Below are 60,948 nucleotides of genomic sequence, written 5' to 3'. Positions count from 1 at the left end.
CTGGGCCCCGTCTTACAAAGAGTTTATATCAATCGTAACTTATTTGCGATTAATATCAATCGTACCTATGTACATAAGAGATAGGAGACTGCAAACTTGCGATTGATTGGAGGACTTACGATTGATTTGGATCGATCGTAACTCTTTGTAAGACGGGGCCCAGTAATATATATCACTTCCTTGTGACAAAATTTGGTCGATCCACTAGACTTTGAGGGGGAAAAATGACTTTAAATTTTACAGGCCGTCTGACATCATATCCCGACGGAAATTTTGTCATTTTTTCGGTTTCGTAATAAACTAGTCAAAATCATACTACTTCGTAGGTCTAGACGGGGTGAAATCGACCCGACTGTGGGGGGTATTTATGGGGGGGGGGGGGGGGATTGGATGGGGGCTTAACCCGACAGCTACGGTCAAGCTGATGATTTGGATCTTATGGGTAAAATGGGTTGAATAATTAGGGATAGGCGCCCAGACTATCCCCTTCCCGTTGAAAAAAGTAACTAGCCATTGTTTATTCTGTATGCAGACATTACCCCTCCCCTTTTGTTTTCAAAACTATGGATACGCTACTGTAAATTGACAGATATGGATTTCCAGAACATCAACCAAGAAAGGAAACAATTCACTTGTAGTCGTTGATCAGCGGTTGTCTGTATATATTTGATTGGAAAAATAAAACAATTTAAAAATATACCATACAGTAATATAATATTACAAAAAGTTCACAAAATACAACATAATGCATCGACACTAAACTGGACTGTACCGGTGTCGGAGTCATGTTAGAACGTGTTTGAAAGCAGTATACACCCCTACAATATAATTGACGAGTCCTTGATATATATTGCCATGATCCAATGAGGCCACGCGTACCTCATGTTTATTCATAGCTTCCAATCCTAACCGCACTGTGATTCGATAATTTTCCACTGACTCATATTTCTTCCACTGCGCTACGGGGAAATCCCCCTTCAGGAACACGTCATGAATTCCACCGAACGTAAATTCCACGTCGATCGCCTGTTAAACGTTGTGAGCTCTCGTAACTTCAGTTAGACATCAAGCTTCAACAACGTCAGACGTGTTTCTAGTGTGTGCCCTGTAAGCTGTATTTGTGCAGATTTGAGCTTACATATTTTGGAATAATTATCAAATCACACAACACAATGACTCTGGGAGAGACAGTGATGCCAGTGCAATATCACAATACAATTGGTGATTATATCGGGTGAGTTTAAAAAAACTATTCATTTCCAGTATATTTCACGAACGTATGTGTGTGTGTATGTGTTTTTAACCGGTAGCCAACTCACCCGGCCCGGTTTGATGCAACACGGTGCTAGGGAGACCCTTTATTTCGAGGTATTGCATCACTCGTCGAAATTGTGTTGCACTTGGGAACTTTAGTCGACGTGGTTTTATATTAAAATGATGACCCATACATACCATCCAGGTAAGGGGAAAACTCAGTCTCACTGATTTTACTGTTATATTATAGTGCTGCTCAAATAGTCATGTAATCACAAAATTATAGGTTTATATTTATAACAGTAATAGGCCTCGATCGTTATGTATCATTGTGTTTTCAGTCATTATGTGCCTATATTCATTCATGTTTTAATGGTTAGTTAACAACTTTACTTTTGTGTGTAGGGTAATCTAAAGTTAAGCCCTATATCTATATTATATTTACAGCTCTGGTAGCCAGTATGATTCCTTTACAGTGCAGTTATAATTTTGCATTATCGTTCATACCTATTTTTCACCATATCTCATCATATACTCATGTTCAAACAAGATCTAGTCCGATTTGTAATTTTATTTTAACATGTGAAAGATGTTCTTTTTTTAATGGACACTGGTGTTCAATTTTCCATCTCTTTGATTCGATCAGCTATCAGGGAGGTGAGACCATTCTCCCTGATTCGCTATAGTATATGCCAATAAATGTATGACGTGCATAGCAACCGTGATCATGATCATTCAGTTTAATACTTTATAGATCTAGATGATCTCATTTTGAGCAAAGATGTGAGAAAATAATCATGGGCTCGTTATCATTTTGATAGGATAATAGATTTAAAAGTTCAATACGTACGCATTTTAGTTTCGGTTTTATCGGAAGTTGTCTAGTTTGTGACTGTCCGGAAGTTTAAAGTGTGAAGTCCACATGCATGAGTCGCGGCACTTTACACGCCACGGCCACGCGACTCACCTTTAGAAGCTAACCGCAATCCGCATAGTTGGCATGCCCAAACTTGCATACCTGAATCATTTTTGGTTTCGTTTTCCTCAATGAATAATCGCATGCACACTGAATGCATATATAAATATAATGTGATAGCACTACAATTGCGTATGTTCTCGCTTGCTATTAACCACACTGCGAATTTCTGAATTCAGTACATTATTTTTCTCTAGCGAGTCTAGGTAATCCCTATAGTTTCACCAATATGACATATAGAAAAATAATGATTTAGGGGGGGGGGGGGGGCTCTTGTCGGCTCCACTCTAGGTTTATATGCTTGTTGTGTATTTAGATTAATTGTATCAATATTTGTTCACATTTGGTGATATCAGTTTGGATAATAATGTTGCATTATTAAAAATGCTCTTATACGTCTTGTATTTTAAAAAGACTAATAAAAAGTGTTAGGTCCTATTACCAATTATTTTTGATTTATTATTAGGTGTATATAAAATAACACGACCGAGTGTCAACTAAAGCAATGTGATGTAGTTTTCCAGTCGAATCAATACATGTATGCCTATATTTGGCAGGGCAGAGTAATTTTCCAGGAGCCTACAAGAATACAATGATTTTTGTTCCAGGGCTAGGTTGTACCCAATGTGTGATCACCTCTGTACAACACAAAGGATATCCAAAATAGTACTCTGTATCAGCTCGTACCACTTTTACGTCACTGACGTCAATGAACCATAAACGACCCTCATCAATTCTATAAAATGCTACCAACCTTGTTGATGTACCCGGTTATTTTCTCCGTTTGGGGGACAGTAAATCCTATTCATTATTTTATGAAGGAAATACCACTTCACCACTTGACTACCTGATGCGGAATTCAGGAAACTAGTCATGTCTGCTTTTTTGTAGGAAGATCCACCTCAAAGTCAAACCACGTCCTATATTCGGCCTATATTAGTTAGTATTCCATTAGAATGATTCTTTAGCAAAATCATTTTGAAAATGAAAATAAAATGTAAGAGGAACACTACTATTCTCCGGATGAAAGAAGTTCCGCCCCATGGAGACAGTATGAAGAATGTAAATCTCCTAGACGATAGCTACTTTTTGTAGGCATAACATTTTTTCTTTTCGTTTTCTGTTTTTCACTTTTCTGTGACATAATTATACGTGTTTCTATTTTCCTTATTTTCGAAACCCCTTGGAGGTAAAGACAGAACTGTAGCTTTATGTAGATGTATACCTCGCATTGTTTTGCAGTTTCACTGCATGCCATTGATTTCAGTATGAACTATTATATAGAATGGCGATTAAATTAAAGTCATTGATATTACATCATTATTATAAGGAATGTCATATTTTTGCCTGATTCATTCAATTTTAACTAATAGTATTACTATATTATCTTTCTGTTCAGAGATGATGCCGAGATGGAAGCTGGTTATGCTTTGAGGAATGTCTTAGTAAGAGCTAAGATGGAGAACAGACTAACTTGTGGAGTTTATCAAGCAGCAAGGAAACTAGAAGTGTAAGTATTCATTTTAGTGCATTCTTGGTGATGTAATTTGAAATGGATTAACAAAAAAAAAAGATATTATATATCCTTAATGATGTCATATCAAGAAATCTTAACATGTAATCTGTGATGAAAAATGTAATGTCATCAAAGATATAGTCCGTTTTATCAATCTGTAAGAAGGATAACTAAATTATTTAAAAAACTAAATTATTTACTTTCCTTTGAAAATCATGACTTATAGATAAAGTTGATAGAGCATATATTATGCAAATTGCAAACAATTGTGTTATTATTATATCAAATTCTTAAAGAATGGTAATTTGAATAGTAGTTCGGATGACATTGTTTGAATGAAGTTATTGATTTATCCTATGTATCATTGTATTTTCATTTGAATCTTGCAGGGAGCCAGAAAGAGTAATGCTGTGCATTCATGCTGATCTTGGTATCGTGGATGTGGCCCATCAACTCCACTTTGCTCTTCTAGAAGCATTCTGCAGTGAAAACCAGATTAGATTACTCAAGGTAAGCCCGATTTCATTAAGTATCCCACTCCTGCCACTGATTTTAAATTATAATTATGATTATGATTATCATTATTATTTGTTTATTTATTCATTTATTTGTTTATTTATTTATTTATATTTTTTGTTGGGGGGGGGGGGCAAGTCCAAGCTATTTTGTCCCAAACGTTACTGCCCATATAACACTTCAATACATTGTAAACTATGACTGTATCAAGCTCATAGCCCTACTGGAGCTTGACATCTGACAAAACATCAAATACAAAGATATTTTAAGTAAATTCAATTCAACAATTCCATACTTCTGTTCAATAACATATGAGGCATACATTGAACTATCCCTGCTGTTGGTGGACATTGTACTTAGGCCTCCACGATAGAGCGGATAATAATCAGATAATAATTATCTCTATTCATAACGAACCGTGCACTTTCCAGTTAAAACGGAATCATGGATGGGTGTTGATTAAAGGGTATCGAGGGTACAGTGACAATACAGAAAGGTATGGCTAGATCAGTTACACTTGAACTGTCTAATCCTAGAAAGAAAAATAGATTCTCCAGTTATTCTCCAGTCTCCACAATCATCAACAGTTTAGATTACAGTGTTATAGGAAGAGTGTAATTTCCTCTAGTAATAGCTGGAATTAGAAGTACAGATGATAGAAGTACCGATGACCTTTAAACATGTTGATTTCTTCATAAAGGAGAGAGAAAGAGAGGGAGGAAGAGGGGGAGAAAATGAAAGAGAGAAAGGGAGGGGGGGGGGGGTAAATAATTAGCGATTATAATTACCCCCATTTTTTATATTGTTTTAAGGTACATCAATAATATTATAACAGTAGGTAACATACAGTTATCACGAAAGGCTGTTTGGATGCCTGTGTTAATTGAAGTACCGGTAATGATTTGCAGACGATCTTGACATTTTAACGATTCTGGGAATTTAAGCTAACGGTAATATATCATGCTACATTAATGTCAGTGGCATATGATAGAGCAAGAGCGTGGTAACTCCCTGTGTTTTCAAAATGAACCGCTGGGAAATTTCTGTGTTATGATTCACTCAGCGAGATCTCTCTGATTCACTGGCAGTGGATTCCCGATGGGTTTGTCATGATTACGAAATGGCTGTCTTGATTTGATGATTTGGCCATGCGAAAGGGAAAATATTGACTCCGTCATAAGGGCCTACCAAGTCTGATCTAGCAGTAAAATAAAATCATACAAGACCAGGAAAAGAGAGAGAGAGAGAGAGAGAGAGAGAGCCAAGGGCGCATTGTCGTTTTTTCGGTATATTCAGAGAAATTCAATGGAACGCGGTACAAGCTTGTACAGGGTTTCTATTGTTCAATTAAATTGTGTGATTTCCTTATTAAGAAGATTTCTTCCTCGTTAAAAGGTTCTTTAGTGAATTATAAACAATGTTCTGTCTAATTCTTTCAGTGAAACATAATGTACACTATAATAGCAGTCAGTGGTGTGAGATGTCTTGATCTGAATCGATTGTCTGGAGTAATACTTTATTTAGTCGCTACTGTCTCAGGAATGCAGAAGGATTAAATAGGCCAATTTGCTCTTTCACTTCCTTTAGGTTTATGCCCTTGTTGTGCTTTAATTATTTGTCCCAAGTTTCTTTTCCATTCAAGTTGATTTTAAACTGCGTATATCCCTTGTATGCAGTTTCAGGCGGTTACTTCCAGATTTCTATCAACGGAAGAATGTCTTTGTTCATTATCTGTCGCATACCTGTATTGTTTGCTGATATTTCGACTCCGCTCACCGGGGCGTTCTGAATTGTTACACTGAAATGCAGTTTCTTTGTACAACCAAAGACCTTTGTACTTTAAAATAATGACACCCAGTCTTTGTGCCAGAACTGTTTGGGATGTGAAATATGGATAAGGTTTCTTTTGATCTTCTTTGCTTTGCTCGAGGTTTCTGACCGGGCCGAGTGAGTGTCCTCGGAAGTCATTAGTATTAAAGCAATGGCATATATTCCAAGAAGGCATTGTATATTATAAGCCGCATACAAAGAAGATAAAGACTCTCTCTAATTTGTACACACGGAATCAGCATTCAGCAACTCATGATCTGACCTACAGCATGACCTGTCATCTGAGTTCCAGGCAATCGGGTTTATCGAACTGAAATTGGAAAGAGAAAGTTCTTTGTTCTGATTTTAGGAGGTATCTCAATTTCCTCAAAATTTGCGATCTATAGGTCCCCATCTCACGTTTGTTTTTATGAGGAGAAGGTTGTCATTGTGAATTCAGAGGTCTTTGAGGCCTTTGACCTCTTCCAAGATGCTCAGGTGGTATTTACCCAGGAATGATACAAAGGGGCATCACCTCTAACGAGAGATCAGTCGGGCTACTTCCTGGAATCCAACAGGAATGGGTCACATGATAGAACTGGTGTAACCCGAATGCTATAGTACCCGCTCTATGCACACCTTGTAAACAATGAGCTGTACGGTGGTGGTATATATATATTATGCCTTTACCTCGGATAACAGGTTACCACAAAGTGCAGTCATGAAATTCGTTGCGAACATGACCTTTAGACGTGGCTCGTGCATTCAGACTCACATCATTTCAAAACTAAACCAGTTTCCAGTTCAATTCAAAGCGTTATCTGTGTTTAGAACTGCGATTGTCATGACCAAGAAACAATGACAATGTTAATCTCGTGCACAGCAGTCATAAACATATAACAATAAATGATTATAAATAACATTTAAGTTTATATAGTATCTGTGTATCAGGCATCGTTAGAGTCTCGATATAAAGACTAGTTAGTTGCATAGGTGCGGCGTGGATAATAATATTGAAACGCCTAGATATTTTCCCAGAATTTCGTCGTTTGTCTAAAGCATTTCCCTTGAAGTTTATATAGAGTGCTTCAGACAAACAACCCACGAGATCTGTTCATGTTCGGGTTCCCTCTAATTGAATTTCAATGATAAAACACATGGGTTATCACCGCGGGCTCAAATCAAATAGAACACATCCGGATAGATCGAGAAAAGGAAAGATTAGACAAACCACTTAGACAATACCACAACATAGGCTACATTGTATCATGGGCGCGTAAAATGTCTCTACATAGTTTGTACAACTACACAAGATATTTTTCGAAATCTGAACCAAAAAAAAAATTTACATTAAATTTTCTTTCTCCCAATGCGATGGAGCACTCAATCAACAGTGTGTGACAAGGAAATTGAAGGGTAGCACAATAATAGGGCAGGCAGGCGTATAGGGTCGGATTTGGGGACAGTCCCATATTTATTTTTTCCACCAAATGTTTTCTGGTATATGACCTTCTTTGTCGATGTACGTGTCCGGAATAACAATGCTTCCTCATCATGTGATCATGTCCCTGGGTTTTAAATTACATAGATTGATTGAGTAGTTGGTTGTATTGATGTAGACGATGATTGTAGTATGATTGATATGTTGTTTCCAGATACAGGCCTACCGGCATTGTGTTATCAACTTACAATCGGGGAAATTCGGGGTCTATCAAACGTCCGCTATATACCACTTTCTTTTCTTTTTGCGTTAGCACGTAGCCCAGATTTTCAGAGAATTGAGCAGTTTTCTAGGTATACCAACCTTCTGCAAAAACACTACCACCATTTTGATCTTCCTGTACAGACCACTGTTTCATGCATTCCTATTGGCGAATCCATGTATCTTTTTTTTTACTCGGGATGGGGGAAATAATGTGCAATAATTTGGAGGTGTAAAAGTATGTTCTTCTTTTTATATCTCCTTGCGGCCATTTTATTATGTGCGAGATGGGGAGGTGGTGGGGAGGGGTTCCCGACTAACCAGTTTGAGATTATAATTTTATGAGCAAAATATTATTGAGAAAACCAAATTATCTCTAGGGGCACCCCGCCCGTCTTGATCTGCCATTGATTAATAATTCCTCCGTAATTAATAATTGAGTATAAATTATGAATGAGATGTTATCTCCAATGGTAAACAGCTAATTGAATGTTCATCTTATAACTCAAAATTAGCTGTTTTTTGGTCAAAATAATCAAAATTTTATTTCATCCAATTTTTATTTTCTCATGCAGGTTGGAGACACAACCCCTCTGGAAAAGATCTGTGAAGGAACGGTACCCCTCACCCCCACGTCACCCGACTCTCCTGCTGATTTCAGTGATCTATCAGAGCCCCTCCCTCGCAGTGAAAGAGCCCCAGACTTTTCATGTGTTCTTGTCGATGTAAGTCAAGTCCATTCATTTTCCCTTTCCATTGGCAATGATAAACATGAATAACAGCGAAAATGTACAGAAATTCAACAACAATAAAAAATACGGTACAAAATTTAAATAAGTTTACACAAATAACAACAACAATATTGAGGGGAGGAAAGGGGGTGGGGTGGAAAGGCAAAGGTTAAGTAAAGCAAAATTTAAGCACATTAAATCCTAGTAGTAAACCGCCTATATTTGTTTGATCGTTGATTCTAAAAATGTGCTTATAAAAGAAATTGAGAAGAAAAAAAAGTGAGAATTGGAACAATATTGGCCAACCCTGCACCTCAAGCTTCCAATTGGGACTGTAGTTTACATTGGAAACTATTATAGCCCATTTACAAAACGTTATCGTCAAATCCCTTTCAAACCCTTCGTATTCTTCGAAATTTTGAATTAAACAGATTATTATGAATGTTACGCGGAAAAGACCATTTTACACAATAAAATATTTCCCAGTCGGCGATAAACAGACAGGATTGACACGTTATTCTCCGTCTAATAATTATCTGATTATTGATTCGGGCTACAGGAAACGCTATCACCGCAATTAAGTACAAGGGAACCCTTAGATTAATACATAAATTACTCAAAGGGGAGACCTAGAAAAACAAAGAAATGGTTTCCAATAACAGGAAATACAAAGTGATAAACGTCTCACATGTCTTCGAAAAACAAGGAGCAAACAATACATGTATGTGGTACCGAGGTCGGAAAGAAGTTATGAACGCTGTTAGTTTAACAATGAAAGCGTAGTCGACGAATTGTTTTCTGTGTAGTCCTATTAATTGTTGATTGATTCGGTATTGGCCTCCATGATCATGATTGAATAAACGGTTTGAATGATATTTTACAAGGAAGTGTAATTGCCACACTAAGGGGGAAGCCAGTGTTATTGACCACTTCCCGGCAATATAGTTTTACTGACATGAGCGATTCATGTTTGTAATTCTGACAGGCAAAAGGAAAGTAACAAATCTGCTTTGTGGATTGGGGAGCTGCCAAACTTATCGAGGGACAAAGGGGTTGAACTGCAAAGTCATGATTTGGGGTCGTACTTTTTGAAATTACACTGCTGTATCGGTCGACGTGAATCGAGTGGGTTGGTCGGATTGCAGGTTCATGTGGCGTAAGGTGGCAGAAAATGATCATTGTGAAATGTTCATGATTCATTATTATCCATTTTTGTTACATTTCGTTAAATAGTACTGCTAATCAATGAAGAAGTTTCAATGATGCTTATTGTACCCCTCTTTGTTTCTCATTTCTATTTCGCTATCAACAGTTCCCCGAGAAGATGGACACGGCTTGCACATCACTCTTTACACTCTATGACCATCTTGCAGAGGACATGACCTTTCCACAGATCACCTTGGCAACCTGATTGGATGTCAGCACAGGTCAAAGGTGACCGACCTTGACGGAAGGTCATCGATCATCGCTGTTACTATAGCTGCAGTCTTGACCGAGTGTTAAGAACAGATGGCAGGGATACTTCACAGGTGGACAATGTCAAAGAATGTTATATTGTTTCATGGCAAGAAAGACTTGTGATTTCTGATGAAGGATGACTATGATGTCATAATAAAGGACTGCAATGACGTCATAAAGGACTGCAATGATGTCATAAAGGATGACATTGATGTCGTGATAAGGATGATGCTGTATCACTGCCTGCCAAAGCTTTGATTCAAAGAAGAGCGATTATGTATTCTTCTGAATGATGCATACTTTAAAGGGTGAAAGGTCAACATAAAGAATTGGGTTGCTGTTTTGTATATAAGGCATGCATGTATCTCAATATTATGTATTGGAAAATGATCATATTGAAAGTAAACAAAGAAAGAAATTAAATATTTATAACAAATAAAACAAAAAACAAAACAAAACAAAATAACTAAAAAACATCTGAAAAGAAAATGTTGTATATACACAAGTATTTCATCGTTGGTTATATTGTGGGAATCGTAAAGATGATTTGATGAACATAATACTGGGAAAGTTGTGACATTAAGTATAGAGAAAGGTATGCTGAGGTTTTGAAGTAAATCAAACTTTGAAGAGATGCATTTTTAATTAGTTGGTGTCAGTGGGCCTAGGGCTAATGCTCAAATTGATGAATCAGACACTGGCAACGAGTGGGTTGGCGTGATGACAGACCAAAAAGAAGCATAGATTTGCTGTCTGTTTTGGATTAAAAGCTAATATTATTGCCTATTTCGTGTAAGACACATAGAATGTACATATACAATTCATATTTATTTCAAATACGTTTATGTACATGTTGTATTAGTATCGCATGTACCACTATCACTAAGTATGTGTGTTTATTAAACACGGCAGGTCTATCAGTATTATGGTCATAAGGTGGGGGAGGAGTGAGGGAGTATGCAAGATCTTTAAGGATTAAATGTTAATCTATTTCAAAAGTAGAGTTTGTACATGTTTCATAATTATATCAAATTTTAATAGCCATGCTTAACGATGGAAATAGTAATATAAATTGATATGAATGATTCTTCAATGTAGCCTAGTGGTAAATGATTCAGCTTTATTTCTTTGGTTATCCCAAGACATGCTGAATTAGCTGTTCTGTATTTTCTGGCGTGTAATACAATATGTATTTAAGTATTTATTGCGGCAATTAGATTTTATTAAAGTAAGGAACTAAGTGAAAGGCTGAAGAAAAAACCTGCTTGATAATTGATTAGTTATTGCTGGTTGGATCAGGGGAGGGGGCACAAAATAGTGTGTGTTGATTTAATAACTGAGTTGCACTAATTGCTAGCTGTGCTTAAATATGCAAATATATTCAGTGCACACGGTAAAGAATGAACAAAGAAATTAATTGTATCAATTTGTGATTGTCCATGACTTTATTATACCAACTCATCGTCAACATATTTCTGTTTTAGTATAATTGTCAAGTAGCTTACAAGTATTGAAATTTGCCAGGGTATTTCGTTGCATGATATTGTTATCAGCTCTTAAATTATCCCATGTACAGAATAATTATCTAATAATATTGTAAATAAATATCATGAATTGCATGTTGTACATGTAAAAATCTTAAAAGATTATAAACGTTGTGGTTAATGCATTGATATAATAATGTATTGGAGTTTTATCCAAGTATTTATAGTATTCAACTAGTCGACGTTCGTTTGAATTATTATGTATGTTATATTTAAAGTAATAAAGCTTACGTGTGTGACTAAATAACTTATCTTACCAGACAATAACTATTTGTCAATATTGTACATATGAAATTCAATATATTGTACAGAAGTGCTGAAAGAAAATAAATCTAAATGAAACGTATATTCTGCAGTATTTATATTTCATGATTATAAGCTATGTATTCTAAGAAAGAGATGAAGTTTCCTCGATTTGCATGATGTGGATGATGCAGGAATTCATGTTTGAACGAAAGTTCAGTCCAAAACAGTTCAAGGAGAGAGTGAGAGACTTATTTATAAAGAATATTTGAAGAAAAAAATTGGAGAGGAAGAGAGTCGGTGAGATAGGGGGGGGGGAGAGATACGATTATGGAGAGACAGATAAAGTAAGAAGGGGGAGAAATAAACGCAGAGACGGGGGCAGATGAGAGGGATAAAATGAGAGAGGGGGAAAGAAAGGCGTAACAATAAAGGGAGAGAGGATTAGAGTGAGTGAGAGTGAAAGATATATATATATATATATATATATATATATATATATGTATATATAATATATATATATATATATATATATATATATATATATATATATATATATATATTAAGGGAGAGGAAAAAAGGAAAGGAGAGGGGAAAGGGCAGAAAGGGAGAGAGAAATAAGGGACCGAAAGAGGAAACGAAGTGGCAAAAGATCCAGAACGGAATTATGGAGAGGGCGAAGAGATAAAGTTAAATGTAACTGAAAAAATGTACAATTAAATGGGAATATTGCAAAAGAAGAAAGAGGATTTAATTGAGTAGAGGGAGAGAAAGAGAGAGAGAGAGAGAACAAGATTGATAAATATACACTCTAAAAACTATAATGTTAAATCACCTTTTAAAGGGGTCAAGAAGTGACTACTTTTTCAAAATCTAAAGGTATGGAATCCAGCGAATAATTTTTTTTTTGGTATTGTAGAAATATAAAAAAAAGATAGTTAGTGGGGGGGGGGGGGGGGGGGTAGTGTGAATACTGAATATTGGCGTGGCGCATACAAAAAATCCTTTGAACAAAACAGGAAGAAACGATGAAATATATAGGGAGTGAACAAGATGGTAAAGAAGGTTAGCGTTTTCTGCAAAAATGAATGTCATTATGTGTAAGGACAAGTGACGTATAATGAGAAGTCATTTCTTGTGGAAATTGAATTACAGATGATGAACAGTTTGGACTTGATCTAACAAGTTGTCTGACACCTGCAAAATTCTTCGCCCAAGTTGCCCAACTACCGGTAGCTTCATTGCAATTACATTAACATCCATCCTGTGCAATGTTGTAGTGCTTGCCGGAGTGATTGACAGTCGTGAGTTATTAGATCGAGAGTAACAGACTTTTCCTTTCACTTCCTCTATTCTTCCTTACGTTAGGTCTTTTGTGATTCCACATTCATCTGTCATTGTGTCAATGATAACCGAATATGGTAGAAGCGGAGCCCATTGTGACGTGTTATGACGTAGTCTCTTAGTTCCAGCCTATCACGGCCGGCCATGACAATAGAGAAAAGAAGGAAAGGGTTGTTTTCTTTCATATCACTTGTCGGGGGAATACAAGTCATGCAAACAATCATGTTGTAATGTCATCGGTGGTTTATTTACCTACTTGCGTATATCCCAGAATATGGCTGTAAAACCGACAAGGGTATCCAACAGAAATTTCGATAGAAAAGATTATTTGTGTTTTTGGTACCGTTTTGCAGGATCGATAAAAGGATAGTGTCGTTGAATATGTTGGAAAGACGGAATACAAAATCAACGTGACCATGCAAGGGCGAAATGTTTGACATAAACATGGGAATACAATAACAAATGGAGGGATATGGTCACAAAGGAAACATATAAACAAGAATTAGAGCTCTGTAAACATCTTAGCAAATGTCACAGTATATAGGCTTACGCTCTGTTCAGAAACATATCCTCAGATAAATAATGTTATGCACAATCACTGATCAGTAAGCAATTTGATTTATATGATACAAGCAAAGAAACAAACAAACATATTTCATTACCATCATGAACGTTACAAACTGAATTCGGTTATTACAATTTACTTATTTTTATGGTAACTACAGCTATAGGCCTATTTTGACGGAATATAGGAGGAACAAACTGTCATCCGGTTGGCGGCAGACTAGAAAATCTACTTGTTGACAAAGAGCCAACAGGCTTTTGAAGACAAGTCAGAGATCTTGAATCAGAACATCCGCCTTGTCATGGTTAATGAGAGGCGCGGTCAAACACGTATGATTTCAAAGCAACCGCAAGTCTTGTTTAGGAAGGATATAAAAGTTTAACCACCGAATTGAATCAGATGATGGGTTAATTGCTCTTTCTTGTACACCTGCACAATTGGGGCGTTTGACATGGGCGTTGGGAAACAAAGGTAACCTTGGTTATTGTAAAACGTAAGTGACACGTGGGTTTAGTGTTCTATATATAAGAACAAAGAACAAGTTTGTTCGGTTGTATGTTTATTTATTTTAGCACGGTGGCAGATAGAAAATAGGCCTAGGCCTACATTTTTTAAAATGAAAACTGAATAGAATATATGATAACCACGTATTTAAAAAAAATGATCGAAGCCGTAAATCCTTTATAATCTGATATAGCTTGGCACACGGGATACCAAAATTATTATGTTCATATTTATATTCAATTTCTCTTTAATCAATACCTAATAGGTTGTTACAAGAAAGCTGAAAAAATGGATACACTTATATGATTACATGATATCATGTTAACCAAATTTAATAATTTTGCAAATAGGAACAATTGGTTATCAAGGGGGAAGGGGTCGCCTCATGGGGCTCAGGGGTGTGGGTGCAGGGAGGTTGGAGTTTCCCCCCTCCCGCGCGAAGCCCGGAAGCTTTGAAAGAAGACAATTCGTTGTACCTTTCTCGACTTATAATCCTTGTCTGCCTACAGTCCGCCCCTCCTGCGCATAGCGCGGAAGCTTTGACGTATTAGTAGACAAAGAAGACGATTCGTTGTCCCTTTCTCGACCCTTAATCCTTATCTGAATTCAGTTTCTCCCCTCCCGTGCAAAGCGCAGAAACTTTGAAGTTTCATTAAATTATTGAAGAAAGAAGACGACTCGAAGTACCGTTCTCGACTCTTAATCCTTGTCTGTATTCAGTCCCCCTCACGCGCGAAGCGCGGAAGTTTTGACGTTTCATTAATTTATTAGAGAAAGAAGACGATTCGATGTACCGTTATCGACTCTTAATCTTTATCTGAATTCAGTTTCTCCCCTCCCGTGCAAAGCGCAGAAACTTTGAAGTTTCATTAAATTATTAGAGAAAGAAGACGACTCGAAGTACCGTTCTCGAGTCTTAATCCTTGTCTGAATTCAGTCCCCCCCCCCTCCTACTGCGCGAAGCGCTGAAGCTTTGACGTATTATTAGACAAAGAAGACGATTTGTTGTACCTTTCCCGACCCTTAATCCTTATCTGTATTCAGTCCCCCTCTTTCGAAGCGCGGAAGCTTTGACGTTTCATTAAATTATTAGAGAAAGAAGACCATTCGTTGTACCGTTCTCGACTCCTTTCCCTTTTTCTTCCTACGTCCTCTTACTTTTTTCTTCTCTTTCTCTCTCTTTTTTTTTTTTTGGCCGGCGGTTTTTTTTTTTTTTTTGGGGGGGGGGGGGGGGGCAACCGCCCCCACCGCCCCCCCCCCCCCCACCCCTGGCTACGCGCCTGTCTATAGATCATCAAGATTTGTATCTTGGGCGATCGTATTGTCGAGCCCTGTCAAGGAAAACCAGCTCTATAATGGTTCCATCCGGAAAAAATACACTTTATGTTAATTATTTCATAAATATGCTTGTTAGAGGAACATTCTTTGGGGGCAATAGTATAGTATTAATGACTGCTTTGAGAGAAATAGTTGTTTTATTACGCTCAAGGGAAGGTTAGAATTGTGCTATTCCCCGAGGCTTGCCGAGGGGAATAGCCCAATTGTAACCTTCCCGAGAGCGTATGAAAACAACTATTTCTCGAATATTAAAGCAGTCATTAATACTTTTATATGCCGAAAAAAAATAGACTAAAAAATGAAAAATGAAAAATATTTATCATTTTGTCGAAGACGGGATTCGAACCCTTGCGTACAACAAGAGGTGTACCGAAAACCAACGCTTAGACCACTCGGCAATGGCCCGCCGTTAACATGCATTGCAGTTTTCTCCGATATATACATTAAAATGGATTGAAACCGGCTTCGCGTGTGATGAATGCTTCGCAAAAGCTCCATATACGGACTCTTCTTTTACTTTTGCAATGCATATTGGCACGAACTTAGATCAAGATCTATCGGCAGATGTTGTTTTTTTGTTTTTGGAAGTTTATTTTCGTCTTCATGTCAACAATGCAAGATAAAATTGTCGGTAAGATCGATCGAGATTCAATTGTATTGAAATTACCGACCAATCCTTCGCACACATACGGCATCCTCCATCGCTCAAACCATTTTTTAACATGTAAACCTATGGGGTAACCATGGAGGCTGACCAACTGTTTTTAATAACCATGGTTTTTAAAAATATTGAAATGTTTTATGCATGGTTACCGAGAATTTTACAGGAACAGTTGAAGTTTATGAATGCAATTCGACCAATCAGATGGCTGGATTTCTTAAGTGAGGTATATAATCTGTGATAGAATTTTGTCTTGGAGTATCGAGTAGTTGAGGCCGAGGGTTACTGGTACCTCACCAAGAGAGGGCGACATACAAAATCAGATCCGATCAGATCCCAAGACAAGTACACAATCCAATATTTTACACGTGTTGATAGCGCGTGTTGATTGCCCAACATGACCGACCCCGATATTGCTGCAGAAATGGAGGAAGACAGTTTCGATGACTTGGACTCCGATGAGGAGGTATGTAGCCAATCTTTTCTATATTGAGAACTGAATTAGGGAATACCACTCATCTTTCTTGTCTATAACCCTACGAATTTGAACGGACCAATTCACTTCTAACATCAGATCAGCGGTCCCACTAGCAAAGATTCGTGTCGTGCAAATGACAAAGAGCGCGGAGCCGGAGCTTCCCGGGCCAGGAGCTGAGGCTTACCCTCTCATCCCGCAGCTCCGCTGATTTGTAATTGATAAACAATTTGACATTTGGTCAGTCATTGGAATGGCGTAGTAGCTTCTCCACTTTATTTCTGGTATAATTTAAATTATTAAACGATTCAATCCCACACAAAGGGTCAACGTTGATTGTCTTTTTTCCAATTCCAGTTTCCAATTCTACCTTGTTGTAACCTTGCCTTCGCCATGACCATGCTGCTTCATCATGAACTTGATTTTAAGTGCATTTGCCAGGAGGATATAAATAAAATCAGAAGAGGGAAAAGAAGGAGAAGTATGGGAGGAGATGTAAAGTACAATTATAAAAATAAAGAAGAGGAAGGAGAATTAAAATAAGAATAAGAAATGAGAATGGAAAGAAGGAGGAGAGGGTAAAGAGAGGAAGATTTTTAACATGTGAATAATTAAGGGAAGGAGAAGAAGATGATGAGAGACAAACAAACATTAGAAACTCAGCTGTCCTGTCCCGTGACAAATATTTGATCTGAATAACGGGGGAATTTTGTATATTTATTGTATCCTTTGTCTCTTTCAGCTGCAAGCAGCATTCAGCCGAGGTGATTTAAAACCAGGACTTAACATCGAGGCCAGGGCAAAGAGAGTGTACATAAATGATGAGGTAAAGAGGCAATGTTTTGAATTGGTAACTAATTTTTTTGTTCCATTTTTTGTTTCATCACCAAATTTTCATTTTTAGGTCTGTGGAAGGTTTTGAGAAGAAAAAAAAAGACGTTTGTTAAATTTGCTACCATTATAAGGATTTCTCCAACTTGCTTTTAAATATTAGCGCACTATTACAATTTATTTCAGATATGATTCTGAGCTCTTCTTGAACCTTCCAGAGATCTTTTAGAATTTTGAGAATAAATCACCATCTACACATGTTCAACTATTTTTGGACCATTGTCACATTGAATTTTATTACTGTTATGAAGTAGCGAGACGTGAAAGGTCTTTTAGGGCTTACATATTTTAATTCCTCTCATTCTCAATATCCTCCTCCCCAACCCCCTTCCAATACAGCAAGGATTAAAGGATAGACTGACGGACTTCAAGAAAGACCTGGCATGGCTTGAGAGGTTAGACGTGACCTGTGGTCCTGCAAGGGTACCGGGGGAGACAGATCCTAAACCAGATGAGGAGAACAAGGATGAAGTACATGATGACTTCAAGAGGGAATTAAGAATGTAAGACTTGTGAAGAGGAAAACAGCCAGATGTTAAAAATCTTCTTACTATGTAAAGCACAAAAAAAAGTATAAAAAAGGCGCAGGGAACCAAGTTCTAGGCATAGGCATACTCCATTCAGTGTGGAAATTGGAACTGAAATGTACTTCTTTCACAGACATGATATGTTATTATAAATTGGTACTTTTTGTAACTATTAATTAATGGAACTTTTGTAACTAACATTGTGTAATTTGTGTTGATATATAACTTTTTGTATCCAGCTATGTGTAGTTGTTCTTTATTTATCATCGTTTTTGTACAGTACTTTTTGCTATTCTGTCTTGCTAAACCAATTTTCTAATCACATCTTAACTGGATGCAGAAATTTCAATAGATGTACACTTGTTGTGCACAGGCGCGTACGCAGGGGGGTGGTTTTAGGGTTAACCCCCCCCCCTCGAGTTTTTTTTATGTGTATGTTTTATGTATTTTTTTTTGGAAAACCCCCCCTTGAAAAAAATCCTGCGTACGCCACTGGTTGTGCATAACATTTAGAAGACATTTCTTTACTTGTGTAGTATTCATCTTTTCATCGATTGTAGTCTACTTTGGTTTCCTCTGACAGATATCGTCAAGCCCAAGCAGCCGTCCTTGATGCGCTCCCTAAGTTACAAGCTCTGAATATACCCACAAAGAGACCAGAAGACTTCTTTGCCGAGATGGCTAAATCAGATGATCATATGAGAAAGGTAGACTCTATGTCTCTAAACTACTTCTAATTCTATTTACTCATGTATGTATTTATTTTGTTGATTCTATAATTAGGGAGCACTGTGTATATTGGTAACAAATCTTTTACTCGTGCTTTTGATCCTTGATTGATGCAATACATCCTTGGATCAATCCTTGATCAGGGCTTACCTCCTTGGACAAAATGTTTTACTATTTGTTGTCCCTCTCGTTATTTCAATGGGATGTCGTTGAAGTTGTTCTTACGACAGTTTCGTAAAACGATGCCCTGGTAATGCTTGGTTTAGAATAATTGCAGAGTCCTTTGGAAGAGCAGTTTGAAAAGCGAGGAGGCAATAAACAATGTTATTATCATTTTTGTTTAATTTTTGCCAATTCTTTTTCTTTATTTTGTTTAACCTTCATAACTTGTTGTTGTTACATTGTTGCAGATCCGAGAGAAGCTGATTGCAAAGCAGCTGTCCATGGAAAGATCAGAGAAAGCAAAGAAACTTCGGGAACTCAGAAAGTTTGGCAAAAAGGTACTGAAAAATTGTATACTTCATCGCTTGATGCAGTGTTTCCTGACACTTGTGGAAATATTTACAAGACTCCTTTCCATTTGAAAACAAATGAAGATATGATATTATGGAATTAATCTGACCGATCAAAGCCTGATTTTTTTTTTTTTGATTTTAAATTTTTTATCATTTCTTTTTCTCCAGAAATGGATAGTCCTTCAAATCTATGTAAATCTAGTTTAAATTAATGACTTGCTTGAACGCCTCCCGCAAGCAATCGGCACCTCACTTTGCTCCGTTTTTAAAACTCTCACCATCACCCCTGGACTGATCATTCATCTCAAATATCATATCCTATCTGGATATATTTTTGTTGGTAATAATTTTACGGTCCAATCTAGCCCATATAATTTCTGTATAGATATGATGATTATATGTTTTTGTAACTCATCAAGTACATATAACATTATACAGTTTCCCTCCGGGCACATTCCATGTTCTAGTGAATTTGTTGGGATGAATGGTGGTTATGTTTGACATCGTGCCTAACTGTTGGAAATTTGTGATGATTCATGTATTTGTGTTCATTTAAAACAATTTTTTGTTACATTTAGGTTCAACAAGAGGTCTTGGTGAAAAGGCAGAAAGAAAAGAAGGACTTAGCAGAATCTGTAAAGAAATTCAAGAAAGGTAGGATCAAATTTTGTTATTACATTTCAGTACAGTAAAAGTGGCCTACAATGCTTTCGACTGCCAATTTCCATTTATGATTATAAAAGTATTGTCTTGTAAAATCTATTTTTTCTGCCTGTTTGGAGCCAGAAGGACCTTGAAGAGAAGGGTTAAAAAAATAATTTGTGAGAGTTATATTGTTATTATGCAAGTGTGGAAGAACATCAGATTAAAAAATATTCCCTGAAAAGCATGGCTCCATAATGCCTTAATATTCTAAATATGGCATGTAACATCATAAAAATCAGACGGATTTGTATGCCACATGTTCGTCTAGTACCATATACATCTTTGTATGTACAGTGCTTGTAACTTTACCAAGACTGGGCCAAATTTATCATTTTGATGATTCCAGAACCTTGCCGTACACACCAATACTGACATGTATATTAGCTAGATGATCAACCTTTTCTGATCGATTCCACACCGTTTCTCTCACAATGCAATCGCATGACTAGAACTCAACTTTAGCTTTAACTCTGTGTATATGATGTGTGTCCTTTCAGGCTCTATAACAGATTATTTATAGTCGTGTCCATTGATGTTTATAGTAATGTATTCATTATGCATTAGTTATTGATGTATAAATGGTTTTGTTCAACTCTTAGGTCACTCAAAGGATCTTGGTTTTCTGGAAGGCAAGCCAAAAGGAGGAGCAAACTCCAAACAAGACAAAGCAGCAGCTAAACTAGGGTATGACGTCTTGCTTGTTAAAATTTTATCAAGTTTGTAGCTTGTACCTTGACAAAGCCATATAAAAAAAAATAATGTTGAATTTACTCAGATTTCTTAGTGACTTGACTGCTAGTCGTGCATATCATGTTTCATTTACTGTAAACTCTGTTATTTTCTCAGGATTAATTTTTCACGCTGAGCAACCCCCAAAACATATTTGTGGGTTCTTGTTAAAATTAGCGTTGCACGCAATTCAGCCTGTTCAAAACAGGCATAAGAAGTCATGCTTATATTTTGCAAGTTCTAAAATTCGCACTTGCAGAACCTAGTGCAAAATCTGTGAAAATAAATGTACCACAAATATTTCCGCATTTACAGTAGTGCAGAAAGTGCTGTGCATTATTCAATAAGCTGATGTTCTACAATCAATAACATTAAAAGAAACATCAAGAACAAACAACAGACACTTTTAAGAAATTAACATTGAAATTGAAGTACGGATACTGCTAGATAATTCACACATTTCTCATCTCCTTTGTTTAAAGTCATGCTGCATTTGTAATTCAAGAAGAGACATTACAAGACCTCAAACAATTAAGTTTGTGACCTGATTAATGAGTATATCAACTCCATCAGAAATGGTTCAAATTAAATTTAGATTTCAATGATATTTTTTCTAAAAAAGTCAAACCTCTCAAACATTCACTGATCATTGATGTCTGTTACACGCTAGCAAAGGAATTAAGATGGAAATGGATGGAAATCCTTGCAAATTTTTCATATCTCCATGCATTCATTTTGCTGTGTGGTTCATACTCAGTCACTAATTTGACCAACGACATGATGTTGTATTTACAGACCCAATATGAAGAGGAAAGCGAAGAACACAAAGTTTGGATACGGCGGGAAGCACAAGGGAAGCAAGGTGAACTCCAAGCAGAGTGCTAGGGATGATGAGGATCACTTTAGTATCAAAAGAAACAGATCAGATGTCGCCAAACACCAGGTGAGACCACACATAGCTGCATTACTATCCTGGCTGTGTATTAAGAACTGTTCTATTGATTCTCAGCATTTCAAACACCACTGTACAAAACTCAACTGATTTCACTCAAAATCGGTACTTTAGTGACAATTGATGACACCTAAATAGTAGCAAAATGCAATCTTTTCAACTTTCTTGTACTTATCTATAAAGGTGCAGGCAAATTGTGTGGACGAAGTTGAAAAACTTTCTTCATTTTCCTCTGAAACCAACCTAACACAACCTACGTCTCAAATTCTCAAGTTCATTCTTACGGAAAAAGGAAAAGGCTCATAAAAAACATTACTTTCGTGTCAGACTTTAACCTTTCTTTTTTAATGTACACTGTAAATATAAATCACAATCTGTGTTTGTGAGAAGTACTAAATTTGATGGGGTGAATGACAGGTTCTGAGTAGGCACAACTCACTTAAAGCCCCACTACACTACTTTTAGCTACTTGCGTCCTCTATATAGCAAACAATGCCTAATCGGTGACCAATGGTCCCCCATGATCTTCTTTTTCTTATGTTAATTGAGAGCTGATTTGATGAGATTACCACCTGTCAGTGACATTGCAGGGAGGTCTTGTAATTGCCCCCCCCCCCCCCCCCCCCCCCCCCCCCCGGGCAAAACTAGTACAGACGAGCCGTAAGTTCATTTTTATTTTTATCCTAACAGAAACAATTTGGAGGAAAGCAGAGGAAAGGAAACACCAAACAGAAGAGACTAGGAAAAGGAAAGAGACAGAAACTCAAATCTAGAAAGAAATAATGGACTGTGCATCACTCTTTAGAAGTTTTAATTTATCTAATCGTGCTGCTAAAAAAAGACTCTCCATATTTCTGATATCCTGGGATCATACAGTGGAACTTTTTGCTGGTCCCAGCTCTTTACATTACTACCGGTATGTTGTTTTTTATATAACAAGGTAATTTCCTCAGTCCCAAGTACCTTGTTATAATGAGTTTCCATTGTATTAGGCCATGCTTCCTTTAACTGACTCCTAGTCCTCCATAATGAGGAGTAGGGGAGTTTACATGAAGTGTGAATCCTGCTTTAACATTTTGTCTTCTCAAAAAAGCTTGTGAATATGTTACTGTATGTCAAAGCTAATCTTGAGCTCTGGTATGGGAATTGTATTTCGAAAGAACGTGGCTATTTATTCATGCTGGATTGTTTACCCTGCAGTAGATTGATTGTTTGAACCAGTAAAATAAAAACAAAGTCACAAGAACTTACTGGAAATCATCTTCAATAAAAACCAAAACTCCAATGTGCACTTAGTGACCTGTATTAAGCACATGGTGTCGGGCCTACTTAATTTGATTTCCTTATCTTTCTATGCTCATTACTCGTCCCCTGGCACATTTCATTTATATGTAATCTTGAACATTCAGTGACAATTTTGTTGGATTCTGTGAGAATTTTACTTTCTATCATTACCAGAACTCAAGCTTATTTTTTAACTTGTATAAGTCTCACTAAAAGCATAATACATGTAAACAAAAACAAAAAAAAAAATAAAAAAAAAAATGGATTAACTTTTAGACATTTTAGATTTCATTTTGGACTGTTCAGATAGATGCTTTCATATTGATTCTACAATTGCAAAATTATGTGCCATTTTACTCAATCTATTATAAATGTGTGGTTTAATTTTAAAAATAAAAAGCATTATTTCAACGAATAAGGATTGTGTAATTTAGACTTGTGTTTACTTTATGGGGTTGATAGCAACCTCTCTTGAAGAAATGCCTGCACAAGAGACTACATGATAATGAAGAGATTAAATTCTTTCGTGGAAGGATCGACTAGTCCATTAAAATGAATAGAATTTATTTACGTGTACTGAAATGCAGGTGATTTATAAGTATGCCCTGATTTTGGATGGAAACAAAGTATGTAACGACAGAGTTTCAAAAAGAGGTTATACAACTTTCTAACTGGTTGGCATTTCCTCAGTGGACTTCCTCCCCCCCCCCCCCTTTTCATTTATTCCCAGCATCTCAAACAATTGCTAACTTCACTAAGATTATTTCAGTTGATGCAGATGGCATATTCTATTTTTTTCTTCAATCCAGCACTTCACACAGCCTCTTCATGTCTTTTTTGTCGTCGTTGAAAAATTGTGACAACTTTATATTAGTCATGAATGTCAAACTCTGCTTGTAGAGTAATTATTGTCCCTTTCATTTTTGTGCCACCTCCCAAGTCCGGGATTTTATTCAAACAACTGCTCAACTTGTAAATAAATTTTAGAAGTTTAAAAGATGATTGATTTGTGTGAGACGCAATTTTTGTTTTTGAAATGTTTTATTTCATGCAGTATAATTCAGAAATTTAAGAAGAATGCGAGGGGTCTACAAAATGGTGCTTACCAACAGGTGTGCTATTTTGTGATAAATACGCTTTTTAAAACACATTACCGGTAGTTGATAATTTGAAATTTTCATTTGACCAACTTTCATTTGAATCTGAACATAACTTTAAAGATTAGTTTTGTGCATCAGGAGCAAATTTATGTTCATTTAAAAATAAAGTTGAGTTCTAGTCTTGCGATTGCATTATGAAAGAAACGATATGGAATAGATCAGAAAAAGTTGATCATGTAGCATATAAGTATCGGTATGTACTGCAAGGTTCTGGAATCATAACGTTAAGAAATTTGGCCCAGTCTTGGTCGGTAAAGTAACAAGCACTGTACATTAAAAGAAGTATATGGGACTACACATACATGAGGCCAACATTTCAAAGCTGTTGCTAAGAATATGAAGAGCCATGCTTTTCAGGGAACATTTTTTTCTCTGATTTTCATCTACACTTGCATAATAACAATGAAAATGCTCACAAATTATTGTTCACCTTTCCCCAGAACTCAACCTTCTCTTTAAAGAGAAGGTTGAGTTCTGGGAAGAGGTGAAAAATAATTTGTGAGCTTTATCATTGTTATTATGCGAGTGTGGAAGAACATCAGATAAGACATGCTCCCTGAAAAGCATGGCTCTTCAAATGCCTTCATATTCTAAATATGGCATGTAACATCGTAAAAATTGGGACGGATTTTTACGCCACGTGTTCGTGTAGTCCCATATACATCTTTCTGTGTACAATGCTTGTAACTTTACCAAGACTTGGCCAAATTTCTTTTCATTTTGATGATTCCAGAACCTTGCAATACAAAAAAATACTTATGTGCTAGATGATCAACCTTTTCTGATCGACTCCACACCGTTTCTTTCACAATTTGCAGTCGCATGACCAGGACTCAACTTTATCTTTAAAGGGCAAGTCCACTCCAATACAAAACATTCTTTCAATATAGAAGCAGAAAAATCAGACAAACCTCAAAAAAAGTTTGAGGAAATTCTGATGACTAATAAGAAAGTTATGAATTTTGAATGACATGAAAAACTTTGAAAACTGCAAGACAAATTGGCAACTCGCTCGAGTCTGTGACATCATTGCCTCACTATCCACTAATTATTTTCTTTATATTGATAATATAAATTTCCAATCCCCCTAAAAATCTTATCCACTCACCAGCATCCAAGTTGTATTGATAGTTAATATGTTTTTGTGTGGATGCACTAATACGCAGTAATTTTTTGTTAATTCATGAGAAATGTGAATTTTGATAAACTATTTATCAATGATTATGAATATACAATATTCCAAGTTTTGGGGGATAAAAAGGGGAATCAATTGGATAAAAATATATAAAGCAATTGATAAATAGTGAGGCAATGACGTCACAAACTGATAACCAAATTGGCATTTTGTGTAGTGATTTTCAAGTTCCATAGTTTTTCATACTTTAAACATAGTTATCCGATTTTACTCAGGTTTTGACCTCTTCAATTTTTGTTAATATTTTATCTCTCAACTGCTTTTCTTTCACTCTCGTTATCATTCAAAAATGATTTCAGCCTCACATAGATAAAGCAAGAAACACAAGCAGTAATTGATAATTTTGGTTTTTAATATAAACAATATATACAATTTATATACACATGTGTACAATTTCCCATGAATCTGGAGAGAAAGAAAAAAAATACATGTATTATTGTTAATGTTTATGTGTACTTCCTAGTGAAAGTGGAAATTCATCTTTATTTATTCAAATAAATGAACTTTTTTTCTGGAAAGAGTATCAATTTTTAATTTTTTTCTCCAGATTTTCTTGCATAGCTGGTATTTTAGCATCGAGTACATTTCCTGAACACTGCGTTATCGAAATACAAACAAATGAGATAACCAAATAACAATAAAAGATATTCCTTTGATATAACATGTGTTCAGTAAGTCGTCAGGAACAAAATGATTAAAGACTGATTTTTGTTTATAGACACAATGGAAGATATTGTCTGAGTGACAGAAGGTCTATGTTAACATGAGATGTACATGTATTTGCCATTTTCACAGAAGTGTAACAGATACAAAACAATGTCAACTGCCAGAAGTATACAAAACAATGTTGCCTCCCATTAAAAAGATAATTAAAAGAAACGCATGTAGCATAGTACGCCATTTGCATCGCCTAATCCAAATAATACTTTGCCATTTTAGGCAGCAAGAATATTGCCTTGCATGTCAACTTGAAAGATATCATACAAGTGTATTATACAAGTACATGCATATATAGGTACATTTAATAAGGAAGTGCAGTGCTGAATATATTGAAGGCATAGCAGTTATATTGCATACATGTAGATATACTAAGAAGCAGCTCAACACTCTAAATCACACAGTATATTGATTTGCATAACATTACAAGGCCATGGCATTTTGCACACTTTGGTACTTTTGTGCCTGCTGGAAGAATAATAGAAAAGAGGTGTGGTACCCATTTGGGGGTACATCCTGGTTCTTTCAACTGAATGAAGACGTTGAAGTCAAGATTATGTGCTACATGTAGGTCCTATAGCATTATAAAAGAACTGCACTATTTTTTCTTCTCAAAAAGACCTTTCTATGATCTATTCTTTGCAAGATCAGACTGGGCCTAGCTACAACTCAATCCTGGTAACTTTACTATCATGTAGTTATACAGACATTCTGTCCTAATGCTAACTCAGCTTGCACACCAGAGAACCTTATCAGCACACTAATAAATACTTTCAATTTAAACATTGCATAGTTTCTTTGCTTTCATTATCTGCACTGGAGCAGTTAACATACCAGTAGCAAATTAAGATACAAATAAGTGATCTATTGTGAGGAGGGAGTGAGTGATAAACAATGGCCTTTCACCCTTAAGCCTCATTCTGATATCTTGCTGCAGAACGGTGACGTAAAGTATTATATGCTTCACATTTCTGTTACGGTGAATACTCGCTGGAACTTTGTTTCATCCAGTAAAACCACTTTATAAAACAACTGGCCCTGTTTTTTCTTCTTTTCTTGTGACCATTTACCGTGTCATATCTGAAAGAACCTTTACTTTTACCAAGAGCTAATGTACATGCATGTCTATGCTCTTGTCAAACACATATGCATCTTGATTGTGGTGGAAAGCACTGGAGATCACATCGTGGTAAAGTGAAATTTAGAGAGGATTTAGCATGTATGAGCATATTATCCTTCTAGCGACCCAAATTCTCTCCTTTTGCATCATTTTTGTTTAATACTGTAACATGACAAATAAGATATTTTGCTTCATCTTAATATCTGAATCGCTTCTGTGTATTAAAAACTGCATAGTAAATTGATTGGCAGAGCAGCAATCCCATTCTATTTTCTGTCAACCTTTATAAATCCCAAGCACATTCTTACAAAATTATGTTTTTAATTTACAAATAACATGCAGTACAAGACAAAAACTGTTTTTGTTAAATTAGTGACAACTAACTAACAAAAATGTTGTACGCAGGATATATCAAGATACTGTACAGTATAAACTATAAATGAGTTTCAAGTCAATATTGCCACTGTTCCCCGATCATACTACTGTAGATTCTCTTGCTGTTCTTTCTGCTTCCACGCTTCGTCCATATATTTGGTGATCTCTGTATTCTGTCTGGGGTAGTGTATCCTCTTATCACCACGATCTTGAGGGAGCTGTTTGAGAAAAGAAGATTTGAAAGTAATGTTATTTCTGTTGAATCATTTACGAAATATAAAAATTACCTGGAGTACCGGTACACAATTGTCAAAGTCTAGCTACTCAACAGTGCACCCAACTTGGAACTAAAACCTGCTTTGTGTACCGTATAGAGGTTGTGTTTGCATAACAGCAGATAGTGGTTATATAGGGCATACTATGTAGAGGTGGATGCTGAATGAATAATCAACAATTGGAACATGGATCATAGACCAAGGTCTTTGGTCAGAAACCAGAATTATGATGTGCCAATTAATAACATGATTTTAAAGGCCCACTGTAATACTTGTAGCTACTTGCTCCCTCTATATAGAAAAAAAATGCCTAATTGGTGACCATTGGTCCACCAGGATCCTCTTTTTCTTATGTTAATTGAGAGCTGAGTTGATGAGATAGCTACCTGTCAGTGACCTTCCTGGGTGGCCTAATCCCTCCTAGCCAAACTAGTACAGATGGCCTTTAAAATGTTTCAACCAAACTACAAAATACTAATTTATTTCTCCAAAGATCCCGGACATTGTTTTTGAAGAAATGTTTTATCCAGGCACAACACAGAAACACTTTATCACCACAACAGGCAAATATTGATCAGTATGAATTCTACTTGTAATACCTTTATCTGAATATTAATCTGCTCTTCAAACATATGAGCAAAATACATATGTAGTTTGTACTACTTAATAATAGACTGACCATGTAAGTAGGATATTGCATTTCTATCAACCTTGACTATATTACAAAAAAGAGGGAAAGATAGGACTCCTTACCAATGGTTTGTAGTACCAGCCTACTTCTTGTGCTTCTGTTTGTGGAAATTCAAATTTCTTTCCAGGCTCCTGGGTAGATCTCTTGATTATCCTCAGGAAATTATCTGAACAGAGAAAGGCAAACACAGATAGAGTTAAAAATAAGACTGCTTTCCTGGTATGTAGCTATGTACATGTATTGCAGATGAACTAAAGGTACTGGAGGAGGGGGGGGGGGGGGGGGTTAAAATAGTGTTAGACTTAGACAATAACGATATATATATTTATGATGTTTATATAGGCCTAATGCTATTTGATGCAAACATTTTGTTGAATCCAAAGAAAAGGCAAAAGGGATGGTAAAGCTTCCAGACACAAACTCCCCACCATACATGTACCCCTAGACCAAAGAAAAATTCCATTTTGATCTGGGATGTTTTTTCTTCTGTTGAGACTAAAAGTGGCTTTGATCACCGAACCTCTCTCTTGGTCCTGGAGGAGAGCATCAAAAGACAAAATATGTTAAGAAAATTTCTTCTAACAGACAGATTTTTCTGTCTCATGGAACCGAAGACCCAATGATATGCCATAACTAACCCAACATTTTATAGGAAATAAAACCCAGCTTATTATTATAGAAAAAACTTGATGTAAAATTTTGGACTAACATCTAGACCCTAGCCATTCAAGAATTCATTTGTTGAAAGCCAGATCGAAGTGTGTTACCTAATCAAAGTAGATGCCTAGCTTAATACTGGCTCCTAACAGATAAAATGTTGAATTTCCTGAACTTACCGTCTTCTTCCCCATCAGCCGAGTCATGTAATGAGTTGGGCTTTCCAGTCAGCGTATACACTGCGAGGTAGAGAAAAACAAACATCAAATTAATATTGTAAAAAATAAAGGCAAAGCTCTTTGAAGTATTCATAATGTGTTAAATACAGTTATGATATTTAGACTATTGTTAGAATGTATCAAATTTATCACCCTAGAGGCTAGACTGAGTCTAGTCTAGACTTTAAGTTTACAGGAAAAGTTAGATCTTCAAAAAAAAAAATTAAATCAAGACCCTGGCCCAAAAAAGAATTGATGTCTACTAAACCAGGGCTGTCAACCCTCCCGCATTTGGAGGGAGTCTCACGCAACCACGCTCATTCTCCTGCTGCCCCAAAAGGCAAAAGCTTGTAAGTTGTAGCGGGAGACTCCCGCCACCACGCCTTCCTCCCGCTCTCCCACCAATGATGTAGGCCTAGAATTAGACCGAATTTTCCGTCTCTTTCATTCGTTAGCCTCTTATTGGGGTAGGGTCGGCTCTCTCTTTAGAGACGGAAGCCGTTTATACACATGTCCTTGCTAACGCCACGGCCAGTTCTGGTCGTAGCGTTTTGCCCCCAAAATCCCCCAAAATGTCATTTTACCTCGAGCATGTTATATTGTAAATTAGGCCTAGGCTATAATAAATCAGTTCCACTTACCAACTTGACTGAAATAATCAGTTTAATAGTCCCTTTTTAGGAAATTATGGGTCAAAATCGAAATCCATTTTGAAAATCTTTTTCAACATGGATTCCGATTTTGACCCATAATTTCCTAAAAAGGGACTATTAAACTGATTATTTCAGTCAAGTTGGTAAGTGGAACTGATTTATTATAGCCTAGGCCTAATTTACAATATAACATGCTCGAGGTAAAATGACATTTTGGGGGATTTTGGGGGCAAAACGCTACGACCAGAACTGGCCGTGGCGTTAGCAAGGACATGTGTATAAACGGCTTCCGTCTCTAAAGAGAGAGCCGACCCTACCCCAATAAGAGGCTAACGAACGAAAGAGACGGAAAATTCGGTCTAGCCTAGAATCTCCCGGTTTATGAAAAAACCTCCCGCCAATCTGTACCGTAGATCCATGGTAGATCTAGGTCTAGACCCTATACAAAAAAAAAAAAAAAAAAAAAATGTGCTCTTACCCCCCCCCCCCCCCCCCCCCCTCAAAATTATTTTGCTGGATTTGGCACTTAATATTTTCTCCAAAAAAAAAAATCTCCCTCCAAGCAGCAGTTTCCCAAAGTTGACAGCTCTGCCTAAACCGTAACTGTATGTAATCACAACAAACTTACTCTTTTTGAAAGGGTTGATACTGTAGTTTGTGTACAATCTCTGGCACTCATTTTCCTTCTTAATCGTCTCACATAAGATAGCATTTTGATGAACAATGTTGACGGGATCCTTTTCTGGTTTCTTTGCTTGCGCTGCAGCCATGTTTGTTAAATATTATTGTTAACAATAAACAATCGGCGATAGTTTTTGTTTTGGGAAGTTGGAAGTCAAAATGACAAAGCAGCCTTGATTTGTCAGTTGACACCACGACAAAATTATGAAGATTGATCAACTGAAATACTCTGAAATTGTGGATTTCAGGCAGTGAAACAACGACACACCACGGCTCCAGTTCAGTCTAAATGCTATCGAGTCAGAGAGATCAGCTATCACTTTATCAGCTGGCTTTGTAATTTTGCACGTGAATATAGCTCGCATAGATTACGTGTAAACAATGTCAATGGTTGCTAAGCATAACAGTTCGTTGACCCAGCTCGCAGGATGAGTTTATTCTACCGCAAGATGGCGACATTGCTCAAAAAGAGATAAGAGCATTATTTTGTACTGATTTCATTTTGATAAAAATTAATACATGTATAAGATAAAATAACAAATGGATAGATCTAAATAAATGATACCTAGTGAAAGCTACAGCTGTTGAAGTACAAAGCCTACAATGGGGTTTATATTATTTTCAACTGTAGACCTACTAATGAAGCATCTCAAAGTTGTTTCGTCTGTTAATCAGAACCATAAAGATTCGTTGATGTTGATGTTGATTTTATACCCTGTTATTTCAGCATTATACACTGTAGTATGAAAAAACCAAATTGATTGATTGCATGATTGATTGATTGATTGATTTTTATTCGCCAAGCTTCCAACATACATACAGGATAACCCACGAAAGCTCGAAAGCTTATTTCCAGTGGGGTCGTCCCGACAGACAAGTTAACATTAATAAGTTAAAATAGTAATTTACAGACAGATAAGAAGAAAACAACTTATTAAAGATAATAACGATGATAATGATAATAACAACATTAAACAGATGATAAAAATGATAATAAGTACAAAAAAAAAAAAAAAAAACTAAGGAGAAGAAGAAAAAGAGGAGGAGTGAGGACGGAGAAGAAAATAATGATGAATAACGTATAAAACACTTATATACAAAATGAAAAAGTATGAACAGGCAGAAGAATAACAATTTCAATCATATGACATGTCATTCGCTTCTCTTATCTAGCTGACTCTCAAGTGTTAGGTATTCCTTTAATTAGTTCCTCTTAAAATGAGCAAAGTTTTCTATTTCTATTTTCTATTTAATGATAAATCAGGTACACATGTAATGAGAACCTAGACTATTTATATTGGGCCTATCAAAAGCTATTGACTTTCTCGTTCTCATTCTCATTGAATTTTTTTTTTAAATGGGTAAAATAAACTCAAACAAAAATTGGGTAAAAATATTTTATTGAATTATCAATAATTTGTTAGTAGACTAGATAATTATTTCTTAATCATTAAGTTTGAAATAAACATGCGTAATGTCGACCGAGCATGTCTTGTAGATTTGCAGGAAGCACATAGTCTGAAAGAGGATGATGACTAGATTTTCTACTAAACATAAACACATTTGCTAATGTTTTTTTTGTTGTATAGATTGTTATTCATTCTTAATTTTGTTTGGTAGGACAAAGGGAGGTTTTTCTGATATTGTTGTTTGTTAATACCTGACGTTATGCCAACGCCAGCTGGCGCTGTTGCTGACATTTACGTGGATGCTTTCGATCAACCAATTTTCATCGCGAACAATTGTAATTCTGCCATAAATTTATCATTTTATATCATCTCTGAATGTGCTTGAAGTAAGTATGGATAATTGTAAGAATACCAACCTACGTTTTATGACGTGTTAATTTTTGTTTGTATTTTAGAGAGAGAGTTTAGGCTTTCCAGATGCATTATCGACACAGCAGACATCGAGGGTCAATAGACAACACACGGTGTACATACACATAGTCTACATGCAGCTGCATCGTCTTCAGTTTGTGCTTGTGGTGGTGCCGGGCCCGGGCTGGGCTTGGCAGCTGTGTTACAGAAGGGTGCAGAAAAATGCAGAAGCTAGTGTTTTTAGTATAGTGTGATGATCTGGGCGCTAGTTCAGAAGTGTATCCAGACTTTGACCCGTAACTCTGGCGTGGAGATACCGTACTAAATTATACTGAAAATCGACTAGGTCTAAATCTATATCAATTGTTCAAGACAGTTATTGTCATGATTTAAAAGTCGTTTTGTTTCTTACGTGGCGTGTTTCATGTCAATTTTCTTATCTTTTTTGAGGTATTTTTTCCTAAAAACAAAACCATATAATATATTAAATATACACTTTCTCACAAGATTCACGGCAAAATGCTGCACGATGCAATTGCATACCGTACCGACGGTGGGGTGCCGGCGCGCGTGTGTTATTTAAGTTAGCGACTGTAGTCTAATTAATCCAAGCTATTTTCTACGTATGCGACAACCAAGTGCTGGTGATTGTACGTCACAGACAGATGTACAGATATTTGGGAGACTCTCCATTTGATTTTGACTTTGAGTTTGAGGCTGAGTGAGAGACAGTCTCAGAGTCAGACGTGCACTTACTGACTTAATAGTCTTGGCTTAGCCTTTTTAAGATCTAAATTAGCTTACAAAAGAAACAACATCAGTAACGAGGCAATTTTTCCCTGCCTAATTTGGCTTTTAAGTGGTTAATTGAAACTTTTTGCTACCTTGCGAAGCAAATGGTGGTTTCCTATTTCATGATAATGCCCCAAATTTTTTATCTCTCTGAAGAGTCTAAGTTCTGAAGTCCATTGCCTTTAAATGGTCCTGTGTGTGGATCATAACAAAGACTTATAAAAAACATGCTATAAACATTGAAGCATATTCACTTGCACGGTTCACAGTTCACACATATAGAGACATACATGTCGACTACAGTGTATGTGAATCTGCTTTTATTTACTTCACCGTGGCACCTCACACTGTGCACTGACTGACACACAGCGTAACATCATCCAGGGATAGCTTCTAAACTAGTTCTAGGAGCTTGACATGATAAGCAAAATTATACATTCCTCTTAAAACACACATTTGTATCTTTTATCTTTTGATATCATTTGTTTATATGTATGATTCATTGTTTTATTGATCTATTTACTTATTATCATTGTTATTACTATTATTATTATTTTTGAAATGCTGAAAGAAGGAACATGTAGGCATAGATCTGGGAGCCTAGCTCTTTAAAACACCCAATATAGGGCTTATAGATTATGAGCTTGAAAATAGTAAATAGGTATGGAATTTTATAATTCACATTTTACCTCTTTACTAGTTGAATAGCTCATGTTGTATAGATTTGGTAAGGTCAATTATATACAGTGTAGATAAAATAATAAACTTGTTTCCCTCTTTGTATTGGTTTTACAGAAATAGTCTGAATCAGCACCATAGAGCAGGCCATCGATCACAAGTCAACATTCTTGGAAGCGTAACTGGTATTGGCTACTCCTTGGCTCTTACTATCACCAGCAAATGAGATGCTTACTAAGAAAGCTGTAAAATAGGTCGGAATTATTGATGCTGCTCATTCAGCTCTGCAAGCTTAGTGACACAAGTAAAAGTATAGTTACATGGCTGAATATTATCAAAGACGATAACTGGACCTTTTGTCTCACATGCGAAGAAGAGAAGAACTTCCCTACATGTAGCTGTGATCTAGATTTGATTCATTCATCGTAGCAAGGAGATTATGTTTGATGAATTCATCGGTTACAAAGGAACTGCAAGACTAGACAAAGAGTAGGAGTCACAATGAGCGTTGGCCCCCTTGTGACCGAGATCCTTTGTGTGTTTGTGCTCGCTGCGTACCTCCTCCACAAGTATGGAGATTGGCGCAAGCAGCATCCTGCCGTTACCTTGGCAACCTTCATCTCCTGGTATTTCTCTCTCATCATCGTCTTCATGTTACCTCTCGATGTTACAACGGTGAGTCCATATGATAATGTATAGGGACACTGATTTTCCGCGATCACGGAAAACGGATGGAATTCAGAAAATGACCATTTGAAACGGAAAATGCAATTTCGAACGAAAAATCGCGGAAAACTCTATTACCTCAAAACTTTTCATTTTTCAATGAGAAAATCATAAAACTTACACTATTTTTGTGACTCGTTATGCAGACTCCATTTGATCATGATCGACAATGTCTTTTGAAAATGTTGATAATTGTATTGAAATTGCGAAAAGTAATGATCTTTTTTTTTAAGTATCATTTTTGCCTACATGTACCTGCACTCAGTCTCAACATTTGAGGAAATTGATAAATATTCAATCAAAGCAGACATACCTGTAGTAAAGCGATATCATTCTAGAATAGGTAATATACAATGTGTATTGGGAGTGCATAAAAAGCTGAGCTTCATCATTAACAATATTGTGTTGTTTGTTTTCAGACATTTTATTTGCAGTGCATGAAAGCTGCCGAATCCCCCACAGTACCGGACGTGACTCCTGCTTCACCGCCCCTCCAACAAATCCCTACAACGGACCTTCATGCAAAGCTGACCCAGGTAGGGCACACCGACAGTGCCCTAGGTACGACTAACCTGATGCTAAATGCATCCCTGATGAATTTAACTGGAGGAGGAGAGGGTTCTTTGAGGGATAGGAGGAGTTTAGCGGAGGAGCAGTGCAAGAAACCCTGGAGCTACGTCCCGGAAGATATCCTTCCCATCATCTGGAAGATCGTCTATTGGACTACCTTTGTGCTGACGTGGTAAGTGGCATGTTTTTTAGTTGATGGGTGTTCAAGAATGTGTACTTCATGTGGGTAATTCCATAAATCAGGGAACCACTATGTGACATTTTTTGGGTGTCCCAGTTATTCAATGAACCCACATGTATTTGTGGCTCTGAGTAAAGACTTACCGGTAAGTAGGGGAGTGAGATTGTAAAGTGATTTCCAAACGTAATATTGCATCATACCTACAGTGTAGAATCACTTGACAATCATACTCCACTTTTTAAGTCTCTACTCAGAGCCACAAATACAGTGTACATGTACATGTACATGTATGTAACTGGTTATGGAATTATCCATGTACAAATATATTTATATAATAATAATAATAATAATACATAAGATTTATAAGGCGCCAAAGCCACTTAACAGTCAAATGTTCAAGGCGCAGCTTGTGCAAGAGATGAAATATGTACATAATACATTTATACAAAGTGCAATAAGAAAGGTACAGACATGAAAGGTTATGGTAATCAATTATAAGCTAAATTAAACAGATATTTCTTAAGATTGTTAGCAGAGCTGCTATTTTTAATCCATTGAGGGAGAGTATTCCATAATGAAGGCCCAGCATGAGTGAAGGTTCGCTCCCCCCAGTTTGTTTTAACCCAGATTACATCAGATAGCCTGTACATAATTCTTTTTGGGGCATTCAGTTAAGTTGGGGCAAAAAGTAGGACCATATGTCCATGGACTCTGATACATGTATGAGTCTTCTTCTATGGAAGATGAAATCATCTGTTGACGATTTTTATTAGTGCAATGAAAATAGGAGTGTCCTGCCAGAATCATTCCTATTTCAGCTGCTTCTCTTCAAAATCTTTGACTAATAAGTGTTTCTCTTTGTTAACCAGCATTACATTGGACATCACATTTATTTTGTACTTTAGGTCTATAATATTGATTCACCATAGAGCTAGAGTACTTCTAAACACACATGTAGTTGGCTATGCTTGTCAGGCTAAGCTCAACGTGAGCAAACATTGTTATGATTGATAGCAAACATACATGTAGTGTCTCACATCAGGGGAGTGTTTCACAAAGACTAAGATCGACCTAAAGTTGGAGTCGGACTTAAGTATGGCAGGCCATTCATGCCACTGTTTGCTCTCACCATTATGATATTTAGATCCTGAAATAATTATTTACCAAAAAATGTAAATTCTGTAGGATTTGTGACCTTGTCCTTGTACTCACAGCGAGAGGTCAGTGACACAAAGACGTAACTCCATTTTGAGAAAAAGTGGTTTATGTGTCACTGAGCACATGAGTCTATGTTTCACGGCCATTGACTTCAATGGGGTGTTGGTTGGAGTTACATTGTAAGTCCTTGTGTTTCCTGGAAAGCCCACATTTTCTAAACATTTTGATATCAAAAACTCATTTTGGCAAAATATGGAGTTACGTCTTTGTGTCACTGAAACCTTGACTGGGTAAACTATCAAATTGTGAAATATGTTAGAAACAGAGGCCGAGCTAAAATATATACTGTACTGTACATGTAAATACATGTAGATAGATACCTGTAGATAGATAGATAGGTTGATAGACCAATCAATAAACAGGGGCTAATAAATCATAAATTGCCCATATAATATCTGGAAGAAATTCATCATGTATAAGAAAAATAATTAAATACTAGATTTTGTAGTTAATTACTTTTTATAAATCATTAACAGAATAGTTTGACTGAAAAGTACATTGTTATACATGTAGCCCCTTTATTTGTAAAATGATGATTTTTACCCCAATGCTGATTATGATCAGACAAGCATTAGCTTTTGCTGTAAGGCTGCAATGAGTACTTGAATACTTGAGTACTCGCACTGTTGACAACTACTCGGGTGCGATATCTCGTACTCGTATACACGGCTTTTTTTTTTTTTTTTAAGTGCCGATTTATTGTACAGTTTATGATTTGTGAAGGTTAGAGCAAGATCATATCTGGGGTTGATTGTAATGTAGAGATAAAGTATGTACAGCATGAGTCATAATGATTACACAATGTATGTGATCAAATATTAATTGATATTTGACTACGTACATGTACTTGATTTTTTGACTTTGACCTTTTTTAAACATACACAAACAGGAGAATGGTAGATGATACTATTGTGGCACCACATTTAAGCCGTAGTTTACACTATTGCATTCAGCCAGCGAACAATTGGTTGATTTGTGTCATTGAAGGCCTTTAGAATCCTTCATTATTTTCTTTGGTTACCCTTTTATTTATACATTTATGGTTCCCTCCCAGTTTTAATATAATTTCCCGGTTCATGTAATCGATAGTGTTTATCTTCCTCTCTTTTTTGCTGGAAACAGATATCTACTGATTGTTTTCATGCTGTGTGTATGATAAGTCATGAACTTGGCAGTAGAGATTATACATACATGTATGTAGATTTAACTAAAACTTGCTGCACATGCCCCAAATTTTAAAGATATGATTCAATAATTGAACAGATACAGTTTAGTTGCCTATATACATGTAGATACATGGTCACGTATTTAAAGCAAGTGTGATTTTTAAATAGTTTGCCCCTCAAAATGAGCAAACAAGCTGATTGTAATCTTACATAATTTAGCATTACTCCTTACAAGTTACATGTTTGTTCTCCACTGGGACTGTCTATCTGGTGCTTTTGAGCTAATGGGGAAATCAATTCAATACATCCCATCTGGCAATTGTTCAAAATCAAATATTAATTCAATTGATTCCATACACCCTGTACATGTACAATCATTGATCTCAACACACAAAAGAAAGTCAGTCATTAAAGAGTTAAGATTGTAACAGCAATGCATGTGTTGATGGCTCGTTGCACTTGAAGGAGGTTTCAAGGGGGAGGCAAGAATTCATTTCATGAGAACGCTTCCAATTCAGGAGTTGCAGTGACATTAAACTGTTGCACGTTACATGTATTTACTATTTAGACACCCTGTACCCATAGTGGGTAGTGCTTGACAATATCTTTGACATCATGAATCAAAATGTTGATTTAGATTAGATTTATTATTTTGATTGATGATAATGATGAATATGACAAGGTTGGTGCTTTTGCTGTTTGGTGGATACTGGACAGTAAGATTAATATTTCGAAAAACATGGAGTTGAATTCTTTCAAAAATCCTTACACTATGATGTACATTTACATGTATCTATGATTATTTAAATTTTTAAACTTCTTTCCAAACAGACTTCATATTTTGCTTAGGGAAATCAACATAAATTATAAACAATGTCACGTTTTTGTTGATAATCCTCAGAAATGTAATTTCCTTTTACATTTTATTACATATAAAACTAACTATTGAACTACTTGATGTGTCATGTTACAAATTAATTTATCAATGTTAAGTAATACCTTCAACTTTATTGATGAACACATTTTAAAGAACATTTATAGTTTATTATTTGTTTGCTGTATTTCCAGGGTCATTGTGCCCTTCATAAATTTGTACACCCAAGCTGCCAATTTTACAGTTATTTGTACATGTACCTTTAATAAGCTTGTTGAAGAACCATTATCTTAGAAATAAATTATAAATTCATTTTCTCTCTCTCTCTCTCTCTCTCTATCCCTTTCTCTTTCTCTTTCTCTCTCTGTCTCTGCATGTTTGTCTGTCTGTCTGTCTCTGTCTCTCTCTCTGTCTCTCCCTCCCTCTCTCTCTCTGTCTCTCTCTCTGTTTACAGGCTCATTATGCCCTTCATGAAGTCGTACACACAAGCTGGTGACTTTACAGTTGCAGGCAAGCTGAAAACTATCTTGGTGCAGAACGCCATCTGGTATGGCAGTTATCTTCTCATTTTCGGGGTCCTTCTCATCTGTGTGGCGGCCAAACCTGAACTCCAATTAAGTGGGTAAGTAGTGCACAGGAGAAAATAAGTGTGGCCTAGGTTATCAATTCTAGACATGGATGGAAATCAGCATAACAGACACTTATCAGTGCCCAAATTATAATATTTCTTAGGTGAGCATGCCAAACAGTATTTATGAGGCCTAAAAAAAGATGCTGTATTGCCCTTTATTGTCAAAACTTGGGTCGGTTGGTCGGTCGGTCGGTCGGAAATCTTTCTTTTAATACTTTTTTTTTTAAAACTCCCTCTTTGGGCTTATATTTCTCAGTTTTGAATGCTATAATACATTTTTTTTTTTTAAATGGGTAAAAAAAAAAAAATCTTTAAAAAAAAGGGCAATACAACATCTTTTTTTAGGCCTGATAGTGAAGCCAGCAGCCTTTACCTATCGTCTTTTTTTCCATGACATCACTGATCATTAACATTGAGTAAAGCCCCGTTGAGATATGATGCGGCACAACCTCTGCGTTTGTTGTGACATAAAGAGTATTAATATGCTTCTAGTCCAGGCATAATTTGATATGACCTCCCACTAATTGCAACAGAAAATGTCTCGACTGTTTTGTGCTCTTGGAGGTGTCCATTATAACATATCAAAAGTCTTAAGGAATCCGGGTGGGGGAAAGTGCCATGGCGGCCATTTTTTCAAAATGGCCGCCATGTATAACTACTGTTGTACAATTCTGGGGATTACTTTTTAACAGCACCTCATTTTACCATGCATAAGGTGTCATATGAAAGACAATTACATTTCCTACAAGATGATACCTCATTCAAAAGGTTTTGGGATGATTTGCTTCCCAATTTTGAGCCAAAAGTGTGATTTTTTACCATTTTTTTCAAAAATGTGAATTGCGCCAAAATACATATTTCTCCATATTTAATTGATTCTTATGCTAACCAACTTGAAACTTGCTGAAAAACTGTTCAGCATCCTAGTTGATACCATATCCAAATTTCAAGTGTATTACTCTTCAAACTAAAAAGTTATAGCGCTCTAAAGTTGAAACTTTGTTATGAGCCAAAATGGCAAATTTGGTTGCTAAGGGCTATCTTCTCCTTAGCAACGGTAACATATTGGCGTGAGAAATAGAATATATCACGAGAAATTGCTATCACCAAGCAGATGACTACTTTTATAGAAAGTATGATGTCAAATGATGCATATTCATCCTATTTTAATGAAAAATATCGCTTAGTTCCCGTTGCTATGGTAATAATATGCCTAGCAACCGATATAAAACTCATATTTTTGTTGTAAATCTAATATTTCCTATATCTCTGCTTCTAAATAACATAGAGTTTTGATTTTAAGTGCTAAACATACATTTCCAGAGACAAGGAATCAAATTAATTAAATTGTAATGAGCTAAACCTAGCCAAAAAGCCGAAACGGCAGCCATTTTGCAAAATGGCCGCCATAAACCTGATATTTCACAATATCTCCGCTTCTAAATGACTTAGGGCTTTGATTTTCAGTGCTAAATATACATTTTCTGGGACCAGGAATCCTTTGAAACACATTTCAATGAGCTAATCCTGACCAAAAAGCCGAAATGGCAGCCATTTTCCCAAATGGCTGCTATAAACCTGATAATTCCCAATATTTCTGCTTCTAAAGGCTTAGAATTTTAGTGTAAAACGTACATTTTCTGGGGCTAGGAATCCAATGACACAGATTTCAATAAGCTAAACCTGACCAAAAAGCATTATTCTGAGGATGTGTCAACTCTATACCATGGCATGCTGTATGCCTGATGGACAACGTAAAGGTATAGGTCATAATTATTCAAGGACATTATCTTGGAATCCTGTGACGAAAGGAAGGATGCCAGAAACAGTCAAAGCCCGTGTCCTCCATGTGCATGACCTTCATGCTGCAGATGCAGTGTACCACCAGGTCTGCAGTGTTAACTAATGCTGTGATGTCTCATGGAACAGACATACCTGATTTCAGTTCGGAGTTTGTCCAGTATGCTGCAGACAATGTAGACCACAACATCTGTACCCTTTATGGTAACAATACATTCCATGGCATGGGGATGATTGCTGCCATAACCCCAGCCACCAAGACCAGCAGACCTACCCTCAGGGCGCAGGTCACCTCCAGCGATATCTCCACGGTGGGACGAATTCCTATCCATTACCACAAAGAAGAGAGCCGCGGTATGACAACACTGGTATACCAGAAGGTGGTCAACATGAAGGCAAAGGGCCCAACAGCAGACCTTGATCTCATGTGGAAGACATCCATTATGTTCACCTCACCAAGACCGGCATGGTCTGGACTGATGCAGCTAGTGCATCATAGTGACCACCCCTGGAAATCATGGGTGATGTTTCTCCCAATGATCGACATGAATCCCAGCGATGTCACTTGCATCTATTCCACATTGAAGTTTGTGTGTGAGCATGCTTGTCGCCATGGTGTTACGCCCATCATCACCTTTGACCAACCACTATGGTGGCTAGCCCTCATGATCATTGAGACAGACATAAATGAGTTTCTTGTGAAGCAATCTATGCAGATAACGCGGTGGTACACATGATGTCAAGCAAGGCTATTGCACGAGCAATACAAGGACATCTACTTGTTGATGCAGCACTGAACGCCTTGATTTTGCCAGACGCACTTGGTATGCCACTCCCTCAACCATCTGCAGATCCACATGAAGTGGAGGAGACCAATGAGGCAACAGTGCCACCAGATGATGAGCCTACGACAAACGAAACTGCATGGAAACGCTGATCTGGATGAACGTGCTGCCCTCTACAAGAATCTGATCGAAGGTTCTGTGTCTGCAGAGGAGTTCTGCCAAGCTGATGTTTTAACCAGAATTAAGAAGCTCCTCTGGGCCAAAACCGAATCATTGAAGTCCTCTAGGACCGCCACACTTTGGCTACAGTACATGGAGATGGTTGACATACTACGGAAGTTTATGAGAGCAGAGCGCATTGGCAACTGGGCGTTGCACCTTGAAGCTGTGTCAGAAATGTTGCCCTACCTGGCAGCCTCTGGGCACAACCTCTACACCAAATCAATCCGCCTCTATGTGCAGCAAATGAGCATGCTCAAGGATGAACATCCAGATGTGTACCAACGATTCAAAGAAGGGTTCCATTTTGTCAGAAGAATTGAGCGCCTATGGGCTGGTCTGTCCGTAGACCTCACCATCGAACAGGTCCTAATGAGGAGTATGAAGACGGCCAGCGGTGGCCTGACGAGAAGGCGAGGCATGACAGAGCAACAGCGTCTCATATGGCTGCTCTCCATGCCTGCCTGTGCTGAAGTCAACAGTGCTATTCAACAGCTCACAGGTGTCAACTATAACACTGGTGAACAAAATAAGGACATGACAAATGCTAGACAAGCACGTGACATGAAAGACACACATGCAGTTATCAGCTGTCTGAAAGAGAGAAAACCCTTCAGCTCAGATCCGAGCTTGCGCAGCATTTCGACAGGGTACATGCAACCAGAAAAGTCAATGTGGATTCAGCAAAACCTGTTGGAACAGCAATCCTGACCAACATGGATGGACAAATTGCTGCTGACTACACATTCAAGAGGAAGGATCAGGCCATCACCTTGGCTTTGAAATCGGCAGTAAAGATTGATGGTGAGGCAGTACAAGTGGATCCCCAGCTGCTTTTCTAGCGACTGACAATTGCTGCAAAAGCTACAGAGGCTCTAGAGTCTGTGTTCAAATATGAGCTGTGCAGTTACCCACCAACTCTGTTTGATTCCTCACTGCTGCTCCGACAGCCACAGAAGCCAGTGCTAGCAGATGTTATCTGGACACTCCTGACAAAGGATGCATCAGGAATCACAGGCCAAGTCCACTACGTGTTGGATGTTGGGACTCTTGTTCAGCGCATTCCATATAGGCACGTAGTTCAACATACAAATGTATCTGCACGTAATACACAGAGTATGTCCCAAAGAAGTATGGACAGGCAACAGTCGTGTTTGATGGATATGATGGTACATCAACAAAGGGCACAGCACACCAAACACAAGCAAGGGGAATGCTGGAGCAAAGGTGATGTTTGATGAAGATATGCAGGCTACAATGAAGAAGGAACAATTCCTGGCAAACAAGACAAATAAGCAGCACTTCATCAACATGCTCAGCACCAAAATACGGGCAAAGAACTGCCAGACACATCATGCTGCAGGTGACGCTGGTCACCTCATAGTGCAGAAAGCAGTGGAGTCTGCAGCCACCACTGATACTGTGCTGATCGGAGATGACACAGATCTACTCATCCTGCCCATCTACCACACCAACCTCGAGTCATGTGACCTGTTCTTCCAACCCGAGCCAAAGAAGAATGTGAAGAAACCGCGTGTCTGGAACATGTAGTCTGTCAAACAGCAGTTAGGCCCCGATGTATAACAGCACATTTTCTTCATGCACGCTCTTCTGGGATGTGATACTACTTCCTGCGTGCATGGCTTTGACAAGGGAGCTTCCCTTCACAAATTCAAAACCAGTGCGCACTTCCGTTAACGTACAGCAATTGTGTTTGACAGACCGACAGCGTCCACCGATGATGTTGTAGATCGAAGCAGGAGAGAAAGCCCTGGCATGCCTGTACAATGGGAAGCCTACAGAGTCACTCAACGTGGCGCGACAAAAGCGGTTCTGCTAGAAGGTCGCCTCCAGCATTTCTCATGTGCAACACCAAAGTCTACCGCCCACATCAGCAGCAGCGAAACACCACAGCCTTCGTGTCTACTACCAGGTCCGGCAGTGGAAGGGCATTGCAGCTGATGAGCTACAACCAGATGACTGGGGTTGGCGGGAAAGAAGTGGAGGAGTAATTGTGCTCGTACGGACGGACTTGCCACCAGCTCTGGAAGAGCTCCTCAAGATGATCCGCTGCAACTGCCAGATAGACTGCAGCAGTCTGAAGTGCATGTTGCTGAAATGCACCTGCAAGAAGCAGAGCATAGAGTGCTCAGCGGCATATGTGGCAACTGTAGAGGGTCAGCATGCACGAACTCAACCCAAGTTGCATGTGACAGTGATGACGATGATTAGACTTTTTGAGGAAGATTGATGGATCGAAGACGGTAGTCTGATGCTATGGTAACTACATGCAGTATTATAATAATTATGAGCTATACATGTACGTTGTCCATCAGGCATACGGCATGCCATGGTATATAGTTGACACATCCTCAGAATAATGCTTTTTGGTCAGGTTTAGCTCATTGAAATGTGTTTCAAAGGATTCCTAGCCCTAAAATTCAAAGCCCTAAGTCATTTAGAAGCGGAGATATTGCGAAATATCAGGTTTATGGCGGCCATTTTGCAAAATGGCTGCCGTTTCGGCTTTTTGGCTAGGTTTAGCTCATTAAAATTTAATTAATTTGATTCCTTGTCTCTGGAAATGTATGTTTAGCACTTAAAATCAAAACTCTATGTTATTTAGAAGCAGAGATATGGGAAATATTAGCTTTACAACAAAAATATGAGTTTTATATCGGTTGCTAGGCATATTATTACCATAGCAACGGGAACTAAGCGATATTTATCATTAAAATAGATGAAAATGCATCATTTGACATCATAGTTCCTATAAAAGTAGTCATCTGCTTGGTGATAGCAATTTCTCATGATATATTATATTTCTCATGCCAATATGTTACCGTTGCTAAGGAGAAGATAGCCCTTAGCAACCGAATTTGCCATTTTGGCTCATAATAAAGTTTCAACTTTAGAGCGCTATAACTTTTTAGTTTGAAGAGTAATACACTTGAAATTTGGATATGGTATCAACCAGGATGCTGAACAGTTTTTCAGCAAGTCTCAAGTTGATTAGCATAATAATCAAATAAATATGGAGAAATATATATTTTGGCGCAATTCATATTTTTGAAAAAAATGGTAAAAAATCACACTTTTGGCTCAAAATTGGTAAGCAAATCATCCCGAAACCTATTGAATGAGGTATCATCTTGTAGGAAATGTAATTGTCTTTCATATGACACCTTATGCATGGTAAAATGAGATGCTGTTAAAAAGTAATCCACAGAATTGTACAACAGTAGTTATAAATGGCGGCCATTTTGAAAAATGGCCGCCACGGAACTTTCCCCCACTAGGATTCCTTAAGACTTTTGATATGTTATAGAGGACATATTTCTGGGTATAAAACAGTTGACAGACTTTCTGTTGCAATTAGTGGGAGGTTGACCCCTTTTTTTTCACGAAATGCCTGGACTATTCACAGTCTTGTATCTTATAACACAGAGCTCAGTAAGTGCATGCAGGATCTTTGTAGCCATTTGTAATAAACGGTAACAAATGCAACAGTTTTTTTTTTGGGCATATCAGAACAAGCCTTAAAGGTACTATGTCCCTTTTGCAGCCAACCTCAAATTCTGTAGAACTTTGCAAGAATTAAGAATATGTCATGTATGTCCTATCTGTGAAATTTAAACGTTAGCAGTGTCCTCATATTCAAATTATGCAAGGAAACCCGTTTACTTGCTAGATTTCACTGTCAGACACTATTGAGTGACTGACTGGCTTTTTTTCTTCTTTGGCAATAACATACATGAAAAGAGTTGTAAAGGGTACATGAGCATTTGTCTACATCAATAACCCAGTTCTTGTGATGGCCAAGATTAAACTGATTGAATCTTTGCGCAGCATAAAAAGTATGACCATTCGGTACAATTGTCTGAAAATCAAGACTATTACTTTTGGGCTCTACAGCCCTAAAGTCGATTTGACAACTAATAGTCATTATTTTCTCACTTGAAGACATTTTCAAGCCCCACCTTTTTTAGGGAAGTTCTAAATTAGTATTATCTTTCAAATGCAGGTGGAATTTAACTTTTTCATTTTTTTGGCTTGCAAATGGGACATAGTACCTTTAAGGCTGCTTTTTTGTCAGTGTCAACATCAGTATTGATTTTAACTGATCATCATGATCAACAACATTACTTGGTTGCAATGTAATCAGTGCAATCAATGTCATCTTATCAACACATATGGGCAATCAACATTGTCCCCCCCCCCCCTCCCATTCAGAGTCTAGCTAATTTGGGCAGGCATTCAATATTACGCTGTCTTCTTGATACCTACCCCAGCTAGCTACAATTAAAGCCCCACTGTACTACTTGTAGCCACTTGCTCCCTCTACATGTATATAGAAAACCATGCCTAAGCGGGGCCTGTTGGTCCCCTATGATCCTCTTTTTCTTAATTGAGAGCTGAGTTGATGAGATAACCATCTGTCAGTGACCACGCTAATCCCTCTAATCCTTCCTGGCCAAACTAGTGCAGAGTGGCTTTAAGATCAGAGGTAGACAAAGATGCTATTGGCATATGTAGTCAAAGGTTCTGGTGAAAAACGTCGCAGGTGTTGCATTATGTTACGAGGCCTATTAAAACATCAAGTCATTTTTTAGAAACAAGTTATTTTTGTATTTCTTCACAGGCAACAGCTTCAGATCATCGGCATCACAGCAAGTAACACCTGGGGTCTGTTCCTCCTCATCCTGTTGCTAGGATACGGGCTGGTGGAGGTACCTCGTCAGTGCTGGAGGGAGTCCAAGCGAGGTTACAATCTCGAGCATACCTACTTCCTACTGGCCAAGCTCAGCACAGAGAAGTCGGAGGCAGATGAAGATCTGGAAGACATCTTGGAGGTAAATTGATCCAGAATTTTTTTTTTTTTTTTTCAAATGTGTTGTACCACCATTTATAAGGTTTGTGTGTGTGTTTGTTACTCTTTTATTTGGGGGATAGAATATATGAGTTTTATCAGTCTGTAGCAGTTGTAGAAGTAGTAGACATAGTAGTAGTAGTAGTAGTAGAAGTATAAAAGGTTTGTGTGTGTGTTTGTTACTCTTGTATATGTCACTTGTCACTTAAAGATATACATGTAGACCAGTAGTGGTAAAATTGGGGTTCAAGGGTTTTTGGTGCAAAATATCCTTTCAATATTGTTTAAAATATTGCCTTCAGAAGTTTAGATGGTACTACTTCAACCTAAATTTGCAAAAAAGCAGAAATATATATATATGTATGCCCAAATGTTCAATGTTGAAGTGCATTTGCGATATCTCTCTTGGCTGGATCGATATGATAATTTACCAAATATTTCAATTACCCGGTAGTAGGCGGTCTCCCAGCAAAATTTGTACCATCGCGTATTAGTCAAAACATATTCTTTCACATGATTGGTACTACGAGCTTCCATTTCATTTTTTGAGAGGGGGGCATTTCCAGAACTGGTCTACTATACCTTTAACATGTTTCGCAGTAGGTCCTTTCCTACGTTCACTGTATTGATTGGTACTTGTATTTATCCTTGGCACCAGGACATCCGCAGAGCCTCCGACGCTGTCAGATACAACCATCCTCTGCGCAAATATGTCAACACGGTGGTTTCCAAATGCCCTGACGAATTCCAGGACTCCCTTACCAAGCATTTGGATGACTTCCAGGAGTATGGTGACCAACGTGTTCAGGTACACTGGTTATGCGCCGTAACCATTTGATCTTTCTAATTCAATTCAATTCAATTCTTTTCATTCATCCAAATTCACAAGAATACATGGAAATTCGTTTTGATCACACATTGTACAAATACGTAATATATGAGAAACTATATCATTATGTTTATAATTTGGGGGGAGTTTTTTTGTCGCTGTTTATAGGGGATTTAAAAAAAAAAATCCGCCCGACCGCCCGACCACCCGACCCATGTTCTGGCACTTACAGGGCAATACAACACCTTTTTTTGTTAGGCCTTAGTGTGTTTAATACTGTTGTTCAGACCACCTGTCCCATTCTCCTTGAAAAATGAATGATAGAAAGATATGGAAGGTTGGTAGAGTTAACCCATCCCTATGCTTCCTCTATCGATCCATTCTGGTTATTGATGATGGATTTCTTGGAAGCCCAACAGATTGATATTATACTAAATATGTGCATGTATATGTCTTGGAAATGTGCCATATGAATCCATGTATAATTATCGTTTCAATCATACAGCCGCCGTCAGAGAATGAGTTGGTACGTCTGCACAGTAAAGTCATGTTTGCCGTTCAAGCCAAACATCGAGCAGACACGCAATGGAAGGTCCTCGTCAGGGGAGCATTCTTTCTAGAGGACTTGCAACGAAATGAAAAGGGCAACACATCGTAAGCATTCAGTTCTATATATAAACCACAATAATTCAATATTTTAGATACGTTGCATAAAACTCAACAAAGTAGTGTGCATATACATGTATGTAGATTTGGTTCATTTTTATTGTGTACAGCTTAGAAAAAAAACATACTGCTTTCTAAGTTTCTAAATATTTTGTTTGAATTTCCACTTTATCTTTAATCTACCCCCTTAAAATCACTTTTCTACAAAATTTCTGATTAAAAAAAAGAAAAAGAAAAAGAAGAGAAAATACTCCAAAACTGTTTATTGATATGCAAGGGTTATAAGAAATATGGAGACATTATACATGTACATATGCAGATTTGCATTTATTTGTGACAAACATAAGATGTTTATCGCTTTGTGAGGGCCTCCGGTCCTGAAAAGCGCTATATAAGAACGAGCTATTATTATTATTATTATTATCTATTCTTCATAGAATTAGATAAACTGTAAAACCCAACACTTGCAAATGTCAAATTTCCCTGTTGTGATTCAGTTATCTTGCTACATGAAACTTAGAATTCTTAACTGCCCCAAGAGCTTCATACAGTACATGCAAACATTTCTGGGGGGTGTACAGATACATGTAGCTGACAGATGCAGCTCAGAACATAAGTCATTGACATCACTTGAACCACTAACAAACTTCATTTAAGTGACTCGGTAACGTTGCCTCAGATTCTGAAACAAAACTCCTGGGTTTAGCTCATGCTGCAATCATAATTATAAACCTTTAGGTCAGTCAGAAATCCCATGAGTTTTACATGCCGATCGCCTGTCTGATTATCAAGATAATTTATGATTGGAAATCGAAATTTCATTTTTTGTTTTCCTAACGGTTATTATTACACTACAGTTTATTGGGGAAAATGAGTATGGTAAAACCGGTCACTCAAAGATTTTTTACTTTTTTGAGGCACTTCATGAATTGTGAAGTGCAATGTTTTTAGGGACTACAATATCACACCATATCACAGACAGTGATAACGCGTAGGGCCATGCATCTCAGATTTAACATTGTTAAATGATGCCTTTAATGAGTGATGCAATGTCTCAAAGTTTCAATGGTCGAATGCATACTATCTGTAAACCCCAACTTGAAAGCAGGGGGGTGTTTCACAAAGATCCAATGTCAAACTTATCTCTAAGTTGGACTTAAAAATTATAGAGATCCATTTGTAGGCTTAAAATGAAATATATTAAAAAGCAGAAATTCTAGTATTTTAGACTTGTTATAAGTTACACATCAAGAACATGAAATCTCCTTGATAAAAGAAAATATGAATGATTTTGAATCAACATTTTATCCATTTTAAAATAACTTTTACAAATTATTTTCATAGATGCTAACGGCTTTCCATAATTGTTAAGTCCAACTTAGAGATAAGTTCAACAAAGACTAAGATTGAATTTAAGTTAGACTTAACTATGGCAGGCCATTCATGCCACTAGTTCCTCTGACCATTCCTGGCATTGGCTTCTCTAGGGACGTACAAATCGTGGTCACAAATCTACAGAATTTACTCTTTTTGATAGTTCGTTATTGAAGGAAAAAATATTATCTAAAGATCATAATTGTGAGACCAATGGTGAGAGCAACCAGTGGCATGAATGGCCTGCCATAGTTATGTCCAACTTAAATTCAATATTAGTCTTTGTGAAACACTCCCCTGGTGTTATAGTAGATGCACTCTACTCTCAATCTGGAAACCCTGCCCTTTACAATCTGCCCCCAAATCTTAATGATCTTCTGTCTATTTTTTATCAACCACAGTCAATTCCATCATACCTTTGACCCCAAATTCAACACCCTCGAGCAGTTCATCTGCACCCCTACGGTAGAATGGTACTGGCGAGTTTGGTTCTTACCCACAGCCATGAAGGTGATAGCCGTCGTCTTGGCTCTCTTCTCCCTCATGGTCATCTGGTCTGAGATGACCTTCTTCAGCATTAGTCCCGTTCTCTCCCTCTTCGCCATCTTCGTTGACAAGGCCAATGAAAACTACAACTTCCTCTGTATTGAGGTAAGGTTGAAGAATGGAATGATATACAAACTTACAGCTGCATAATATGCCATAACGCTTACCGGTATTACAGTATAACAGTATACATTTAAATCAGCTTTGAATATTTTGTCATCATAAATGATTTTACGGAAAAATCTCAACGTATGAATGAAGAAACATGACATTTCTCATCTATCTTTCTAATCGTTACAATTGAGTAAATGCTGAAAATATCGTTTCCACTCTGTTCTCATGCAATCTTGAGTTATAAGTGTTTTAAGTTAAGAAGAAAGGTTTTTTGTTATCATCCCATTGTTTTGATTTTTGTATTCATTCCCCCAAATGCATGTTATTTTTTTGTTTTTGTATTTTATTATAATTTTGATTCTTTTGGTCAAGAGTCTGAATATTTGTGATTGTTATGTGCCATCTGCGCATCAGTGTATTACTGGCAGGATTGTTTAAGCTTTTATTCTCTCCCTCCTAATTCTCATCTTTTGAACACCAATTCTGATTAAAGTAATTCTTTCTTTCCCAAAGGTACTCTGTATCATCATCATAGCATACCTGTGTGTATGCTCCTACTACACTGTCTTCAAGGTTCGTGTGTTTAACTACTATCATCTGGCATCCCATCATCAGACGGATGAGAGTAGCCTTCTCTTCTGTGGCATGTGAGTTCTGCTGCTCTCAATAATATTTTTTCCTGGGGCATTGTCAGTATATATATATATATTTAAAAAAAAATTATTTATTTTAATTTAAAAACAAACATACATGTATATTTATTTATTTTTTATTTTTTTTACTTTATTTATTTATTTATTTATTATTATTATTATTATTAATATTATTAGTATTATTATTATTATTAATATCATTATTATTATTATTATTATTATTATTATTACTATTTTTTCTTTCTTCTTTCCATCAACAATGTTTCATGGCATACTTTATTGCCAGCACATTTTGAATGTGGGAAGGATGGGGGGGGGGGGGGGGGGGGACATTTTTCATCAGTACTGTGAATATATATTTTGATTCTTCATCTACTGCTTGCGAGCTGGTAGAGTCGCTGTCCGGCAAGCAGTAGATGGCAGGTTCAAATCCCGCTGGTTCCAAGATTTTTTCTGACTTGTTTTTCAATTACAGATTAATCAATCGATCTTATTTACTGGGTGTAAGCCACAAATATGTTCAAACTATTGAAATTTCTCCCAGGAAGCATTACAGTGATGTTTGTGAAATATTACCTTGAAACTTGCCCCATAACATTATTAAATTGTATATTAACTTCTCAGGATGCTGTGCCGATTGACTCCTCCTCTTTGTCTCAACTTCTTGGGTATGATCCATCTCGATGATCATGTGACTGGACAAGAGGACCTGGTCGAGACATCCTATACTCTGGTGAGTTTACACTCCAGCAGCTTTTCAGTGTTACATCAGGGGGGTGTTTCACAAAGATCCTAAGTTGAACTTATCTCTAAGTTGGACTTAACAGTTATGGAAAGCCATATAAGCATCCTTGAAAATATTTTGTAAAAGTTATTTTAAAAGGTTTTAAATGTTGATTTAAATCATTCATATTTTTTATTTTCCTGGGACATTTCATGTTCTTGATGTGGAATTCATGAAAAGTCTGAAATACTTGAATTTTCGCTTTTTAATATATTTACTTTTAAGCCTACGAATGGCTGTCCATAATTTTTAAGTCCAACTTAGAGTAAAGTTCAACTTAGGATCTTTGTGAAACACCCCCCTGCTTTCAAGTTGGGGTTTACAGATAGTATGCATTCGACCATTGAAACTTTGAGACATTACATCACTCATTAAAGGCATCATTTAACAATGTTAAATCTGAGATGCATGGCCCTACGCGTTATCACTGTCTGTGATATGGTGTGATATTGTAGTCCCTAAAAACATTGCACTTCACAATTCATGAAGTGCCTCAAAAAAGTAAAAAATCTTTGAGTGACCGGTTTTACCATACTCATTTTCCCCAATAAACTGTAGTGTAATAAAAACCGTTAGGAAAACAAAAAATGAAATTTCGATTTCCAATCATAAATTATCTTGATAATCAGACAGGCGATCGGCATGTAAAACTCATGGGATTTCTGACTGACCTAAAGGTTTATAATTATGATTGCAGCATGAGCTAAACCCAGGAGTTTTGTTTCAGAATCTGAGGCAACGTTACCGAGTCACTTAAATGAAGTTTGTTAGTGGTTCAAGTGATGTCAATGACTTATGTTCTGAGCTGCATCTGTCAGCTACATGTATCTGTATGTGTGCAGTGTCTTTAATAGTACCACCCCTCTTATGGTTAACCTCTCCATTATCAGCTTACAAACAAGAGCATGGTTATCAAATGAAAGATAACTCATCAAATTGCTTTACTACATTATGTGCTGCCGCTATATATGTATCAAGTGAGACTTGTTATCCAGGCAATATCGTAATTTGATTTCCTATGTTGCTTATAAATTGATAAGTATAATGTATAGAGAGACATTTTCTTAGATAACATGTAAATCGTTTTGAAGATGAACTGTTTGCAATCTAGTTTTTTGTTTGGAGTGGCAGATGTGTAATTCATTCCCCTGAAATTGCATGGTCTACTGACTACTGACCTGTCAGTATGCCTTCAGGAGAAATTGTATGTCAAGAGGAGTGTTTCACAAAGACTAAGATCGACTTAAAGTTGGACTTAATTATGGCAGGCTGTTCATGCCACTGGTTGCTCTCACTATTGGTCTCTCAATTATGATCTTTAGATGATAATTTTTTCCTTCAATAATGAACAATTATGTCAAAAAATGTAAATTCTGTAGATTTATGACCACAATTTATATGTCCCTTGAAAAACCAATGCCAGGAATGGTTAGAGGAGCTAGTGGCATGAATGACCTGCCATAGTTAAGTCCAACTTAAGGTCGGTCTTAGTCTTTGTGAACCACCCTCAAGGACCATAGTACTCATTCTTTAAATTCTCATCTGCCTTCTTGTAGATCATGGGTCGTCACATCGATGTGCTACCCTTCATGGCATCTGGGTTCTACATCTATTACCCGATTCTGGTAGCTATACTCTGCTTGGCTACATACTTTGACCTGGGCAGCAGGTGCCTTTCTTGCCTCGGCTTCCAGCAGTTTGTGGGCGATGATGACATGACCAAAGATCTAGTGGATGAGGGCAGGGAGCTTATGAAAAGGGGTGAGTTTTTTATAGTCAGTATAATCATATGGTGGAGTGGTGGTGGTGGTGATGGTAGTGGTAGTGGTAGTGATACATGTGGTGGTGGTGGTATTAATGGTGTTGATGGTGGTGGTGGTGGTGGTGGTGGTAGTGGTGGAGGTGGTGATGGTGGTGGTGGTGGTGACGGTGGTGGTGGAAGTAGTAGTAGTACTGCAGTAGTAGTAGCAGCAGTAGAAGTAGTAGTAGTAGTGGTAGTAGTAGAAGTAGTAGTAGTAGTAGAAGTAGTGGTAGAAATAGAAGTAATAGTTGTAGTAGTAGTAGTAGTAGTAGTAGTAGTAGTAGTAGTAGTAGTAGTAGTAGAAGTAGTAGTAGAAGTAGTAGTTGTAGTAGTATTCTGGACATCCAGAGGCTTGTTCACATACATGTATATGCCAAAAAGAACCCACAATTTGTAAGTTTTTTTTTAAAGCCTATCTGCACTAGTTTGGCCAGGAGAGATTAGACCTCCCTGCATGGTCACTGACATGTGGTTATATCATCAAATCAGCTCTCAATTAACATAAGAAAAAGGGCACGGGGGGGGGGGGGGGGGTCCAACGGTCACAGATTAATTAGGCATTGTTTGTTATATATAGAGGGCGCAAGGTAGCTATACTCCTGTAGTGCAGTGGGGCTTTAAAGCATACTGCTCTTCATATTTTTTGTATCGTTTGATACACAGATCAGATGAAGGAGTATGCATAGGACCCTTGTTGTGTGCAACTACTTATCTAAATCCCCACTTGCTGTTCATATTGTACACACAGGCCTGATAAAAACCCGATATAAATCGGTTTCCTGATTTTTTTAATTTTTCCCGATTTTTCCCCGATTTTTTCTTCCCGATTTTAAAAAAAAAAAAAATCCAGAATTTTTTTTTTTTTTTTTTTTTACCAATTTTTTTTTCCTTCCCTATTTTATCCTGATTTTCCAGATTTCCCTCTTATTTTCTCTATTCTTCCCTATTTTGCCCTATTTTTTCCCCAATGTTCTTACTCGAAAGGGGGGAAATGTTGTTAGATGCCATTTTTTCCCCACGAATCCTCTTTTTTTTTTACTCAAGGGGGGCGTGGTTGAGGGGAAAACAAAAAACTTATTTTTTTTTTAGTGCTCACTATCACCCCTGACACAGTAAGTTGTTTATTGTGGTGTGGTACGAACAAGCCTCGAGTCAAAGCTGAGGGCCAAAATTGTAGAGATGCATACTGCACAAACTCTTTGATTGGTCATCATTGTAATTGACTGATGCATTTTGAAAGGCATACGATATAACTATAGGCTAGAGTTTCTCTTTGAAGCCAGGGTATTTGTACCGACACTACTTCAGATCTATGTATACTGCCATCTGCTGTCCACAATGTCCCAATAGGGACTTTTAGATTTGCACAACGACAACGTGGATTGCTACAATCGACGACCTTTTAATGCACTGCCTTGAATGGACGTCACACGTATTAGTCCACGCAAATCTAAAAGTCCCTAATGTGTTTGTCCCACAGCCATGTCCCACAATGCATCATGAACTGCATGACTCGCGTGTGATGATACTTGGGTACAGGAACTGGAAATCGCTCTATGTAAGCCCTCACCCAAAGATGGTAAAATAACCTGCCTTTAACAGAGTATTTGATGTCACATAAATTACTCGTTTGTTTTTGCAGAAAAAAGGAAGAGGGAGAGAGCTGCCCACAGTGAAGAGAGGAAGAAGACCTTTTCAAAATTTAGTTTACAGGAGAATGCTGAAGCTAACCGCAACAGTCGTCGCTTCAATAACCGAGGATCAGGAACGGACAGTGACACCGGACATAGCAACTACAGCACTGCATCAACCAAAGGTTAGTTTCGTCAGCCGGTAGCATGTTGTTATGCCATAGGAATCCGAATCTGAATCTTTATTTTGTTTTCAGACTGTTTTCAATAAGAATCAGTTTGAAGGATGAAAAAGAAGAACGATTTCTACACCCATGCAGGCTACATTTTGCAAGATAAACATGTTGCATGTTGCATGTTGACAAAAAATGTGTAAAATAATCAAATCAATTACCCATTGTCATGTAAATTCAAAATACTCTCTTGGTTCTGATATAAGTATAAGAAATTCACCCATATTTCTCTTTGCTCTTATCTCCACATTCGCATACCTGTACAGCCAAATACACCAGACACAAAAACCGAGTAGATGATAAAGTCGAGATCATGGGTGATGAAGAGCCAGTCGATTACAACGAAGAAAATGCCTCCCAGTTTGTGGATGGGCTTGGTGACTATTCCAGAGGTAAGGCGAGCAACGGCAAAGCAGCGCCTCCGAGGCGTGGTCCAAACTTCAGCTCCAATGCAAAGCCCAAGAATATATTTGACGACGTTTGAATCTGTGTTGATGGTGTCTCGTACTGTCTTGTACTGTCGAGTGAGCAGTTAGCCGAGTGCAATGTGTGTTCGTGTTTTCATGGCTAAGGTTTTCTCATTATTTAAAAGCATAAAGAAGCAAAGTGTATCGTTTATATTTAAAATACATTAATCTGTACACTAGCATGTGTCAATACCAGGAAAAATATGATTACTGCTTATTTCCTATGACCTTATAACAATAGTAAAGCATGTTTTATAAACATATTTACATTATACTGTTTTCAGTGTTTGCTTGTCATCACATACTACATGTATTTTGAAGGGATTGTATGACATAGCTTTATCTATTTCCATTGGTTTTATGAAATACTGTAGTTTGAGATCTCATATGTTGAAACGATCCGCAAGCTGTAGGTAAACTTTGAAAGTACATGTAGTAGATATATCTGCTGACAGATGATTGCCCATTCTTGAGAAAAAAAATCTTCTTCTTTGCTGGTACATGGAAATAGATCTGAATCGATGGATAGGTATTCTCTTTTATTGTAGGTTTTATTACAGCTAACACTAATTGTTTAAAAACAGGGTAGACTTTTGTTTGTGGAAAATGTTGAAGATGTGAACATGTTTGTGAAGTAAATGTAAACTGCCATTAATTGCTGCCCAGATGTTGTTTATTAAAAAAAATCTCATATTTATGGTGAAAGTGTCAACAGATTGACGTGATCACAAATCAGGTAGACTTATAAAACAATGCTTGCATCCTAAGTAAAAATAAAGCCATTTCAATTCACGTGCTCAAAGCCAGAAGAACATTGTTTTGTTTCATTAAACACAATGGCCCGGATTCACAAAGGAGGTTTAGATTTAACTCATGGTTTAAACCCTCATTTACATAACCCATGGTTTAAAAATTAGCGCAAAATAAGCGTACATTGCCTTCCGCGCATCTTATATTGGACCTCTGACTTGTGTCACGCTTATTTTGTGCTTATTTTTAAACCATGGGTTATGTAAATGAGGGTTTAAACCATGGGTTAAATCTAAACCTCCTTTGTGATTCGGGCCAGAGTGTCATGGACTATACCCTTCCTGGTCTCAATAGAAGAATTCTCTTGTTTCCACAACCTCAATTTGATGTAGATTGTTTGGCACGACTAAGGGTTAAATATGTGCCTAGTACTGGAAGAAAGTGGGGAAAATATTTGTATTTAGTGGAAACTCTTCAGTCTGTTTAAGAGGAAAAAATCTGGATTGTGTTTGTTTGTAATTTTTGTAATATGCGATGCTATTTGTACTAACACAGAGGGTTGATGTATGATGTGTGGAAGATAAAAACAACTTTAAAGTTTTTGAGCGTCAAGTAACGCCTGGCTGGAATGCTCCCCAGGGAGTAGAGATTGTGCACACAGTGTGTGCGGGCAAGCCCTGAATCCAATGACCGGGGTAATAGTATATTTGTAAAGCGCTTTGAGACATTGTATTAAGCGCTATATAAAAGCTAAATATTATTATTATTATTAAACCCTACAAGCTGAATTTGCAATTGTCTTCAAAGTGAGAAGAGAAATACGATTATCATTTTCATTTCATTTTGTCACCAGTACAAAGATAGCATTACAATATTTATTTTTTCCTTAGGTCTTCTCGAAAATGAAAGCATGAAAACATCAAAAAGTTCTTTTGTAGCAGAAAGAGGGCAGTCTGCTCCAAAAAATTTGTGTATTTTCTTTACAATTGCGAGTGTTTTCTTGAAAGCTTTACCTTCTCTATAGGCTGTTCCAATTTCACTCTTTTGCTACCTCCTTAATCAGTATTTGACATAGCATATAAATAAATTATTAACATTTGTACAGTGCTTGTGTGGTAAAATTATTCTCATACATCATATGTAGCTACTTTACATATTATGGTTAATATTCAAAGATGTAGAAGATGAAAATATTTAGAATTTATGTTTTATATTTGGAAGAAATGTTCAATTCATTATTTATTTTTTTTTTTTTTCATAATTGAGTTTCGAGATGTACCTGCAAAATGAAATAGATACTGTCATTAAAGGGATCCGGTAACACTATCTTAGCTCATGCTGCAATGATAATTATAAACCTTAAGGTCAGTCAGGAACCCCATGACTTTTACAAGCCCATCGCCTGTCTGATTATCAAGACATTTATGATTGAAAATCGAAATCAAATTTTGTGTTTGCCAAACGGTGTTCATAACACTACAGTCTATTGGGGAAAATGAGTTTGGTAAAACCGGTCACTCAAAGGTTTTTACTTTTTTGAGGCACTTCTTGATAATTTTGAAGCTCAATTTTTCTAGGGCTTCAATATAACACCATATCACAGACACTGATAACATGTACGGCCGTGCATCTCAAATTTAACATTGTTAAACGATCCCTTTAAGATCATTTACATTTTCACCAAGAGGAACAGAAAATGTGGCCATTGTAGACAGATGACATTTCTTGACTGGTTCTAAAATGCTAATTTCTTTCTCAAGGGAAACAAAACATATGGCCACTATAGACAGGTTGCCATTACAGAGAGGTGCCAACTAAGACAGGTTTGACTGTAGAAGTAAAGAATTAAGAGCAGCAGTGAACCAATTGTTTAAAACTTCATTGAATCCATTAGGAACAGATTTGGGTCTCATAGCTTGAAACCTAGCATTTTTGTTTGTTTTTGTGGTTAACATATTAATGGATTTGTATGCATCACATTTCAGAATAGAAATTTACAGAACTGTTTCATTCAATTAAAATAGAAATAGTTGATTGTACTAGAGACAATTCCTGTAGTTCATGATAAAAAACAAACATTTTTAACAGGGTTTAAGTCTTTTAAAAATCCCATCCTGTGGAAAAAAGTATCATTTTTCTGAGATTACACTAAAAAGAGTAGAACGAAGTGAACTAAAGAGTTTGCTTCCAAATTGAGACAAGTTTTATCAGTCAAATCAGTTATGCTCACTTTCAGCATGACTTCATTACAACTTATACCAAATATCCTTCGAACCAGCAACATAAGCCTGTGACGTTGTAGCAGAGAATACAACGCCAGAGAAATACATCAGAACCGTCAATCCAACAAACTATGCTGAGTTGGACAGAGATTATTAGGGCAATGAAAGCATACTACATAGAGAGATATATTATGTATTTATTGATAATTCTTATGTCATCAAGAGATCATATGTCATTATGTTACTATGAATTTTATTTCTTGAAGAATATCGAAGTAATTTTATACATTTCAAATTGATATTCTGTCGAAGGTGCTGAAGAACAGACAGTGCAATCTGGTTCATTAAAAGTTTTGTTTGAATTCTCATTTTAGATTTTTCACTTTTGTTAAAAAATGTGTCACGAAACTACAATATGAATTTATGAGCCTTATTTAGGAATTGTGTTTTCCATTAAGTAGAAATTTCTAATGTATGTTAAGTTACGTGTAGATTTACAAAAAAGTAACTAGCATTTTTGTGATCTAAAAAATATTATTGTTCTTCTTATTTATTAATTCAGAAGGAAATATTTTCATGAAGTATGCTTTGCATTCCGAATACTATACCCACTGATAAAAACCTGAGGTGTATATGGCAAGGTTGTCATGTAGAATATGTGTTTTACTGTTTCACTCATTTTCGTTTCTGTACATGATTTGCAAGTCAGTGTGGGTGGTGTAGTGTATATTGTGTATCATTACTTTCAAATGGATTATAGGGCCGAGAAGTATTCATTTATTGTGACACTGTCCAAGTATGATTTACTATATCTATATATATATATATCAGAAGAAAAAGGAAATTAATACTGAGCATAATAACGATTCCTATGATTTAACATTCTATTTACATGTACATGGAACAGTACTTGAGTATCTTATGTAGGAGAAGAATAATAAGTCTACATGTATGCTACCCCCCAAAAAAAATATAAAGAGTTTTAGAGATTATGAGCATATTATTATTGTTATTTTTGTTTTATTGTGATTATTATTTTTGTTATTATGATTATTATTATTTTCGTTATTATAATTATTATTATTTTTGTTATTATAATTATTATTATTATGATTGATATTATTCATCATTATTATTATTGTTATTATTGTTATTAATTGCTCTTTTTGTTGTTACTATTATCTATGATATAAGATCCTGGAATCAAGCTCTGATCCCAGACATTTAGATCTGTGTGTTCTTGGCTTTTGTTTGGAAAATTTTCCATTATATGGCATTGAGAAGTGCTGAAAAGTGCAATTTTTGTGTTGATTTTTACCATGGAAATATTACATTTGTACTCCCAGCAGGATACAGTATTTTAGTTTTCGTCGAGAACACTATGGGTGTTGGTAAATGTAGTTGCATTCAACAAATATATTAATTTATCTGTACACCAGTTCAGATGCCAGAATGTAATGTTATTGTGTTTTGCATTTGAATATCAATGTATCTGGCATAAGAGGATTCTTACATGTAGTTGATGAAGTAATGAGGATTTTTTTTCTCCAGAAAATACTTTATTCAGGGGATAAAGGAATATATCATTTGGGAGAGCCAGAAGGGCAGTAAGTTAAATAGTAACTACACATGTTTAACTCCATTTTGGTTTTCAGCAGATGATATTTAACTAGCCAAAGTCATATGTCTTAACTAAGAAATATCTTAAAATCCTGGCTCAGATTTAAGGAAACAAATTGTGAGTGTGGTCTTGGATTTCTTGGATATAACCAGCATTAATATTATTTCCTCCAAATTTTTGCAAATGTGGTTTACCTTAAATTAAAATGACTAGTAAC

At 36.8% G+C, this 60,948-nt stretch overlaps 4 protein-coding genes across 5 annotated transcripts; 3 read left to right on the top strand and 1 right to left on the bottom strand.

Annotated features, from left to right (window-relative positions):
* Nucleotides 1-1,016: 1,016 nt before the first annotated feature.
* Nucleotides 1,017-11,852, top strand: LOC100893493 (growth arrest and DNA damage-inducible protein GADD45 alpha). Of its 2 annotated transcripts, none has more exons than XM_003728299.3 (5): nt 1,017-1,234; nt 3,630-3,740; nt 4,136-4,256; nt 8,349-8,498; nt 9,817-11,852. In XM_003728299.3, the coding sequence occupies exons 1-5, from the start codon at nt 1,173-1,175 to the stop codon at nt 9,913-9,915; spliced, it is 543 nt and encodes a 180-aa protein (XP_003728347.2). In that variant the 5' UTR covers nt 1,017-1,172; the 3' UTR covers nt 9,916-11,852. The 2 variants fall into 2 exon arrangements, with proteins under 2 accessions (XP_003728347.2, XP_003728348.2); XM_003728300.3 differs by lacking the exon at nt 1,017-1,234 and adding an exon at nt 1,241-1,459.
* Nucleotides 11,853-16,494: 4,642 nt separating this feature from the next.
* On the top strand, nt 16,495-23,970 carry LOC589889 (probable rRNA-processing protein EBP2). Its single transcript, XM_789519.5, has 9 exons — nt 16,495-16,627; nt 17,379-17,462; nt 17,867-18,030; nt 18,638-18,761; nt 19,194-19,283; nt 19,877-19,952; nt 20,603-20,687; nt 21,528-21,675; nt 22,375-23,970. The coding sequence occupies exons 1-9, from the start codon at nt 16,559-16,561 to the stop codon at nt 22,465-22,467; spliced, it is 933 nt and encodes a 310-aa protein (XP_794612.2). The 5' UTR covers nt 16,495-16,558; the 3' UTR covers nt 22,468-23,970.
* Nucleotides 23,971-25,654: 1,684 nt separating this feature from the next.
* LOC100893348 (protein FAM183B) lies at nt 25,655-31,072 on the bottom strand. Its single transcript, XM_003728298.3, has 4 exons — nt 30,658-31,072; nt 29,338-29,397; nt 28,564-28,667; nt 25,655-27,753 (listed from the first exon to the last, which is right to left on the bottom strand). Exons 1-4 carry the CDS (start codon nt 30,797-30,799, stop codon nt 27,640-27,642), a joined length of 420 nt encoding a protein of 139 aa, XP_003728346.1. The 5' UTR covers nt 30,800-31,072; the 3' UTR covers nt 25,655-27,639.
* A 1,323-nt stretch (nt 31,073-32,395) lies between these two features.
* On the top strand, nt 32,396-60,070 carry LOC585465 (LMBR1 domain-containing protein 2). The gene is made up of 13 exons (XM_030996022.1): nt 32,396-32,505; nt 34,118-34,675; nt 35,146-35,468; nt 39,190-39,357; nt 46,813-47,023; nt 47,699-47,848; nt 48,375-48,523; nt 50,311-50,560; nt 51,083-51,216; nt 51,847-51,955; nt 53,563-53,767; nt 55,450-55,623; nt 55,938-60,070. Exons 2-13 carry the CDS (start codon nt 34,502-34,504, stop codon nt 56,153-56,155), a joined length of 2,265 nt encoding a protein of 754 aa, XP_030851882.1. The 5' UTR covers nt 32,396-32,505; nt 34,118-34,501; the 3' UTR covers nt 56,156-60,070.
* The last annotated feature ends 878 nt before the right edge of the window (nt 60,071-60,948 follow it).

The sequence above is a fragment of the Strongylocentrotus purpuratus genome, unplaced genomic scaffold (assembly GCF_000002235.5).
Source record: "Strongylocentrotus purpuratus isolate Spur 01 unplaced genomic scaffold, Spur_5.0 spur5_scaffold_3, whole genome shotgun sequence".
Taxonomy (NCBI): Eukaryota; Metazoa; Echinodermata; class Echinoidea; order Camarodonta; family Strongylocentrotidae; genus Strongylocentrotus; species Strongylocentrotus purpuratus.
Note: the sequence above shows the minus strand (reverse complement) of the source record. Positions and strands in the feature narration are given on the sequence as shown.

What these genes read in the sequence shown, in the direction of transcription:
- LOC100893493 (XM_003728299.3), top strand. Translation starts at nt 1,173, where the DNA reads ATGACTCTGGGAGAGACAGTGATGCCAGTGCAATATCACAATACAATT. An exon ending in GCAGCAAGGAAACTAGAAGT is followed by an intron (nt 3,741 to 4,135) that starts GTAAGTATTCAT and finishes TGAATCTTGCAG; the next exon opens with GGAGCCAGAAAGAGTAATGC. An exon ending in ACCAGATTAGATTACTCAAG is followed by an intron (nt 4,257 to 8,348) that starts GTAAGCCCGATT and finishes TTTCTCATGCAG; the next exon opens with GTTGGAGACACAACCCCTCT.
- LOC589889 (XM_789519.5), top strand. Translation starts at nt 16,559, where the DNA reads ATGACCGACCCCGATATTGCTGCAGAAATGGAGGAAGACAGTTTCGAT. An exon ending in TCAGAAAGTTTGGCAAAAAG is followed by an intron (nt 19,284 to 19,876) that starts GTACTGAAAAAT and finishes TGTTACATTTAG; the next exon opens with GTTCAACAAGAGGTCTTGGT. An exon ending in CAGATGTCGCCAAACACCAG is followed by an intron (nt 21,676 to 22,374) that starts GTGAGACCACAC and finishes TTATCCTAACAG; the next exon opens with AAACAATTTGGAGGAAAGCA.
- LOC100893348 (XM_003728298.3), bottom strand. Translation starts at nt 30,799, where the DNA reads ATGGCTGCAGCGCAAGCAAAGAAACCAGAAAAGGATCCCGTCAACATT. An exon ending in TATCAACCCTTTCAAAAAGA is followed by an intron (nt 29,398 to 30,657) that starts GTAAGTTTGTTG and finishes TCTACCTCGCAG; the next exon opens with TGTATACGCTGACTGGAAAG. An exon ending in GGCTGATGGGGAAGAAGACG is followed by an intron (nt 28,668 to 29,337) that starts GTAAGTTCAGGA and finishes TTCTCTGTTCAG; the next exon opens with ATAATTTCCTGAGGATAATC.
- LOC585465 (XM_030996022.1), top strand. Translation starts at nt 34,502, where the DNA reads ATGAGCGTTGGCCCCCTTGTGACCGAGATCCTTTGTGTGTTTGTGCTC. An exon ending in ATCTGGAAGACATCTTGGAG is followed by an intron (nt 47,024 to 47,698) that starts GTAAATTGATCC and finishes CCTTGGCACCAG; the next exon opens with GACATCCGCAGAGCCTCCGA. An exon ending in CAGCACTGCATCAACCAAAG is followed by an intron (nt 55,624 to 55,937) that starts GTTAGTTTCGTC and finishes ATACCTGTACAG; the next exon opens with CCAAATACACCAGACACAAA.